The following is a 72,089-nucleotide window of genomic DNA, read 5'->3' as shown; positions in this document are numbered from 1 at the left end:
CATTAGAGGATTGCTTGGCCATGTGCACTTTTACTAGGTGATGGGAAAGAGTCTGTACTTGGCTGTGCTGGGGGGAGGTCTTTTGCTACCCGCCTTGGCATTCCTATAAGCAGCCCTTTAGAAGCAACAGAAGGGGTCAGTGGATAAGGATCTAGGCCCTTCTGAGGCTATCCTGTGTTTATCTGTTTCTCTCTCCTCTTTTCTTCTATCTAAATCTCTTATCCCACACTCCTCAAAAGTACTCTGGGGTAAACTGTGGGATCCAGTCTCCCAGCTGGACACCCAAACCACTTGGATTTTCAGAGAGTTTGTTGGCTGTGTGTTGCCTGTTTTACTGACCTGCCCAGATAGTGTGTTCACAGGGAATACTTGCTGGTGTTGGAGGCTGGGGAAGGGGATGCCAGGGGAAAGTGGTCAGTTGAAATGCTAGAGACTACACTGAGGATTGGAACCATGGAAACAGAATAGAGAAGGTCCTCTTGAAGCCTACATGGTTTTCTGGCAGGAATGTACTTTGTTTGAGCTGAGGTGCTGCCCAAGTTAGGGGCTGGGATACAGGGGCCAGAGTGGGAAGTGAGGCTAGGGAAGGATTGTCTTTGGGATCCACAGGAGTTGTGGACCTGGAGAGGGGAAGGATGCAGCTGGTGTTCTGTTGCACTGCTAGAGGTGACCCTGAGAACTGATTCTAGGGGAGCAGAGAAAGTCTTTCTTGATAGCTTTGAGACAATTAGGTATGAAAATGAATACTTGCCGGGCGGTGGTGGCACACTCCTTTAATCCCAGCACTCGGACGCAGATGCAGGCAGATCTCTGTGAGTTCAAGGCCAGCCTGGTCTACCAAGTGAGTTCCAGGAAAGGAGCAAAGCTACACAAAGAAACCCTGTCTCGTAAAAAACAAACAAAAAAAAAAAAAAAAGAAAGAAAATGAATACTTAAAGTACACGAAACTGCTTATTAACTATAAATTGCAACACAAGAAATATTGTATCAGGATAAATGCAAGTGTTTGTTATAGTGTTATAAAAGTATTAAAAAAGAAACAAGTATGGAATCATAACTTTATATCCATCTAAATATAAGTTGAAACATAATCTTTCTCATTCTGGAAACTGAAACTTGGCTCTTGAACTGGACATTGCCTTACCACTGAGCTCTTTCTCCTGTCCTTTTTTCAATTAGTTTTGCTATAGGATCCTACTAAATCAACCATGTTGGCCTCTAACTTGAGTTCATCTTATCTGTAGCTAGGATAACTTTTAGACAACCATGAAAGATCATGCAACTATAAGGCAATCATTGTATCTTAATAGACAATTTGAAACATAGTTTTATTTATATTTCTTTTTATTTGTTTATTTATTTTTACTTCTCAGTGACTTTAACTTTACCAAAGGTGGAAAATTACTCAGAAAAAAATTACAAAGTCAGTGAAAAACATCTGGCTATTTATTTTCTAAAAGTGATTTCAAATTTCAATAACAAATTTGAATTCTGCAAATAAGTTCATTCCAGGCACTAGACTACAGCTACAGTGGCCTTATACAGAAATAACAGATTCAAAATTTTCTTCTTTTAGGAGGAAGAAAGGAAATATTTCATCCTATTCAATTTGTTGAATTGAGTAAATTTTTTAAAAATAATTGAAATTATTTACTAAATATTTTAGAGGAAGAATGTTTTCTAAAAAATAGTAAAATGTGAAAATGCACCCATCACTCAAATAATATAGAGTAAATGAGCAAATGAACAAAATAAATACTGGAATTAAAAACATAAAGCAAAAACAAAATTATAATAACAGAAACTAATTTAAAATTATTTGTGATGACATGTTATTTTATAAATGTTTATAAGTAATTAAGTATTAAAATTTTTGAAAATATGCATACTATTGTCAAGATATATTAGGGTATATAAAGTTTGATGGGAAAATATATTACTGTAAATATTATTAAAAAGAATGATTATAATTAAAACAGAGAGCTACATTATATGTGGTTAGTTCAACAATCACTTTGCAAGCAAAATATTATAATAACAACTAAAACTCAATCGATATTATAAAGTTACTAATTATTAAAATATGCAGAAAGTAGAATTAAAAGCAAGTACAATAACATGATAAAATTTCGATAATTTCAATGCATGCCAATATCAATATACTAATAAATAAGAGATTATTAAATATATATACAAATGATTAATGACTAAAACCCATATACTTTAGCAGTGCTTAAGATATGTCTAAATAAACCTGAGAAAAAAATAAAAGTAAAGCAAAAGGATGGGTAGGAATATAATGGCAAAATAAGGAAGTTAAAAGTTGAATTGTTCATTTGAGATAAGGTATAATTAATTAAAAGCATTCAAGGAGACAGAAAACATCATTTTATATTGATACAAGATAGTATGTACAGTGAAAATATCATAGTCATAAAATTTTGTGAGCCATATAACAGATCATTAAAGTATATTAAGCAGAAAGTGTTAGAAATTTAGTGATACAAACAAAGTATACTTGATTCTCACATACAATTATGTTTCCATGAAACATAAAATTCTAAAATGCAACCAACCAAGTTTGATATTGTAGATCTAGCTCAGATAAAAGTTAAATAAAACTAAGGAACAGATACACAAACTTTACTTTTCTTCTCCTTTTCATTTTATTTAAGGAGAAGTATTAGTGTAAGGTATATTGAGAAAACTACGGGATATGAAATTTAAAGAATGTCTCTAGACATGCAAAAGTCCTTTTTGTCAGTAAAATGTGTATAAAACTGACAAGATAGAATTAATCCAAACCTTGGTGTTTTAGTATGATATGCTAATAATGTTAATAGATAAAAAAGATAAATGTAGTTTGATCAGGACTATGTCTCACCAAAATGAAAAATGTTTAGTTTTATAATATAACAGTGTTTTAACTTCACTATTGCTCTTTTTAATGCACATGAATAAGTATTTTTCTTACAAGTTCTCTTAATCTGAAAAAAGTGTCATGATAGACGTGTTGATCTTATATTCTCTGAAACAACTTTAGAAATACACTATAAAAACTGTCTGACAGCTTGTGGGTTGTCAGTTAGCTTCCATTTGTTCCTTTGGGGACACATCTATACAGAATCCATTTATGCATAAATATATCCACTTTCTAGGAGACAATTTCGCTTTGTGGATTTACACAGATTTGGACACTTTATGTTTTCCTCTTTAATTATGTATTGTTTGATTCTGCTCCATTTAACAAGCCATAGAACAATACAATTGCTCAAGATGAAAGTTTTCTTCCTTCTTGCATACAAATGACAGTCTCTCCTAGATGGGAGAGGGTGTTGTATGACAGGTTTTCTGGGAGAGGGATACACAGCACATTCAAGCACACACACACACACACACACACACACACACACACACACACACACACCTTTTATTGCAGAAAAGGGACCTTTGATAGATCAAAGAACAATTGCATCAATGTCCAATGGTGAACCAATGACATTTTTTATTGGAGTTAGTAACAGGAATATGGGTGAGCTTCCTCGGGAGCTGCAGGGTTGATTTAGTAGATACTGCATCACCTAAAAGCCAACCTAGACACAGATATGAGAAATGACTCACTCACACACTGTGACCCTGCAAGTTCTCAGTTTGTAGGCAGCTCCACGTGCAGCCTGAGAATTATTCTCTCTTTGTCTGTGATGGTAACAATATTTCTTAACTCCTCTTCCTCACACTTTTGGGAAGGAGCCATTAAGAACCTTCCAGGTTTCTCTCCTCATGGATATGTGACCCTTGTTTATTTCTAAGTATCATGGGGTCTCCCTTCATCTTGGAGGGGAATCTTCAAATAGGAATCTGATATACTACAAAGGGGTTCAGATTTTTTTATTTCCATAATTATATATGTTTTCCAGTTCCAAAGGGCTGATGAGATCCAGCTTTTATATGACTTAGTTATCGTGAATTATTTTTTCTTTTATTAAATCTTTGACAATTTTATTTAATATGTTTATTTATCATATTCACTCTCAACAATAAACTTTTCCCAGGTCCCACCCCTTCCTCCCTACCCACCCAACTATGTGTCATTATTTTTTAAGTACTTTATGACCAATTTTTGCAGTCTAAATATTCTTGGATGTTTGGTCTTCCATTGTGATGAAGAAAACTTTTAGAAAAAACTGCCTTTCCTTCTCCCAATGCCTAACAATTGCCAATAGGTCCATGGCTTAGATGGAGATTATGTGTAGAAATACTCTCTCCCTGATAAGATTTGTTCTGGCTTATACTTATGGAGGTTTTGCATATTCTTTCAGCCACTGTGAGTTCATATACACAAAATACACTGTCTCATTGCAGTCATCTGCTGTCTCTGACTCTTACACTTTTTCTTTCCTCTCTTCTGCACTGATTCCTCATACTTGGGAGGGCTAGTTGCTGTATATACTTCCCTTAAAGGTGGGTCATTTTGTAGTGTTTTATTCTCTGTACCTTGACCACTTAGAGGATACTGTGTTAAACACTATTTACTGCAAATAGGAGCTTCTTAGATGAGGGTTGATCTATGGATATAAAGTTAAGTCATTAAAAGCTTGTTTAACATTACATGCATTAGCAGTATAATGGTAAAAATATCTTTCTTCAGCACCATGACCCAACTAGCTATAAGTGTATAGAACCATAATGTTGCCACATATGGGCTTCATATTGTGGAACAAGACTTTTAAATACTGTCACAGGGAGTGATTGTTTTCCTCCATGTCTTCCATAGTACCATTGTGCCATAGGCATGTCTTATGAAGCAAGTCATTATTATATCTCACAGCATTAATCATTGGATATTGTTGATGATTACATTTCTCCACGAAGAATTGCCTATCTACCTGCAGTTGAAGTATTCACATTTAGTAATTGAAAGCAAAGATAAACTGAGAGCTAAGCGTGGTGGTACATGTCTCCCTTCTTAACACATGGGAAGCTAAGGTTAGAGGATCACTGCAAGACTAGAGACCAACATGGTCTGCAAATCAGCTCAAGTCCACTCTGGGATGCTTTGCAGAACCCTACTACCAAAAAAAAAAAAATCCCAACAAGAACTAAGTTAGTCCTGAATGCTGAGCTCCTAACACCAAATGTCACTTAATGTGTTTGTATCCTGTGACGTAACCTGCACAGAGGCAATTACTGTTAAATGAGGTAAACATTGAGGATTCTTCATCCAATGGGATTATTGTCGGTCCAACTTTCATTTCTGGTCCTCTGACAAAAAAACCTGACATAAGCAATTTAATGGAGAAAGGGTTTATTCTGCTTACCACTTTAGGTTATAGTCTGTCATTGAGGTGGTGTCAATACAAGAACTCAAGGAGCAATTTTTTTTCACATCTAAAGCACAAGAAGAGAGAGAATAAATGCTTCAATGATTGCTTGTTTTTGCCTAGCATTTTCTTCTTTGTTCTGTTTAGTGAATTTCACTGCCTAAAAGTAGGAATGGTCTGCTAAGATCTATTAGCAACAAAGAATGCACCATAAGGTGCTCACAAGTAAATTTTTATTTAGACTGTTTTCTCAGGTGATTTTAGGTTGTATTAAGTTTATAGTTAAAGCTGATCAATCTAGCATCTTTTCAGAATAGAATAACAGGGGAATTCTGGCCTCATCATTGGCTAACACAATAAGAAGGCAATTGTCTATAAACCAGGAAAAAATAGTCTCACTGGGAATCAAATGCTGTGGCACCAAAGACTCTTCATCTCAACACAATAAGTCCATATTGTTTATGACAGACACTGTGTGGTTCTTTGCTGTTTACTGAAGATAAGTCATATATGTTGCCCTGCGTTTGCCCTATGATCAATGTTACATTAAAATGCATGCATATTCATAACAAAACAGTTTATACAATTATAAATAGCACTTGTGTGTATTGTTTTACTCTGACTCACACTAGGCCATAATATTCTATTGACACACATCTAGTCATTGATTTTGCACACAGGTCCAACAATAGTTATAAAAAACAAGAATGTTGCCTAAGCACATAATTATTCCTTTGTTAAACTAGAGGTCTTTAATATCATAGGTGAATATCTTTTAATTACATTTATATTGAACCTTTTCTAAATTTATAGTAACTAAAAAATGTTAGGTATCTTTCCACAATATTTATGCTCTATAAATTTGATGATAAGCATTCATAAATGACATTTCTTAGAAATTATAAAATTGACAGTATTTTAAGATATTTAAATTCTTATTTGGTTCATTTGTAGTAGTAACAACTTTATATTATTGAATGTCATTCTGTATTATAAAATATTTTTATTGATTAACTACTTATTTTTTTATTTTGAATTTTTTTCCTTGGTTTTTCAAGACAAGATTTCTCTGTGTAGTTTTGGTTCCTGTCCCAGATCATTCTCTGTAGATTAGGCTGAACTCAAACTCGCAGAGATCTGCCTGGCTCTGCCTCCCAAGTGATGGGATTAAAGGTGTCACCCTGCTTGTTTTGAATTTTTTAACATAATATTTTAATGATTATTTGGGGATTTCTCAATGCATCCCAGTCACATTTACTTCTCAGACTGCCCAGGCCCCACTACCCACTGTGGCCTCACTGAAAAAAAATAAATAAATAGAAACAGATAAATAAATATGCCACAACTTTTGATTAGCATGTTTCATACGTTAGTCTTTCTTCACGATCATCATTCTAAAAACTATTGATTGCATAAGGTCCAACTTCTGACAGTGTAGACACCAATCAACAGATCATAAAAACATAAGGGAATATGACCCCTTTGTGAAAAAACAGCAAGAAAGAAAAAAAAAAAAAAACCTCCTTAAATAAGGCATACTTGGGAATCTGTGATTTAAGAAATGACTAAAAGATATACAAGTCAATTAATGCATTCTAAACATTTTTGTTTTAAAGATTCAATTAGAACACATGGAAAATCTGAGGGAACTGCTTGCTCTTGCTTTACTAAGCACATTTAGAAAGAAAAGTACCAGCAACATGAATGGCTGTGGTCTCTAGACAACATATCACTGTTATCATTAGCTAATTTTGTATTTTCAGTAATGATTCAAGAATTGTCTCCAAAATGGTATCCTCTCTATAACATCCATTAAATAAACCAAAATGACCAGTGAATCCTTCTCTTCCAATTACCCTATCATGTGGAAGACATTTTATCCCAGCAAAGTTATAAGAAAAGAAAGTTCCCCAGATCCCCAAAATAAACTACAGCCTATTAATGTCTGCTGAAAGAGGCAGAAGCAACCTTCTCCATGGATGAGCTCTCTGATAAACTCTTCAATTCAAAGTAACCATCTTTAAATACATATCCGTATGAGCAACACTAAATGGTCCCAGCAGGAGGTATGAGTGTGTGTGTGTGTGTATGTGTGTGTTTTATATATTGTATGTGTGTAACAACATCTGAAGAAGAGGATTTGAGGGCAGAGTGTGGTTTTTAAACTCTTATTATTTTCTCAAAAATAGTAAAATAATTATTTAAAAGAAAAGAAGTATAACTGCAAGACTTTCTCAACTTCTTTATTCTATTTCAATAACAGCATTACTAATTTTAAAGGCATAAAAGTAGCTCAGGGCATGGCTCATTAAGTAAAGGTGCTTTACTGCAAAGACAGAGGATCTGAGTTTGATCCCAAAACCTACTTCCTTCAAGTATACAGTGTGCATGCCACAGAATATGTAGGTATAAACATCATAACCATCTAAACAGATAAATAATAATAATTTCTAAAAGCATAAGAGGAAAGAAAGCTTGAATTCCACCTTTTCATGTTGTGGAGTTATTGCTCAAACAGCTTCCACATAAAAGGCTTAGGACATATCCTGGAGAAGGGACTAGAAAAAGGAGCAAGAAGATAATGGAGTTATCAGTGATATTGTCTCCTAGTAGTGTCAGAAGCTAAGCCCATAAGATTTCACCATCATGTTGTCTAAGATGACCTGTACAATGATAACAATAGACATACCAGACTGGAGGGAGGAAAGACCAGGAGGCATCGATCCTAGACAAAGAACTACAGGTGTGGGGCATACATGGGCTGCAAAGAGGGTGTAGAGAGAAATTCAGATAAATAGAGCTTAAGCTTTAAGGTGTTTACGCAGAGAGTGGATACAAATGGTGAGAAAGAAAGTTAGCTCAAGTTATTTATGCTAAGATAAGATACTAAAAGACAAGAGATCGTGTCAGGACATAAACAGCTTGTAAATAAGGTGCCCTTTAAAATGATTAGCTTGTTCCTTCACCTCCTCCTAGGGTTTGGAGATTTTCTGGTATAAAAGAATCTTAGAGATGGCTCAGAGGTTAAGAACACTGACTGCTCTTCCAGAGGTCCTGAGTTCAATTCCCAGCAACCACATGGTGGCTTACAACCACCATCTGTAATGAAATCTAGTGCCCTCTTCTGGCCTGCAGGCATACATGTAGGCAGAATACTGTATACAGCTTACTGCCTATCAATAAATGAGTTCTTGCTTGACTTGACTCCCCACTGTGTCTGATTGTCTCTGGGTAAGAGGGAGGCTGGGGTCTGTCGGTCGAGCTGCTGCGCGCACTTGCCTTTCCTAGGTTCCAGGCCACCTCTTCACAGGTGACCTAAGTTCCCTGTGGGGCAGGTCCCCACATACAGGCAAGTAAAGAAGTCTAGGAATGAGAGAAATAGTCTTCCCCATGAAAGACCACACCATTTGCTATACAATATCAAATAGTGGGCACAGAAAATATACATATGAGTAACATTATACCGACTGAATAGATTATATTTAGGAATATATATGTATATACATATATCGATCTAACAGTAATTAATGAAAAAAAGAGGTCATGAATTTGAAAGAGCAAAAAAGTTCAAATACGGAAAGTTTTAGAGGGAAGAGATGGAAGAAGACAATTGTGTAAATATACTATATTCTCAAAATCAAAGAAACAATAAAAATATGTATGTTGTGAAGTGACTGATAAAAATTCAAGCTGTTGGTTTCCATTTTATTATTCATACGTTTTCTACAGTGCTCAAATGAACTTGATATTTCATTGACAATCTCCATCACAACCTGCCTTATACCCTGAGAACTCACATGGCAAAAGGATAAAACTGACTTCCATAACCTCTCCTCTGACCTCCATATGCACCCTGTGGCACTAACACTGACATGGGACTACACACACACACACACACACACACACACACACACACACACACACACACACACCACACACATGTTAAATCCATAATGTGTATTATAGTTAAATCCATAATGTGCTACAAGCAAATTTCATTACTGAATGGGATGAAAACAATTTCCTAAAATTAACTTAATCTTTTTATTTTAATTTGAGACTTCTAAGGGTTGCAAAATTACAAGTTGATATGTTTTACTACTAATTTTGAAATTTTATCATTAAAGATTTTTGCTTATTATTCTTTTTATTTTTGTCTTAATTGTTTTATTGAATTTTTTAACTACTATCACTATTTGGTAGTCAGAAAATGCCTTTTTTGGTAGCAAAAATAAAATATGCTTATTTGCAACTTCCAAAGGATAACAAGAATATTTGATCTATCTAGGTCTTTAGAGATGCAGAAGACATTTTTAAGAACATAAGTCCTTAACTGTACGATGTTGAGACTAAAACTGTCAAACCAGAGCTGCCCCATCATCTTCCAGAAGCAAGGTTTCCTTCCAGAGCAGGATCATCATGATTCAAGCTTGTGTTTTCTACACTAAAATTTAACTGACTATAAATATTATGTGGGAAATATATACTGACTCACATAGGCTACTGAACTTAATAAGTGAATTAAAACACTTCTCTACATTAGCTTAAAATGTAAAGGAAAAACAGAACCTCATTCCAGGGCTGACACCAAGCTTTCTATTCTTGGAAGTCTTTGAAAAGGAAGAGAAATTGAAAGTGCAGAGCTGTCAGGCTCAACCCTGGAGTGGGACAAATAGCATCTGCCAATTGTGCTTCATTACATAATCAAGCATTGGAATTTTCCTCTGAGGACTCTCTGCTGCAGTTGCCATGGATACAGTGGAAAAGTAAAAGCAAATTTACCAAATTTCAGGGAATTCATATTTACATATGGAAAGAATAAGAAAAGCAGCATACAGTTAGACTCAAATTTTACCTCACAATCAATGTGCATCATTAAACTCATACTGACTCTTCACATTACAATTATCAATAGGACCAAATCAACAGGCAATGGTGCCCTCCCATAGCACACATGTTTAATCACTGACAGATACAGGCAAAGATTCAGGGGCAATTACAGGAATTAGAAAATCTATAGTACATTTGGAATAAAGTTTTTGAAGGTGGTCTAATGAAACAAATTTTGTTCAATCAATACAGAGCAGCAGGGGCAGAGCTGTCTGGTGATTCTCAGGCTGCATTCTGACGTAAATTATGGGGCTTGCTGTGCACAGCCTTCCCTAAATCTTTACTTTTCAAAGGTGTAGAATCTAATAGGACTGGTTTTTTTTTTTGTTGTTTTTTGTTTTTTTTTTTTTTTTTTTTTTTTTTTTTTTTTTTTTTTTTTTGCTGAAAATGACAATTAAAATTGCACATGTTCCTTTGAGAAAGAGAACAAACACATTAAAATAGCCGTATATTTGAATTGGAAAGCTGACTCTACGATGGGACGAGAATTGTCCTTTTCCTTATAATTACCATGTTTTTTTCCTGTGCAATTGTATGCTTTGTTATCATTCTACAATTTAATTCACTGCAAATATCATGAATTTCTCCTGAATACTACCTTATGATTCATGAGTGTTACTGACATCCAGAAGCATATTAAACATAAAAGTCAGTCCTTGTTAAATGAGTCACCTTAAGTAGGAGGGAGATTAATTGGAAAGGGGAAAATTGTAAGCACAGACTGAAGGAGGATAGCAGAGGACAAGAGGAGGTGGTGAACAGTACCATAGCACATAGCTACCTCTTTGAAACTCTCCAGTTGCTTTACAAACTTAATATGTCTGTTACTTTAAAATTTGATACATTATTTATTGACTATATGTCATATCATGCACAGAATTTGTTATGGAGATAGATATTTCAGATAACAGAAATACAGCACATTATAAAAATTAATATAAAATTTTTGGGGTAAGCAACATGTTAATTGAGTTTCTAATTTATGTTTTATTCTGAGTGGAAGAAAAAATAAGTAGGTACTGTCATTTAATGATAGATAATATTGGGTATTTATAGGAGGACATATGTACATGTGTAGTATGTATGTTGTATGTGTATGTGTACATATAATTTTGTCTGAGATTCTTAAGCATTTCTAGATTATAGAATTGTTTGAAAATTAGATTGAATAAATATTTTTATTTTGTTTTCCAAATGTATGGAGCTAGACTATATTTTGTAATAAAGCATTTTTGCCTTTTTGATTTTTAAATATATTTTAAAGAGTTTTTTTTTTCATATAATATATTTTGGTTCTTTCCCCTCCCCAAACTCACACCAGATTTTCTCATGGCCCTGTCTTCTTAACTTCATGTTCTTTCTTACTCTCTCTCTCAAAGAAAAAGACAAACAAAGAAATCAAAACAGTCAAATTAAAAAAGGAGAACAACAATAACAAAACAAAACAAAAGCACATAATAATAACATAGAGTCCAGTTGTGTTGCCTACTACTTCTAGGCATGTGCCCTGCCCTGGACTGTGGCTGATATATTCCATGACATCCATTGGAGACGACCGATTTTCCCTTTCCCTGCAGGTATGAACCACAAACAGCTTCTTAGTGAGTTGTGGAATTTTCTGTTCACATCCCCTTCTCAAGGATGGAATTTTGTCTGGTTTTGAAATTGACCATGAAAATGGTTCATATTAGGTTACAAATATTACAAGATTTAGAAGTGAGACAATTGAAGGTATAGGAATGGACAGAAGTTGGCATTAATGAGCTGGCAGTCAACCTAAAGAGATTTCTGGTTTATTATAAGACCATAGAAATAAAGTCACTCAAAAGAGGAGGTCACAAATGCGAGGCACCAAGATTTGGGCTATAGGAAACCAAATTTATTGGAATTGGGACAATGAAGCAGTTATCAAAATTATTAAACAATTGTGGGAAGATGACTAGAGAATTAAAAGAAAATATATGTGAGGGAATAGGACTCAAGAAACTACCCATGACTTGAAGCACTTGCTCTTTCTGTCTACCCAGGTACTTGTTCTTTATGGTTACTTGTGTACTGATTTTTAACTACAACAATGTTGATTAAAAAATGATAATTCTTGTTAGGTGATCTTTGACTTTGGAAGGAGCCTTTTCAGCCCAGATGAGAAAAGTTTATTAAGGTTTATGTTGATGAACTAAATTACATGCATTGTGGTTTTATTTAGGTACATAGTTAATAGTATAATATCCTGTGGCTTTTTTTAGCCATTCATATTATTATTTTACCTCCCTCATTCCTCCTATATTTACCTCTACCCTTCCTTATGAGCCTGCCATTTTCCCATTTTCTCTATCAGATCACTTATATCCTGCTATCCCCCTTTACCCTCCTCCCACCTCCATCTGTCTTTATCTCCCACCATTTCCCTAGAAGACCCCCTACCCCCATTTCCTTGATCAAATGATAACTACTCAGTTCTAGTGAAATCATGGTTACTAGACCAGAATCTACAACTACAAATTTAGTAAACCATTATAATCCATAACAATCTCTAAAAAAAAATGTCTTTCTACCCACATATAAATGCAGGCTTCACCAATCATCAAGAAAAGTTCTCTAGGTAACAAATAAAGCCTATTATATAAAAACGACAATCAAACCAGGCAGTGGTGGCAAACACCTTTAATCCCAGCACTCAGGAGGCAAAGTCTGAGGCCATCCTGGTCTATAAAGCAAGTTCTAGGACAGGCTCCAAAGCTACACAGCGAAACTCTGTCTGAAAAGAACCAAACCAAATCAAACCAAAACAACAAAGCAAACAAACAAACAAATCACAATTAATCAAAGTGCAGAGGTCCAAAGCCCAGTCCCAGTGGACATATCTATAAAGCACTCCTGAACCTAAGGCTCAGATAATCTTTCAGAAGAGGGTTGGGAAGATTGTAAGAGCCAGAGGATGAGGACCTTTGCTGTAAAATTGTCTCTCCTCATAATATTAGAAGCTATATCCATAAAACCTCACCAACATGATAAATCAAACAAGAGCTGAATAAGGACAACATTAGTAGACATGCCAAACTGGATTGGAAAAAGCCCTGAGGCCTCAACCCTACCCAAGGATTTATAGAAAACTTAGGAAAACTGGTAATTGGGAGAGATGGTCCTCCTTAGAGAAGATCACATCAGTTTGTTGTCCAGTACCAAGATGCCAGTGCTGAAAACACACATACATATAACATTTTATACACTCAATGTTTTATGTTTTAATATACACATATACAAATACATAAATATACACAATAATAGTTGATGAAAAAGAGGCCATGAATTTGAATGAGAATAAGGAGGGATACATAGAGGAACTTGTGGGAGGAAAGGAAAGGGAGAAATTAAAAATCTTTAAATACAATCTCAAGAATAAACAGTAAAAAAGCATTTTAAAAAGAGACTTCCTTAGAAGGTGAAGAAAAAGTGGTTTTCTACTATATGACTGAAAACTGATTTTGTTGAAATGACCAGTTTATCCTTGAGGAATAATCAAGAATGCTTAGTAGTTTGAAGAAATAAGTTATATTTCTGGCTGAGTGTCATAAGGAATCTTTAGGGGAGATTTTAAGATGTTAAAGCAGCTCATTAATTATCTTCCACATCTTAAAAAGAAGAAAATTGTGAACATAAATCAAAGAGTCAAGTTTATACCTATTTATATAGTTCAGATGAAATGTGTTTGATTGCCTTGAAAAGGATGCTGTCAAGTTAGTGAGTTACCCTTTGCCATTCATAGTTTTTGTTTGATCTCAGCAAATTTTATGCTTTCCATTTTTATGGTAAAAATTATGAAAACTCTCAATAAAAATAATGAATAAATAAAATCATATAGGGCAGAAACAAAACTAGCATCTCTCTCTATCTGTTAACTGAGGATAAACAGGAATCAAGGAACAGCAGAATGTTCTGAGGAGTTGAATGAAATTCATGTAGCATCATATCTTTGTCCTGAAGTCAATGAGGTCACTTTTGGCAAGGTCTAGATCATTGATTTCCTGTCTGTGTCAGCCAAGAAAGGATTACAAAACCATGTTTCAATTGTAAGGTCATCTGAGCAAGAGTAACCTTTAAAATTTTCTTCAGGGTTTCCAAATATCTGCAAGTTTCTTTATGCGGATAAACTAAATGGGGGAATTTTCATAGTTGTCCTTCACAAGCACTTTTAAAATAACATCCAACTCACAGCCAAGCACCAGCCGGAGCTCCAGGAGTCCAGTCAAAAATAGGGAAGGGGGATTCTATGAGCAAGGAGCATCAAGATCGTGATGGGGAAACCTACAGAGACAACCAAACCAAACTAGTGGGAACTCATGAACTTTAGAGCAGCTGTGGTGTCTGCATGGGACTGGACTAGGATTGCTGCATAAGCAAAAGAGTTGTGTAGCTTGATCTGCTTAAGGGTCCCCCTGGCAGTAGGATCAGAATTCATCCCTGGTGCATGAGCAGGCTATTATGAGCCCACTGCCTATGGTAGAACACCTCCCACAGCCTCGAGGCAGGGAGGAGTGGCTTAGATCGGTGTCTACTGAATGTACCAGGTTCTGCTGACTCCCCATGGGAGGCTATACCTTGTTGGAGGAGGGAATACAGAGTAGGTTGAGGAGGGGAGGCTGGAGGTGTGGGAGGAGGGAAGAGAGGGAGATCTGTGGTTGGTATAGAAAATGAATAATAGATAGATAGATAGATAGATAGATAGATAGATAGATAGATAGATAGATAGATAGATAGATAGATAGCATATAACCATTGTAAGAGCAGTGTTCCCAACGATGGCCCACAGCACCAGGATTTTAAAGGCATATCTTTTCTGATATCTATAGAATGTGACGCATATAGCAGATTTGTTCTTGTTTTTTTCTCTCTTAGTTTTACTTGTACATCCACTATTCATTCTGAAATTGCTCTGAAAGGAGCTTTTTCTTATCTTTAAAAGAATGAAATGTCTGCTAGCTTTTGAGTATAATTCCTTTCATCATGTGCTCTGACCTGCTCTATTAAACCAGCAAACATTATGCGGTTGGGAAACTTTGTATTTTTCATCCCAGTTCTTACAAATCCACTTGAAAATGAGTCATGGTTTGTCCAGAGAAAATTTTATGGTGGTAACCACAACAGAGAAAGTATCCAAGTCACACAACAGTGTTAATCACTACTGCATTCATGCTCTATGGAAACAAATGTGTCCTCACCAAGTGGGGTATTTCCATCTTCCAAGATAAAAATCTCATCAGTTGTGAAGAATCAGAACAGCCTCATAAGAGAATGAAATGCCTAGCTTTTCTCCCACCTGAGCTTTTCTTCAAGCCAAAAACAAATGCAGGTTTGTGTCGATGGCATTAGAAGGATAAACGATCTATCTTGTTAGATGTCGCTATGTCAATCAACTTCATGTTTAGAAGGTAGGGCATGACAGCCTCTCCTAACCACCATTAAAATATGAAAAAAACAGGATATTATATGGTAATACTTTTTTTTTAGTTAAATCACTTGACAGGTTCCCAGCTTTGCTTTATTTCCACTGTGATTCATACCCACAAAGAATTTGAGCATCTTGCTTCATTAAACACCCCCTGCTGTATGGTTTCCTCTCTTAACAATGTGATGAGCAAATATTTTGTGCTCTGAAGAATCTAAATTTTTGTAATATTAAAGGTTTGTTGGCTCAGCTTGCTATTTGATACCATTAGAATGCATTTTCCAACTTATTTTCTTTTGCTTTGCTGAATGCACAAAATACAATTTCACTTACTTTAATTTGAATTGTTGGATTTTGTTAATCTACTATGGTCAATGGAAATAAACCAATGTTTATTTGTATTTCACTGTGTATATTTGCTTAAGTATTTACAAAAAAAAGGAATCTAGTTAGGAAAGACCTACATTGATAAATGTAAAATAAGAATATATCTATATAATTTTTTTACTAAAGAACTTTTGTTATTCATAGACCTGGACATAAATGGTAAGGTGATGTGGGGAATAAATCTCTCTATGTATAAATACAGATAGAAAGAGATTTATGTATCTCTCTATATGTTTGGACATAATTATAAAGAGATCCACATATTTCTATATATCCTTTTGTTTATATATATTTTGAGGGGGACGAATTTGTGATTTTTTTCTCTCATACAATAGCTCCTGATTGCAGTTTCTCCTCCCTTCATTCATTCCAGTTTCCCCAACACCTCCCCTCAGATCCATTCCTCCTCTAGTTCCCTTCACAAAAGAGTAGGTCTCCTAGCAATATCAACCAAACATGACAGAACAAGTTACAATGAGACTAGATACATACCCTCGATGATTGCCTCTTCAGTATCTGTAAGCCCATGTGAGCCCTGATTAGATGATTCTGTGGGGTGGATTCTGCTGGTGTCCTGGACCCCTCTGACTCCTACACTATGACTTCTACAATTCTTTCTCTCTCTCTCCCCCTAGGAAATTTCATAGCTCAGATGGAAGGAACCTGTTGGAGATCTCCAATTTGGCTCTCTCTGCACCTAATGCTGGGCTGTGGGTCACTGTATCTGCTCCATCAGCTACCTGAGGAAGCCTCTCTTCTAATGCATTTAGTAGAATGCTACACACCCTATTATGATGATATTGTAGATTATAATTATATAAGGTGATAAAGACTTGTGCTATATATACTATCGACAAAATGCTCTTTGAAAACATAAGTTGAGGATCCTAGTGAAGAAGGTAATATAAAGAATTACATTAAATTTTGCCTTAATGAGTTGTCTCTAGCTACTATGAAAAATATGCTAACTACAATAGTGGACAAAATAAAAACTATAATAAGAGATAAATTTTGTCAGATCAAAAATAGATAGTAATGGTCAATAGAAATAGCTTTGAAAGAAGGGAGATCAAACAAAACATGACACAAGAGAAAACAGTACCAGCTCCACACTAAAGAACACTCAGATACCAAGTACTGCTTTTTATTGACTGGTTCTTGAAAAACAGTGACAAGGGGTTAGCGAATAAACTAAGGATTAGCAGATTGAGTCAGTTAGATTCTGGCACCATAAACATCAATGCTCTACAAAAATCTACCTTTCCACATTTTCATGAAGTATGGAGTGATTTTCTCTGTAACTAAAAACAGTATAAGCATCTATAATTAAAGCTTTGCTTTCCTTTCCCCTAGAGAAACATATAAGCATCATTAAAAATAAATACCATGTTAACTGATCCTTTACATAATGCAGATGTGCCATTATAAGAAGAAATAATGAGCAGAAATAAAGTATTTGAAAATATCAATGCTTCACAAGGCTATCAATAATTATTATTAAATGATAATTTGGTAGCTTTTTCCAATGTTTACATAATAATATTGAAAAATGTATCAAACAGTGAGCATAAAGGCAATGATAATACTTGTGTAGTTTATACAGACTGCACACACACACACACACACACACACACACACACAGGTTTTCTTAAGAAGGTTCATTGGAAGGTGTTATTAGTTATTACTTCATTAAGAAAAACTATGAGCCAGGCAGTGGTGATGCACACCTTTAATTCCAGCACTGGGGAGGCAGAGGCAGACAGATTTCTATGAGTTTGAGGCCAACCTGGGCTACAGAGTGAGTTCCAGGACAGATGCAAAGCTACATGGAAAAACCCTGTCTCAACCCTTTCCCCCCCACACAAAAGAAAAAAGAAAAATACACTAGAAAAATACTAGAGTACAAGTGTATTGTGTTGGTTACTCTTTGTTGTCAACTTGTCTGCATGTTTAATTAACTAAAAATGAAAACCACTGGGTTCACCAGTGAGAAATTTTTAGTTAATTGGGTCATTTGAGGTAGCAAGATCCACCTTAAATCTGAGTCACACCTGCATGAAGCCTGTATAAAGGACAATGAAGAAAAGGCAAGCTTAAACAAAACAAAGAGCATCCAGCCAAACAACAAAGCAACTTTCTGCTCTTGGCCTGCTTGCCCTCTCTCTTGTTTCATGTCCATTCCCTTACTGGCATTAGATTCTACTTCCTCAGGATCTTGGTGAACACGGAAGACCATCAGAGAAGTCCCACTTTGTGGACTGGACAACTACTCGATTCTTGAACTTTCCACTGGGAGGTGGTCATTGTTGGAGCAGCTGAACCATAGCATGCATGTGTATTATTCAATCAGTTCTGTTCCTCTAGAGAACCCAGCCTAGTATCAACTTGGTTTGAATTTTAAATTATTGGTATTTTCTGGGTAATTTATAATATCAAAATATTTTCCATAAAATATAAGGATGACCTCTACATGATAATGAATTTCATAAAGTCAAAATTTTGATATATTTCTTGCAAATAAAACTACTATTTTATTTTGAGTTATAAAATAATATAATTGAACCGATATTATTTTCTAGTTAATGCTCTAAACATATTTGGAAATATATAATGTATTTTTTGATGTTTAGGAAAAATGCACTATTTCTTTGTCCCGGGGAAATAGTTACCCTAGAAATACAAACATCAGCAACATTAAGAACAAAAAGCCACAATCATCTATACATTCACAAGAAACCAATAATGTTGAAGGTACATCACACTGGGTAAGTTTTTCCTAGTATAATTTCTTAATATTTTGATAGATAAAGTTAGTTTTAATTATTTAAAAGAAAAAGTACTCAGTATTTAATATTAACAATCTCATGATTAGGCAAAAATATTGAAAATTTTCCATTTTAAAATTAAATGCATTCTTTCCTTTCAGTTTTTGAATTATACTATAATTCTTTCATTTCTCCATTTCCTTTCCCTCCTCAATACTCTGTGCATAGCTCCCATGCTCTCCTTTAACTTCGTGGCCTCATTTTTCACTGACTCTAGTTACATACATATGTACACATATATTTCTAAATATAACTAACTCCATCTGGAATAATGTTACACACACACACACACACACACACACACACACACACACACACATTTATTTGCAAGGCAGACTATTTGACATTAGATGACCACTGTGGTCTTCCTTGGGAAGACTGAATCTCCAACTCAGCATTTCCTAGGTGTCTGTAGACCCTTGTATAGGATTCAGAACTCGTGATCAATTTGTTTTTCAATATCACACATGTGTAACATGCATTCTGATCACTCTCACTATATTTTACCTCGACCACCTCTGTAACTTTCCCTTCCTGAAAGTCTCTTTCCCACATTTACACCTTTTTAATTCATTCTGCTACTGAGTTAGCTTAACCAGGGCTTTCTGTGTGATAATGATATTTGAATTATGCCCTGGGACCTAGTGGGTAGGCTAGTGGCACACAACAGAAGAGAATGACTGCCAATCTCCCAGAGTCCATCAGTTGCCAACATTTTGCAAGGGCGTGTTGGGTCCCATAAAACCTCCCTGATCTGTGATTGGTTCCTGACAATCCTAGTCTTGGGCATTCTGTGTATGCCCCAATCACATTTACTTTAGTATCATGATTCTAATGGATTTGTTATGTGTAGAGAAGAGTATTTACCAGCTCATTTCTTTATCTTTTTCTTTGCATTCATTCCACACTCTCCTCAGAACTGTTGCCTGAGCCACACAGGATGGTATAAATTTTCTGTTTAGGGTTGAGAACCCAGCAACTCCTTATCTCAGCATCATGAGCACCCATGTTAGCCAAAGCAAAAATAAGTTTAATGTAAGTAGAGCTAATAGTAACACTTGTTTCACTATAAGCAAAATATCTAGAAATTAGTCGAGAGTCACATCCATTTAGCTATAAAATAGCTGTGAATTTGTCACTGAGGCCTAAGATTCCCTCAGCCATGAGGTTTTGATTGGGTTTATGGTACCAGGAAAAATTTATAAAACATGTCACAACACATAGTGGAAATGTATTCAGCTGCAAGGAAGAATTAAATTCTGAAATTTGCATCTAAATAGATGTGAATGGAAAATATTATACTTAGAGACGTAATACAGACACACAAAAAAGACAAATGTGACATCTCTCACCCATGTAAATGAAGCTTCAAAATCTCTAGATTTGTGTGTTTAATATTGAATACTTGTGGGAGTAATGAAGTTCCAAAAGGGCTCATTGAGTAGTGGATACATTAGTAATCATTCCCCTAGAGCTTATGACTTCAACCATGGGCTTTTAAAAGTGTTTTTTGTTGTTGTTGTTGTTTTGTTTTGTTTTGTTTTTTTTGAGACAGAGTTTCTCTGTGTAACAGTCCTGGCTGTCTTGGAACTCACTTTGTAGGCCAGGCTGGCCTCAAACTAAGTGAGATCTGCCTGCCCCTGCTTCCTGAGTGTTGGGATTAAAGGAATTTGCTACCACCACCCAGAAAAAGTGCTTAGTTTTATGTCACATGAATGGACATTTTGGCTATGTGTATCTGTGTACACCCAATAACATACCTGGTACATGAAGAGCCAGAGGTGAGGATGAAGGACCACAGATGAGATGAGATTACCCAGAATAGGACTTACGTATGAGCATAAGTCACCATATGGGTTCTAACAGCCAAATATTGGTCCTCTGCAAGGTCAACAACTGCTCTTAGCTACTGAGCCAACTTGTCCCTGCAACAATTGATGGGTTTTACTGTACCAATCATGAATTGTCTATTATTGAATGAGGCCCTAAGTATAATCAGTACAGTCTTTTACATGCCCCCCTACCAGTGGGCACATCTTACCTGGCAGATAGGTATTGTAGTTCCTAGACTTCAGTTAAAAACTATCTAGATCTTTGATGTCTTTCCTCTCCCAGAGTTTTGTATAACACATTCTGGCACTGTGAAAGCTAATTAACAAACAGGAAGAAAGTTTCTAGGTCAATTGTAGCTTGATTTCTCTATATTGTTTAGTTCAAGGTATATGGTGTCTTAAGCACTAGGATCTTAGGAAATAACACTGGGCAACAGAGAAGAATCACAAGAGCTTATACTACTGTTTGGGGTATCTCTGATACCACCATCATCAAAACTAGTAAGGAGTTATTCCACACATGGCAATGGTATATTTGCTTAATTAAACCATTGTTTCTGAGCAACACTATCAAACCATACAAGCTATTGATCTTCTAACCAGTTTTTTAAAACTTGTATTTTTTAATTCACTTGCACAATTGTATGGATTCTACATAGCATTTTCATATACTCTTTGTGTGATTGACACTTCTATACCCTTTCAGACCTGAAAGTCCAAAACTTAAAACTTTTCACCACTGGGATTCCCTGTCTCTGTTTTCATGGCAACCATGTTCTACTACCCCAATCTCTTTGGTAAGTCATCCACATGCCATTGTCTTATTTCTTGTCTATTGTTGCTCTTGATTAAAAACAAAAAAAAAAATCTAAAGATTCAAATATAGGATCCACATATGAAAGAGAAAAAGCACACATTAGTCTTTCTGGGTCTGGATTAAATTACAAAGAATAATTACTTACACTTAAATACATTTACTAAGAAATTTCATTTTCTCTAGAGTTGTATACATTTCTATTATATTTAAAAAAAGATTATTATCAATTAGCTGGGTCATAGGGTGGATATGTTTCTAAGTGTTTTTTTTCCTCCATCTATGCTAATTCTCATACTGACTACACCAGTTTACACAGCTACGAACAGTGGGTAAGGGTTCCTTCTCATCACCGCCAGCATTGCTTTGTTTTGTCATTGACATTTTTTTTTATGACATCCATTCTGAAAGGAGTAGGATGAGTGTGTGAAATAACTGTAATTTTTAGTTCTAAGAAAACACTTCTCAAAATATTGTCAATTTGTATTTCTTCCTTTGTGACTTTTCTGATCTATAGCCAGTTTTCAGAATGTATTGTTGGTAAGGTTTTGTTTTTTGAAATGAATAGTCTAGATATGAATCATATATTGGCAAGGATTTTCTCCTATTTTCTAGGTTACTACTTCACTTGATTGAATATATCCATTGTTGTACAGAAGACATTATGGGTTGCATAGGGTCACATTTTTCAACAGGTGATCTTATCTTCTAAGCAAATGGAGTCATATCTCAAAACTGTTAGCAGTGCCTGTGTCTTTTAGAATATTTCATGAACATTTTCAGAGAAATTTCAGGCTTAATACTAAGGACTTTGATCTACTTGGAGTTGACTTTTGTGTGAAGAGGGTGAGGGACAGGGGCCTTGTTCTAGTCCTATAAATATGAAGATTTAGTTTTCTCAAAACCACTTATACAAAATGTTTTCTTTTTGCTACTAGGTATTATTGGCATCGTTGATAAAACCAAGTGGCTGTTATCTGGTGGACTTGTACCCAAGTCTTTTATTTTATTCTATTTATCTACCTGTTTCTTTTTGACTAGTACAATGCCATTTTTATTACTATGTCTCAGTACTATAATTTGATATGTTTTATTTATGGTAATACTTTCAGCATCAGTTTTTCCCAAGAATATTTTAGGAATCTAGAATACTTTATGCTTCCCTACTGTCCTGTTTTTCTTCTTCTTTTTTTCTTTCTTTTTTCTTTTTTTTGAAAATTAGGTACATAGTAGAGTTATCTGAATAGAGGGAACCAGAACTGAAAAAATTCTTCCAAAGCATTGGCCTATAGGAAACCAGTGGGACATTTTCTTTTTCTTTTTCTTTTCTTTTCCTTTTGTTTTTTCCGAGACAGGGTTTCTCTGTGTAGCTTTCTGCCTTTCCTGGATCTCACTCTGTAGACCAGGCTGGCCTCGAACTTACAAAGATCCACTTGCCTCTGCCTCCTGAGTGCTGAGATTAAATGTGTGCACCACCACCACCGGCTGGACATTTTCTTAATTAGTAAATTGATGTGGAACAGCCTAGCAATATTTGAGCAGTAATACTACCCCTTTGAAGGTTGTTCTATGGTGTATAAGAAAACAAATTCAGAAAGCCAGAAGGAGCAAGTCCTAACCAGGATTCTGCCATGGCCTCTCCTTTTTTTTTTTTTTTTTTTTTTTCTTTTATTTTACAATACTATTCAGTTCTACATAACAGCCACAGATTCCCTTGTTCTCTCCCTTCCTGCTCCCTTCCCCTCCCCCCAGCCCACCCCCCATTCCCACCTCCTCCAGATCAAGATCTCCCCCAAGGACTGGGATCGACCTGATAGACTCAGTCCAGGCAGGTCCAGTCCCCTTCTATTCCCGCATTAAATTCTCTATCTGACTTCACTTAGTGGTGCATAATTTAAAATGTAAGAGTAGGAAACAAAAGTGACAGAAAAGAGTAAGAAGAAGCAGAAATATTAGTGTTCATTGTATTGTAGAGGTTTTAGTAGATTGTGTTTTCATTTTCCTTTAGCTCCATCCTTGATTTGTCAACGACTCATTCATCATTAAATGGTGTGGTGTTTAATCTTCATAAGAATGTGCATTTTCTGTGCCTTCTATTGCTACTGATTTTATTTGTAAGGTAGATCCTAAAATTTTGCAGATATGACATGGTTTCACTATTGTATTTTATAAACAGCATTATATATATATATATATATATATATATATATAATGAATAAATAACATGCATTTTTTAAATTTCCATCTTACTTCCTCTGTCATTCATCAGAAATAGGTGAAATTCATTCTACCTCATCACGTATTTCCTATTTGATACTATTGTATACTCCCTACAAGTGACCTCTTACCTGAAAATCACACGTCCCCCTCTACACTACTCCATTCTGTTATGATTCTCACATAAATTGTCAGCCCTCTGCTACACCTTGCCACTTGTAATTTCAGAAAGGTTATAGACATACAGTTTTGTTTCAACCCCCAAAACAAGCTGCTACAGGCAGATATTTTACTCCTGTGGATAGGAGAGCATTAACTCAACTTCTGCACTTTATCATTCTCATTCTTTCCAAATTTACTTATATTTTTGCTTTATGACATATCTGCTAACTGTCTCTAGATGAGGTTATAATATCTATTTTAATGTTTCAGGTGCTTACTCCAATTCTTGAATTTTTTAATATTTATTTCTATTGAGTATTTTCTGTCTTCTTTTTGGGAAATATTTTATTATTACTTTGAATTCATACATTGTTTGTTTGTTGTTTACAAAGCTTCCAAACATGGCCTTTGTATATAATATAAATGTATTATAGTCATAGAGGTAAAACCCCAACCCTTCTCTTTATTTATTCTTTAATTTTTAAGATAGGTTTTAAATCATTTACCCAAACTAGTTTGACCTCAGTTTGTTCCTAGGTTATACTTGAGCTTGTGAGTTGCCTACCTCAGATTTCCAAGTGGGTAAGATTAATATGCCATGAAGTATGTCTTAGACATTTTAGTGAAACATGGGACATCTTTAATGATGACAATTTAGAAGCCCTGAATTTTGTTACCTTGTGTTAAAGTGTTTTGATTTTTTTCTGGAAGATAATGCAATTCTTGCTTATTCCTCATAGGGTCAAGTACACTTGTTTAATGCTGAGTTATAAGAGGTAGGTGCTATGCTCTATGAGTACTTTAAGTAACCTAACGTTGTGTTCAATTCAGTCTAAAATTGCTCCCTTCATTTCTTCAGCCAAGTCTTATATCTTCTGAGAGAGTTCTCTATCTTAAATATTTTGTCATTATTTTCTTTCACTGTTCCTTCCCAACCACAGTTTTCTTAGGTGAATAAGAAGTCTTATCAATAATCGTTTGTCCAGTGCTGTACGACCTATCAGACTTTTTGTCTTCTCTGGTTTTCTGCTTTCAACCTTGAAACAGCTAAGCCTCTTCAAATCCTATACTTTTCTCTCCTACAACAATGCAAACCCTCCTTCCTACAACAAAGACCTCAATCTGCTCATATCTAATTAAAGACTCCTAGATGCTAGTTGCATCACAGTCTGGAGAAGAATATCACATAGGGATGTCATGTGTGTGTGTGTCGGGGGCGGGGGGGGCTGGAAACACAACTGGCAGTTCAATATATTTAGGGGACAGGGTTTTCTGTTTTATCAGTAATTTTCATGAAAACTGGTCACATTCTTGGGGAAATTACACATCTTCCATGGTTAGCATTCACAGCTACCTGATAATCGCCAATGATTATATGTTTCAGTCTTCTTAACCTCACCATTGTTGGACTCAGCTCAAAGCACTCATATCGTGTTTTATGAGAACATATACTTATTGTCTACCTTTATGTTAAAATTTAAAATTAAGCTTCAAGTAAACAATTTTCATATTTATTTGTTTCAAACTATGAAGCATGCCCATTTTGGTTTTATGCTCTTAAAATTGTATCAATCTTATTTTTCCTTAGGATAAGTACTTTATCCTAATCAATAGGTATTTTAGAATTATAAATACTTGATATTTACCTGAAACAATTAAGGGCTAGTATAATGGTTCAAGAGTTAAAAGCATTTGCTGCCAAATCAGATAATCTGACATTTTAATGTAAATATTTATATTTATATTTGCTTGAGAAACTAGTCTTTAAGCGTAGAGTTAGTTCTCTAGTCTAATATTCATATTTCTATATAATTACATGCAACTAGTTCCTTGAGAATTTTCTGCAATATGTTTCAATTTTATTAATCCTCTTGCCACAAACTCCTCACAGATCTGTGTCCCTCTACATATGCATCCAGATATTAGTTATTTCATTTCACTTTCCCTCTAGGGATTATTTGTTCTGTGCAGGTATTCATGGATCTTTGGCCTTGCACTGGAGTGTGTGGTCAACTTATAAAGGGCTACAACTTAGAGAAAACCAACCTCTCTCTCCCAGAAGCTAACAACTATCAATAACTTATTCTAGAATGCCATTCTGTATGCTATGAATTTGTGTTGCTCTGATTGGTTAATACATAAAGCTGTTTGGCCAATGGTGAGGCAGAATAAGGTTAAGTGGGACATTCTAAGTGAGAGAGGGGAAGGAGAAAGGCAGAGCAGAGGAGGTGCTGCTAGCAGCTGCCAGAAAAAGCAAGATGTAAAGTACCAGTAAGCTACAAGCCACATGGCAACGTATAGATTTATAGAAATAGGTTAATTTAAGATATAAGAGCTAGCTAGCAAGAAGCCCGAGCCATTAGGCCACATATTTTGAAAATAATATAAGCCTCTGTGTGTTTATTTGGGTCTGAGTGGCTGCAAGACCAGGTGGGACACAGGAAAACTACAGCTACAATAGTTCCTGGGCTAGGGTGAGACTTTGTTCCCAACTCCCTTCTTTACCCTAGAATTTGGCATGGCTTAGACTTGCACAAGTCTTATGTACCTTGCCAAGGGTACTGTAACTTAATATGTGCAGCTGCCTTTAAAGATCAATCCATGTAAGTCTATTTAATGGGTGATTGTGATTTATTAAGATTATAAATTGAGGGAATTCACTCACAAACACAGAACCAGATAAACAGCTGAAGTCATCCTCTGTTCTGTCTGGGAGTGAAGGCACCTGGCTGTCCAGTGTCTGATCACGCCAAGAAGAAGGACATGACCCCTCTCCTTTTCCTTATAAGAGGTCATGTATGAAGGCAAGAAGCACCCCTCTTTCAGGCCATATAGCCCAAAGTCATGGGTGGAGGAAATACCACTACAGCTGCCCTGCTTTATCAAGAACCATTACCTTTTTTGTGTAGCCATTCATCACCTCCAGCTCTTACACTTTCTGTCCCCTCTGCTGCCATGATCCCTGAGTCTTTTGAAGAGGTGATGCATTACCTAAGTTACATTTAGGGTACTCTTCCATAGTCTCTTCTTTATACTTTGGCCAGTTGTGGGTCGTAGTGTTAATCACAATCTACTGCAAATAGGATCTCCTCTGATGAGGTTTGATAGATACATTAGTCTATCTGTTTAATTATGCATTATTATTAATTGGCTTAATGCTATATCCATTTATCATAACAAATAATAATATCAGATCCTCTCCTAGGGTCTTTGACCTGTCTAACATAGGTCCTTTTCTCAATAATGATGTCATGTACAGGTTTAGTCTTATTGAGCAGGACTTAAAATGAATCAGAGAGTGACTGGTAAATCTCGAGACATTCATACTGCTATGGCACAAGTGGCATGTCTTCCCAAGCCATTCATTATTTTACTTTATTGGTTTTATGGTTGAGTAAGAGAGTTTTTTTTTCTTCTCTGGTAGGATACATAACACAGTCCATCAATATGAAATCTAGGCAACCATGATAAAGCTCCCAAGTCAGTATCAACTTGCTCTCCCTCTTGTTTGTTTTAGTTACTCTCCAAATTTTGAAGACTTGTGTTTTTCTTGTTTAGTTGGCATTTTTTTTTCATTATGTGCTACAATAGTATTTCAACTAGCCCAGGTTATCCTTAAGTATCTGATGTAGCAAAGACTGAACTTATACTCCTGAGCCTTCTTCTGTCTCTCAAGTTTTGTTGTTGCAAGCATGAAACATCACACACAGTAGAGTATGCTTTTAAAAATAAATACAATTAAATTTCATATTCATTTCTATACTTTCGATGGGCATGCATCTATAATATTTCTGCCCATCTCTTGAATTTTCTGCAATTGAAAATAACATCATAAACTAATTTGAATGCATATATTGCCATTTTATCTATAGAAAATAGCATCATAAACTAATTTGAATGAATATAATGCCATTTTATTTATCATATGAAGGTCTTGTCAGTTATCTGTGAAAATGTGTAGCAATGAGATTTAGTTTATATGTATTGGTACCTATTATATCACTGCTATGTGTTTCTGCATTTTCTATAAAGCCTGAAGTGCTTTTTTTTTTCTTACTATTTTAAGAAACTACTCAAGGTCTTCATCATTATATTTAGTGTGACCATTAGTCAAGTCATTAGTCACATCTTCTTATAGATCTGCATTTTTATCTCAATTAAAGTCTAGTGAGCCTAAAGTATTTCATGTATATCTTATCAAGAGACATCTGTTTATCCCTGTGATATTTAATGATATAGTAGTTGGTTATAAATTAATACATATGAGTGTATGATGAATGTTCACAAAGATGGCATCCTATTACATTCTATAAACCAAGTGTAGATTTTTTAATATTTGCAAATGGAGTATGGGAAATAATCAAGAAAGGATAGTTTAGGACATTTCAAATTTGTCTAGAAGGGAGTTTATGCTAAGCTGATATATGGAACACATAAATATTTATGAAATCAGTCATCAAAGAGACTAGAGGAATTAGCTTTGTATTGATTATGCCTAGTTATCTGTTATGTGTGTGACAATATGAAAATGGGCACAAGCTACTCATATTGATTTACTGTCCAATAAATAATTACAGTTCATTACTTATTGATTATATATTTCCATTATCATTTTACTTCTCCCTTAGTGGGGATATCAGTGTCAACTTAAAGTATGAACAACTTACACACAAAAAAAATAAAAGCCAGTTTCAAAGAAAATGTGCACTGTCAAATACTCTGTGCCTGGCTTGTTTATCTGCATATAACAATAGGATGTATTTTTCTGGTTACTAGGATTAGACTTCTAACTGTATTGAGTGAATCTCACCAAATCTGCAATAGAGGGTGTTCTGTTGCTATATAAGCTTTTAAATTGTCTCCATTTCAAAATACAAGGAAGAACACTTGGAAAGGTACTGCCTTGGGTCTATAATGATGGATTGGAAAGTGGCAAAAGGGGCAATGTAGGCCATTTCCCATACTGCTCCATTCATGTCCTTGTCTCTATATTGCAGTTACTGCAGTAGCTGCTGGCATTTGTTCACCTTAGAAGACAAAACTATCAGAAAGCATTCTAATAATGAAAGAGATAATGTCAGAACGATTTCTGTTATATCTCCTGCCAGTATAGGATAAGAGAAAATAAAATATATGACCAAAAAAATTATAAAGTTTTCCATGGATATAATTAGTAATTATTTGAAATGAATTTCTGTGAGTATTTAGAGCCATAAATGGTCTAATCTCTTCTTAGCCATGATACTTAGATTAAAAAGTGCACAGCAAAGAAGAAAGGCTTATTTAATGGCTTAGCTACCTTAATACTTTTATAACAGTTCAAGTGATATCAAACATTATTATAAATAATATAAATTGAATGGTTATATGTAATCACATAATGTAAATAGCTTCACACTAAATATTTCTATTTAATAATTAAATAAGTAAAATTATATGGAGATCAGTACAATATTTTCAAACTTGTCCACTCCCAAATTTACAGATAAATTCAAATGTCAGCAAGCAAATTTTTAAATATTATCTTGTGTCTGTCTTATTTTGTTTTAATTTCTGAGTATTCTCTTCACATTTCTTGATAAAAATCAAACATCCTCATAGAGATTTAAAAAAAAAAAAAAACAGAGTTGACTTTAATGAGAAAAGAACACTGCTGTGGGAATCCTGACTTCACTCAATAGGTCTCAGTAGGAACTAGGTGTCTCAACTCAATTATCTCATAACACTATATCTTATCTATATGCCCTTTGCAGGAATTATCCATTTGTCCTTTAAGGTATCCCTGGAAATTTATAAATCATGCAACCTGTTATTAATTTTTGAAGATTATTAATCAAGCTATTTTCTATATTTCTAATCTGACACCTCTTTTGCCTATGTCTGATGTTCTAATGCTTATACTAATATTTTAATTTAGTCATCCCAGTTTTTGAAAATTAACTCATTCTATTTAATTTCTGCTTTTGTTTTTTTCTCACTTTAGTTCTATATTTCATTTTGAATGTTCTTTTCTTCAAGCAAAGTGACATTTTCTCAGAGTTGTCCATTCTACTAAAGAAAGCTAATTACACATATTGTTTCTATTACATTTTCATTTTCTAGGATTTCCTTTTCATTCTTACTTAAAATTCTTCTGACATATTCATTATACAGAATAATGAGTCTCATGGTATTTTCATTCATGCATAAATATATATTTTGAATACCCACCCTCTGGAGAAGTAGGTGAATATCTCTGTGAGACTCAGACAACCCCAGTCTATGTAAAAAGAAAGTATCAATCCAGCCAGGCCTACACAGAAATATTTTTAAACTACATACAAACTCACACCATTATCTTGCCCTTTGTCAAATCATCTTCCTCATAGCTAATAGTCTCCCTTTTACTTTCATGATTTTCCTGCTGTAAGTTATTTGTATGAGAGAAAATGTTCTATATATTCTTATGGAAATGACGTTGATTTTGCTGTACATAATATCCCTCTACCTTCACCCATTGTCATGCAAATTACATGATTACCTTCTTTTTCATGGCTAAATGATGCTGCATTTTCTGAACCTAATCTGATTCAATAAAATTTCTAATGTCAATTGCACTGTGATTATTTTTAAGCATGTTTGAACATATTATCCTTTACACAGGAATGTTTTCCATGTTCCCCAGCAACTCCATAATATAATAGTAACTATTTGTAATTTCCTGGGTTATAATTTCAAGTACAATATCAAAATAAAAATATATTTCTCATACTTTATTTCAGATTACATTGTTTTAGTTAAACACACATATATTTATTTGAAGTTGGACATGATATACTAGGCATTGTAGCAAATGATATAAAAGGCCTACATAGGATGTCCATTATCCTTCTAGCTCAGAGCTACTCTCTGCTTGTATTTGCTGCTGCTGTCAAGGTCAAAATCTTTGGAATACTATGAAACTCTTTTTAATCTCTTGTTCTTTCTTTTAGATCCTATAGAATTCCTCTCAGGCAGCTCAGCATCATACACCTCCTCCTCCTCCTCCTCCTCCTCCTCCTCCTCCTCCTCCTCCTCCTCTTCTTCTTCTTTGTCTCCTCCTCTTTCTCCTCCCCCTTCTCCCTCTCCCTCTTCTGCTTTGCCTCTTTCTCCTCCTCCTCTTCCTCCTCCTCCTTTTTTTTCTGTATTCCACTCTGTTTCAATGTGCAGGAATAGAAGCATGCTGAAAACTTATAATTAAATTTTCATTTCATGAGTTGTTATGTGTCCAGAAACAGATAAAAATTATTTATGCATTTATGTTTTTAGTTTTGCCATCACTCTGGAAGGATCTTTCTTAGATCTTTTTAAATAAGTATATATATATTTAGCCTTCTTTCAATTTATATGAAAATAATTCAAGATACAGTAAGGATTTAAAAGACCCAGAGTGTAAAAATCATAGTGTAAAACATAGGTGAGTTGCTCTAGTATTTTCATGCTTGGAAGTGACTTTAGATTTGATACCTCTCCTAGAGTGCCTCCTGTTGCTGTGATAAAACACTGACTAAAAGTGGCCTTGGGGGAAAAAGGTTTATTTCAGCTGGCAGGTCACAGGCATTGAAAGAAATCAAAGCAGGAACCTAGAGGCAGGAACTGAAACAAAAACCATGGAGTAGCCTTCCTTTTATCTTACCTCTCCATGATCTGCTCACCTTCTTTCTTCTATGACCCAGGGCAATGTGCCCAGAGGTGACACCTGCCATATTGGGATGGAACATGGGCCAAAGAAAAACATGCCCTCGGACATACCCTCAGGCCAATCTGATGGAATCAATCCCTCAACTGAGGATTGATCTTCACAATTGACTGCACTTTGTATTGAGATGACAATAGCTACCCTGTACAACACTAACATTCAGTGAGGGAAAGCAAGAACAAAAATAGTCATACATCTGCACAGTGAAGGAAATGACAATTCAACATACAAAATTAAGATGCCAGTTAGGTAGGAAAGACAAGATAACTGTTGGGCATTTAAGATGCATCTTATATAAAAAAAATTTATATAGCTCAACATCAGAAATTATAGAACACTAACAATCATTTAACACTCACATACATGTGAATACAAGAAATCTCTGCCTTTCTGGGTATGGTGATCTCATTCAAGCTGGTCCCATTAGTTAACCTAAGAAATTTCATGTTCTTAATAGCTGAATTGTAGTCCATAGTGTGAGTATACCACATTTGTGTTAACTGTACGTAAGTTGATTGGCATTTAGGATGTTTCCCATTACAGCTACTATAAACAGAGAAGCAATGAAAAAGGATGAGCAAGCATTGGGGTAGGGGGAAATAAAAAAAAGGATGAGCAAGCATCTCCTTAATAAGATATAGACACCATTTGTGTAATTGGTGGATCTGTGGTAGATCTATTTTCAACTGTTTGAGGACACTCCACACTGGTTTTCATAATGACTATTCCAGTTTACACTCCTGCCAGCAATGAAGAACTATTCCTCTTCCCTTACATACTCACCAGCATCTGCTATCAGTTGCTGCATTAATCTTTGGCATTTTGAATAAGGTAAAATGGAATGTCAAAAGAGTTTTAATTTTCTTTTTTTGTTTTTTCGAGACAGGGTGTCTCTGTGTCATTTTGGTGCCTGTCCTGGATCTTGCTCTGTAGACCAGGCTGGCCTCGAACTCACAGAGATCCACCTGGCTCTGCCTCACAAGTGCTGGGATAAAAGGCGTGTGCCACCACTGCCTGTCTTAATTTTCATTTTCCTTATAGCTAAGGATATCAAACATTTCATTAACCGTCTCTCATCCATTCATGTTTCATCTTTTTAAAACTCTGCTTTGGCCAACTTGGTGCCTCATGCCTTTAATCCCAACACTAGATAGGCAGAGGCAGGTGGATCTTTGTGAGTTTGAGGCCAGCCTGATCTTCCAGGACAGCCAGGGCTGTTACACAGAGAAACCCTGTCTCAAAAAAACAAACTAAACCAATCAACCAACCAACCAAAAACAAAACAAATCAAAACAAAAAACAAAAACAAAAACAAAAACAAAAACAAAACAAAACAAAAAACCATTCTGCTTTGTGTATATCCCAATATGAGATAAATTATTTGTATTCTTAATGTTTCATCTTTTGAGTTTTTTGTATATGTGGTATACTAAGACTTTGTCATGTATAATTGGTAAATATTTTTCCATTTTATAGGCTGTCCTTTTTACTCAAATGATGGTGTCCTGTGCTGTATAGAACATTTTTATTAGCTTCATGACATTCCATTTATTATTGGTCTTAATGCTTATACTATCAGGGTCCTGATAAAAAACACCCCTTCCTTAAAACAGTGATTTTTAGCCTATTCCCTAGTTTCTCTTTTAACAGATTTGTGGTATCTGGTGTTGTGTTGAGGTCTTTGATCCTTTATAAGTTGAGTTTTGTGAAGGGTGATAGATATGGATCTATTTTCATTTTTTTCTACTTGCAATTCTGATTTGTTTAGCACTATTTGCTGAAGGTGCTATATTTTTCTTCAGCATGTATTTTTGGCTTATCGAAATACAAGTTTCTACAGGTGTGTGGAGTTGTGTCCATGTTTTCTAGTCTGTTGCATTCATCAACATATGTGCATTCAAGCTTCAGATACATGGATTATATTTAGAACTCATAAAGGTTAGGCAGCTATAATGGATCAGAATGGAGGAGTGGCTCTTCCAAAAAAGTGAAAACAGAAAATAGTTTTATAAAGTGAAAAAATGTAAATTAGAATAGGAAGAATAACTGGGGAGGTATGGAGAGAAGAGGAAACGAGGAAAGACCAGGGTGGAATAACTAGCCCGAAAAGTCTTTTGAACAGACATCTAGAAAGCTACTACTCTACAAGCTTCCTAAAATAATTTCAATGGTATTATCATATAATAGAGGAGAGAATGCACAATTTGACAGCATTTGCCACCAGATACAACAACCAGAACTCTAAATAGGTTAGGCTTCTTGAGCTTTGGTCAAAGGGTTCTTTTGACATCCACATCAAACATTTCAGACTATTGACAAAGATGATGCCTAACATGAAGCTTCACCTCTACTGATTAATGTTCATACCGCTGGAAGGTACTATTATTCTGCTAAATGAACATAGCAGTAAAATGACTCAGAATGGCATACTGATTACTATCATAATGACATATTGGTATACTCATAGATCAGTGTACTACTGAACCCTTATAGGATAGTATTTTCTTGCAGTCAATGATAACTAACACAGAGAACTGTAACAGGACAATGTGCAGATGGTGAGAGACCTTAAAGTATTCAGTTCTAAATGGGGTATCGCTATCAAACTTCTCCCATCAAGGGTCAGGGATCTATGAAGGAAAGAAAACTGAAAGAGTTAAGTGTATAAGAGCCAGAGGAGGAGGATAACATCAATGAAATGACATTTTCCAGATGTTACAGGGCTTTATACACATATGATCTCAAAAGACAGGGATAGAATCCACAAGACCTGAAAAGGTTCAATCCACCCCTTACAATTGGCACCTGCTAGTGGAGGAAAACTCAGCTTTCTCCAATGAAATAATATCAAGTATACCAATCACACACCAGGAAATGCCTCATGCTCAGAAATAGTTGAACAGCCCAAATGGATTTCTTGTTTTTAGTATGTGTGTGAGAGTGTACTTTTGTAAAGTAATAGTTTGGCCTATTTTGTCTTTTTGGTTTTGTTTTATTGATTTTTGTTTTTAGTTTTGTTTTCTAAGCGAAAGGCCATGAAGTTGGGTGGATCAAGAGGTGTGAGTATCTGAAAGGACATGGATAAGCTGAAAGAATATCAAAATACATTCTCTGAAAAATTTAAAATTAAAAAATACATGCACAACTATTTAAAATACAAAAATAACTTGAATATCTATTTTCTCAAAGAAAATGTACATATGGCCAATAGTCATTAATAGCAATACTCAAAGCTTTTAAAAATCCATGATATGGCAACCATATCTGCAATGCAACATCACTTGAAACATGTTAAGATGGTTTGAAAAAAGAAGACAGAAAATGAAAAAAATAGGAATATGCAGAAAAGATAATTCCAATTCTTATGCAATCTTAAATTAAATATCTATCTTTAAATAAATATAAAATTTCTTCGGAAAACCAAATTGAAGCCATTGTATAAGTGATATGACAATCACACTGATGTGATCATATATCTAAAAGAAATGGAATTAGTATTTCACACTATTATGTTAACAGATTCACTGTTCAGATAGCCAGTGTGTAGAAGATGTTTTATATTTGAATGAACAGATTAAGAAAATGTGGTGCACATTCATACTAGAATACTATTATACCATAAAACAGAAAGAAAATTCTGCGACTTGTAATAAATTGACAAACATAGTATACTAAGAGTATTAGTAAGAACCATACTTAAATATTGTCTGGTCTCATTTTTGTGTGGAATCATGAAAAAAGGAAATAGAAAACACAATCATGGAATTATGAGCAGAATAATAATGGCCAAGAACCAAGAGAATGGGATGGAAGAAAATTACTTTGAGATTCCATCTTATCTTGGTTGGAATGGGCAACATTACAAAAGCAAACACTTTGGGTTTTTATTTCTGTGAAGAGACACTATGACCTTGGCAACTCTTAAATTAAAACATTTTCTTGAGGGCACTTGCTTACAGTTTCAGAGGCTCAGTCCATTATCATCATGGCAGGGAGCATGGCAGCATACAGGCAGACATGGTGCTGGAGTATTAGCTGAGATTCCTACCTCTTACAGACAACAGCAAGTCAACTGAAATACTGGGTGGTATCTTGACATAGAAAACCTCAAAGCACACCCCCACAGTGACACACTTTCTCCAACAAGGTCATCCCCACTCCAACAAAGCCCACCTCCTAATTTTGCCAATCTCTATGAGATTATGGGGGCCAATTACATTCAATTTACTGCATTCCACTCCCTGGCCATCATAAACTTGTATCAATATCACAATGCAAAATGCATTTAATCCAACTTCAAAAGTCCCCATAGTCTATCACAGTCTCAACAATGTTTTAAAGTCCAAAATTCAAAGTCTCTTCTGAGATTCATACAATTTCTTTACTGTAATCACCTGTAAAAATCAAAATAAAAAATAGATCTCATACTTATAACACATATAGTTATAGAATATACATTACTATTCCAAAACACAGGGAAGGGAGCATAGTGATTAAATACTGGACCAAAGCAAGACTGAAAACCAGCTGAGCAAAACTCCAAACTCTTTATCTACATGTCTGATGTCAAAACGCTCTTCAGATCTCCAAATCCATTCAGCTTTGTTGACTGCCAAACATTCTTTCTCTTGGGATGGATCCTTGTCCTTTTTAGAAGATTTCCTTGGCAGATATCCTATGACTCTGGCATCTTCAACATCTTGGGTTCTCCAATGCTATCCAGGTTTCAACTTCATAGCTTCAAGCAAATGACCTCTCTAACAGGCCTCCTTTCAGGGACACCCCCAACACATACCTGGTCACAATGGCTTTCTTTAGATGTGAAGACAAATTCCATAACCTATTTATTTTATCCTTAACTCTAAAGCCAGAACCATGTAGCCAAAGCTGCTAAGGTCTGCTGCTTACTAGGGTGAAACATGGTCCCCTCATTCAATTTTATCTTCACCAGCTTTCTCTCACTGTCTAAAATTGGTTGTCCTGAAACTTGCTTTGTAGACCAGGTTGGCTTCAACCTCAGAAACCCACAAGCTTCTGCCTTCCCAAAGCTGGGATGGAAGGTATGCCCCACCATACCTGGCTCTTAGGTTTTCTTTAGTTTCTACTCACAAATTAGAAATTGAGCTGGCTGGTATTTTACACTGAAGTCACCCTCTTTATTCCATTTCTTAATTTGTTTACCTCTTTGAACACAAAATTAGTTCTATTCCACTTCTTAGTGCTCTTTCTCCTCAAAATTTGTCATTTTGTAATTTACCTTGCTCATCTTGCTCATTTTCATTATAAATCTTCATTAAAGTTACCAGTAATAACCACATAACAGAGTCTATACTATCTGTTTTTGAAATTTATTTACATACAAACATGTCTCCTCTGAAACACCTTGATCTCCACAAGCTATCAAATAATAATTCAATAATTATTTATTCAATAATTCAATAATCAAATAATTCAGCACCAGTGTCTCCCATGCTCATACTAGTATAGCCCATTAATTAGCATTCACATCTTTCCACTGCTTTCCTAACCCAAACTCCTAAAGACCATATTACTATAAATGAAACCATGGTCAGGCCTATCACAGCAATACCTCACTACACTGGTACCAACTTATGTCTTAATCGAGTTTCTAAGGCTGTGAAGAGACATAATGACCACAGCAGCTATTACAATGTAAACCATTTAATTTAAGAGGGGGCTTGCTTACAGTTTCATGGAAAGCAGCATGACAACCTACAGTCAAACATGGTGCTCGAGTATTAGCTGAGAGTCTTACATATTCCAGGCTAAAGGAAGTAAACTAAAGTAATGAGTGGTATCCTTAGCATAGGAAACTTCAAAACCTGACCACAGAGTGGCATAGTGTATTACTAAAGTTTGATGATCTCCCTGAATGTGTGTATATATGAGATATAATACATAATATGCAAAGAATAATATTAATATCTACTTTAAAATAAAAACACTGAATTCAATTTTATTGTGAGTTTAAAACCAATAGATAAAGAATAAAAGTATGTTTGCATGTGAGATACAAGGAATTAGATCAATTAGGTCAGTGACTGTACATATTGTTAAATTTGTTAGACCCCCAAATCTAGGGTCTCAAGTGGGAGCCCCAAGAACCCAGACTCTGATCCAGTTGATGCATCAGCAAGAGGTGTTTATTAATGCAGCTGTACAGTTGGGCAAACTCAGCTCCAGAGAGCAAGAGTCGCATCTTACTGTAGCCACATGGGTGCTTTTAAAGGAAAAACCCACAAAACCCATAAGATTACAATTCCCATACAATTTCGTTTCACAAGATCATGGTCTAATCACAGAGTGGGTACAGTCACGTCTGCACGTACATTCTTCCTGAAACCTCAAGGTGGGTATCAGGGTGGGAGTGGAGTTTACACAAAGGTCACAGTGGTCCTTCCTGGAACACTTGCAACTATCCCAGTCACAGTTGAGCACATCTCTTAACAGAAATCTTTTTACATTGTTACATTGTTACAGGGGTGGTTGAATAATGATTGAGTCAGTTTGCCCTTGGAACTAGTTTTCTTTTTAGTTCCTTATTCTCCTGGGGCTTGGGGTGTGTAAGCCTGAAGGGTTAGGGTCTTTCATAATTATAGCTACATTCATCAAAACAGGGTTGGTAAATTAGTTTGCATGTTTCCACAGCTGTAACATATTGATCTTTGCAAATTGTCCTCTAGGAAACAGACATGTGACATAAGAACTATGTGTATCTTCTGCTGTTCTCAAAGAAAGAACAAGGATGATATCTATCAGGCATTTACACAATTGAATATTTGTCTATTATTTCTCTTGTAGAAATAAAGTTTCAGTCAGAAAGTTGCTAAGATTTTCTCTAGAAAACCTAAGTGTCCGTACTTTTATGCAATCATTAGAACTGTGTAAATAAAAAGAAAGAAGAATGTGAATGGGAAGTAAACATTAAGTAGAAAAAATGAGAAGTGGGAGAAAGCATAATTCTATTAATTGAAATGTTTTAAGAATTACATAAATCACTATAAAATTTCTTTTGTGAATATACTTTTACATGATCATCAAAATCAGACGAAAATTGCACTTCATTATCACTATTATAATTCTGACCATCACATCAAATTCATACAGCACTTTTCACAAGAGACAAGATAATTTGTCCCATTTCCTTAAGAAATTTCATTGGAAACTGAAGCAATATGGTTTCTATAATCCTCTGGCGAATGAAGTGTGAATTAAAATGATGCTGGAGCTTTCTGGTATTTTATATTAAATAATTCTAATAAGAAAAATAACTTATTTTATTTTTATAATATTTTCTTGAGTAGGAAACATATCTACTCTGTATTCTAATAGGAAAAGTTACTGATTTTTATTTTTATGTAGTTTCTCAAATAGTTGAATTGAAAACATATCTACTCTGTATTTGTTAAGTTTAGGCCTTATAATTAAGCTATTGATCCTTATGCATTCTAGATGCATCTGATAAATGCCAAAATGGTTATAATTGGATGAATATTAGTTCAAAATAAAACCAGACAGAAATCTGGTAGAATTATATGTTTAAAATAATCAATATTTGGGATTTGGGAATTTATTTAATTCAGTGAACTATTCCCTTTGCAAGCATAAGGATCTGAATTTGAACCCCAGAGCTCATGCAATTCCAGCATTTGGAAGACAGAGAGACGGACAACCAAGGCCTTTGATAGAATCAGTATCAGGTCCATGACAGGTTAGATTCTAGGATGAGAATAAGGGAGCAGTGTTGTGAGGAACAAATTTTGTGAAACACGCTGCTGTCATATAGAAATCACCAGTTCACATGACAAACAACACAGCAAGAGGTAATATTCTCAACAGCTCCTTACTAATGGTCTACAAATTATTAGAGAAAAAATGGGCCTTTCAGATACATATTTCCACAAACAAGGTATTTAATGATTTATTTTTTCTGGCCAATCAGCAAAGACTAACACCAACAACCAAAGCCGATTACCTGGTAGGAAATACTTTAGTTCACTAAGTACAGAAACTAAAAGTATAATTAATACGTTATCTTGGTCTCAGAATCAGCATAAGATAACATAAAGGAGTGCCATTCTGTTTAGCAATTAACATTATTACAAATACCACCTAATCAAAAGGTAGTTACAGCAAAATTTATGAATTAAGAAAATGTTTTAGCTTTAATGCCTGGATTATCTGGATGCTATTCAAAGAGTCCTTCTTTGCCCATAAATGCCAGTAAATCCCCTGTTTTCTCTTCTGCCAGATTCAGGGTAGCTGTTATTACACTGAAGTCCTGATTCACTTAGAGTTGAGTTTTGTGCAGGGTAATAGATATGGCCTATATTCATCCTTCTAAAAGTAGCTATCCTGTTTAACTAACACCGTTTGTTGAAGATATTTTATTTTCTCTAGTGTGTGTTATTTGCTTCTTAGTCATAGGTTAGTGTATCTTCCATTTTGAAACTGAATCATTTATGTTTATTATTAAGAGTTTCATACATGAATATCATGTGTTTGAGTAAACCTGGCCACTATTCTCTCCTCCACAATTCCTTCAATGCTTCCTATCACCTCTCTCCCCCAATCTCCTGTGCTCCTTTTTAAATTCATTTAATAATACTTGTATGTAAAAACAATAAGCCAACTCCTAAATATATCTTCAGAAAGATTACCATCAGTTTTCCTTTCTGTACATAGGATTTGCTTTTTCTCCATGAATATTAATTCTACCTGAATTTGGTCTCTACTTATTTAAATTTAGCTTGCTCATAGCTGCATACAGTTTTGAGGTCTCTGGTCTGGTTCTCCTTAACTTCAGAATACTAATGTACAACTTGAGAATTAAGTTGCTCATTCCTTTTTTTTTTAATCTCATATGATTGAAGGAAAGGTGCATATGTCTTAAATGTGGTCAAGTAAAACTATACATGCATTTTAGAGTTTTTTTTTCCTTAATTCTTTTTCATAGGAAACAAATGTCCATTTTTGTACTAATAACTAAAGATCTCGGAAAAGAGAGATAACTGGTCTTATTGAACAATATCACTGAATTAACTGATTTTTTGAGAAAGAATGTCTATTGGAATTTATTTAAAATCAAGTATAATAAAAAGTTTACAAATGATTTGTTTTCAGCTTTTATCCTATAAACATTTTTTTGCTAAAATAGTTACAAAGTGTTTCTTGACTTGCACTTCAAAACATGCAAAAATTGATGGTATTCTGCAATCATAATACATTCTTTTTACATTTTCACATATCAGAAAAAAGACATATTTGACAACCACTCTTTTTTTAATTAGCAAAATATAATTGTTTGCTGACTTTGTCAACATTATAAACATTACTACCAGAAAGCTGAAAAATAAAATTTCATGAGAAATATAATGTCAAGATGTTTATAGAAGTTATTGAGCTCTGCCTTAATTATATACTAAAGGAACTGACATAGACAATAGGCACAACATTCTTTAGCATGTAGACTTCTGAAAGGAAATGAAAGTTGACAATATTATTTTTTTTTTGGTTATTGGCAATGATTTGTTAATTTTGTAACTTTTCTCTCAAATGAACATGAAAACATACAAAGAGCATCCAGCCAATCCTGTTTATGGATGACTGGATAAATAAAATATATGGGTAAGCAATGGAATTTTATTTATCCCTAGGAAAAAGCAACACCATTTTCAGGTGAATAAATTAACATCATAATGTTAAGCAAAATAAGCCAGACTCACAAAGAAAAGCATTGCTTATCTTCTCACATGTGGAATTTGTTGGGGGAAAAGGAAATGAAAATAACGAGGGAAACTAGATGGCTGCAATCACATGTGCAAGAAAACACAATGGTGAAACTCCTCACTTCTTACAGTCAGTATCAGCTAATTAAAAAACAGTCACAAACTCCCCTTGACTCTATCTAGAAATCTCCAGGAAACTCCGAACACAGAAGGTTATGTTAGGTGTACTTTGTTGTCATATTGGTTTAAACCATAAATAATGTGCTTGGGTGCTCATAACACACATTCCTCAATGACAGAGATGTTGAACAGTCAAAAATGTTTGTTTTCATTCCTAGCACATCGACAATGTGTGGTTCACACTATCTTACCATGCCCTATGGTGACACAGGTAGAAAAGCTGGTTTGCTTGAGACACACTTGAGTGTCTAATAGTTTACCTAGGAAGGTGCAAATGAGAACATTGAATGCAGACCTCCTCCTAACATGTGTCCATGATCTTACCATGTTAGAGAATAGAGTCACATGCCAGGTGGACATTATTAGATCCAAGGCCTTGGAAAGTTACAAAGGATTGTGACTAAAATACGGGAAACATAAAGATCATGAGTGGGGTTACACAAAACTCAGGATAAGAATATTTAGTTCTCTGACTGGTACGTATTTGACAAACTTTTTTCTTTCTTTCTTTCTTTCTTTCTTTTTTTGTATTTTAGTACTACAAAGCTGAGAGTTTTTTAGGTTACTTTATTTTATTTTTATTAATTTTTTATTTCTTCTATTCATTCCAGGACCCTAAAAAAACAACAAGTATCTGGGGCTTGGACAGTTGGGTTTAAGGTTAAGAATTCATGCACTGTTCTTCCAGAGAACCCAAGCTGAGTTTCCAGTACCCTCCTTTGGCAGTTCACACCTGCCTGTAACTCCACCTCCAGGAGGCTCCAATACCTCTAGCCTCGGCTGACACCTGCACTCATGCATACATAGTCACACACAGACACATACATACACATAATTAAAAATAATAAAGGTAAAAACAAAAGAACAACAACAAAAACCCAGGTATCTGAACTTACAAAATAATACTGGCTCTCAGGCCCGTACTATTGATTTTTCTCAATAAAGTTGTGACAGCTTCAGTATGCCTTTGGTTGGAAAAATCTCCCATGATTCTTTGGACATAAGGATATACAGAACAAGGACAAATATGTGCAATCACAGGTCCTGATATTAAACAGGGGCAAGCATCTGAGGAGAGTTTGCCACATGTAATTATTGGTTGTAATGAAAACATGACATACTTTTAATTATATATATATATATATACATATATATATATACATATACATATATATATATAGTTTTTTTTTTTGAGACAGGGTTTCTCTGTGTAGCTTTGTGCCCTTCCTGGAACTCACTTTGTAGCCCAGACTGGCCTCGAACTCACCGAGATCCACTTGGCTCTGCCTCCCCAGTTTAGGGATTAAAAGCATGCACAACAACCACTCAGCATACTTTTAATTATTATGAACAAATAGTTAAGTTATTTTTAATGCCATGTATTTTCATTTACAACAGTGGTGATTTACAAAACTATAATTAAATGACACTAAGTTTCAAAAATTCAGCTTCTAGCATGGCTTAAGTTGATCTTTTAGAGGTCTAAATATGGTGATATTGTGATTTTATTTGTATGTTAATAAAGTTGCCTTGGGATCAGAGCTAATAGCAAGCCACTAAGCAGAAGTCTGGTAGTGGTAGCACACGCCGTTAATCCAATCACATGGCAGGCAAAATCTCTGTGTGTTTAAGGACATAGCCAGTTTGGAGACACATGCCTTTACTCTCAATAACAACCATAGAAACCTGGAGGTCTGTATAGACAGGCAGTGACGAGGAGGTCATGTGGTTGGGTTTACAACCAATGAGAAGGCAGAACAGAAAGGCAATAAAAAGACAGAACACAGGAAGAAGGTCTCTCTCTCAGAGTAAGGACAGCAGCGAGTGATAAGATAAGGTGGTCTTAGCTCTTAGTTTTGAGTTTTCTTGGAGTTTGTTAAGCTTCCTTAGAAAAATGATAACACTAGTGGTCAATAGAAATTCAGAATTTTTGGACTCTTAATTTTGTTTTTACCATTTTACCAAGCATAGGCTAAAAAGAAGAGCAAATACTTTTTTTCTCTGAGAACACTTAGTTTAAGTGATCACATTCTAAAGGAAATCAGTGATTGGAAAAGATCACATTTGGAAGTTAAATTAGATTAGTAGGTTAGCAGGTTGGAAAAAAATCTCTGGGCTTTTAACTTTTTATTTGTCTCTGTGTATCTTATTTAATAAGACCATTTAGAATTACATCTACATCTAAATGTTATCCTTTAAGAGATTTAAAAATATTATCTACACAACTATGAATGTTCTAAAAATCTTTAAAATAATTGTCAATCCTTTTTTACCAGTGGGGTTGGAAAGCAGTCAGATCTGATGGGTTGTAAGCTTTCTAAGTACACATGACTGTCAACTACTTCTCTAATTTACACCATGTCATCCTCTGTAGGCAACAGATGCTCCAGGAGTTACAGTTGTTATAAAGACAGAAGGGGGTGTAATGTGGAAAACAGGGTCTAAGACATTTACAGAGGCAATTTTTTTTCCAACCTGCCAACCTCCTCATCTAATTTAACTGCCAAATGTGATCTTTTCCAATCACTGACTTCCTTTAGAAGGTGGTCAGTTAAACTAAGTGTTCTGAGAGAAAAAAGTATTGGCTCTTCTTTTTAACCTATGCTTGGTAAAATGGTAAAAACAAAATTCGGAGTCCAAAAATTCTGAATTTCTATTGACCACTAGTGTTATCATTTTTCTGAGGAAGCTTAAAAAACTCCAAGAAAACTCAAAACTAATTAATACACATCTTCCTTATCATTTTATACAGTGTTGTAGTCACATGTAGTGCATTGGAAAGAAGGCTTGCGTTTTGAACAAAGTAAACTATTTCTCTGTACTTTCCTGGCTATAAACTACCTTCAGATTCTCTCTAAAATAGTGAAAAATGTTGACAGTTCTGAATTGTTTTACAAAGAGAAATTTAGTCATGAGTCTTAACCTGGGTGCATTTAATACTATTTTACTCTAACTAAATAATTAATTGAATTATTTTGTTTCCTGGGATTTAGAAGCTCAAATATTCTTTTTCACACCCTCTTAAGTTTCTAGGGTGGTAATATTCTCTGCTAAGTCACATTTAAGCAGACATGGAAAACTGAGGATTGACATGCTATTGAGAACAGTCAAGAAGTTACATAAAAATTCTTCTTTAGTATAATTTCTCACATTATTTTCTTTGTTCTCCATTTGACTGTGCTGTTTAAAAGAACATTTTTGATACTATATATTATGTGATTGTTCACTAAAGAAAAGTAATTATATAATTTTTCTTCTGGCTCTACATATTCCTGTTCCATTAAAGTAAGTCATAGATCCACACTGTCTTCTCAAACCACTGCATTGCCATAAGCCAAAGATAAGTGGCAAATTTATCTGACAAATGCATGAGAGAATTTCTGCTACCAAATGGTTTTCAAATCACAGCATAAAAAGAAGCCTTGGGAAACAAGTCTACAATTGGGAACAACTCTTCAAAAATTGCCAGAATAATCTTCTTCATAGCCCAAAGCAAGATGTAAATTAAGAAGCAATATACTATGTGTGTAATGGAGCATGCACTTATAAATTCATGGTTCCATTCATCTCATGTAAACAGCTCCTACAATGTACCTCCCAGGAACAATTACACAACACTAAAGGCTTCTGAATTATAAATATTAAGGCAGAATATTTTTTTGTTCATTTCTTTACAGAGAAGTTTGGAGAGGCAAAGGAATATAATCTTTAATTGTCAGATTGATTTTTAATTGCATGCTTTGTAGAGTGAGTATTAAAAAAAATAAAATCAGCTGGAGAAATGCATCTGTTGAAATGGTTTTGCTAGTCGGTTGGCATGGCAGCAGTGTGCTGAATGACCAGTCATGCCTTTAGCATTCAGGACAGAACACGAAGGTGCTCGAATTCATAATGCTAAAAGCTGGACTCTTTAAAGAAGTAAAAATTGATCTCTTCAGGGGAGGAATAAAAAAAAGACAACTATTAGCAAGAGACTGGCTGAACAAAAGATTCCTTGTGTAAAATATACTTTCAGCGTCTCCAAATAAGTATTAATTGTGTTACAGAGCTGTTCAAGATAGCTTGTCAGTGTCATAGTACAGTTGGGGAAAAGAATAAAAGAACCATAATCTGTGAATATTAAGTAGGTAGACAGGTGTTTTTTAAATTTGTATATATATACAAATTTAAAACTTTACTTGAGATTTCTGCATTCTTTTTATTTCCACATTTAACTTTGATGAAAACATGTTACTCATTTTTGATTGACTTCATATGCCACATTCATCTCAGAGTAATATTAATTTGTGAGCTTTGTCACAAGCACTTTGATATGTATATTTTAAATCTAAATAATCCCAAATATTTTAAAAATGTGTTTTTAAGTTATTGGGACACAAATATTTTTTTAGAAATTATACATATTATATACTTGTATATAATATATATCTAACATATAATATATTTAATTTAAAATATATAATTTTACAGTATATGTATTATAAATGTGTGTGTGTGTGTGTGTGTGTGTGTGTGTGTGTGCACGCTTGTATCTCTATAAACTTTTACCCTGTGACAAGTATTGTTTCCTAGCGGTTTACAACCCTTTGAAATCTATCATTTACCAATAGTAATAAAGGATAATTAACTACAAGTCAGTATGTAAAAAGACATAGTGACTCAGGAAGACACATTAGCAGTTTCTTACAAAAGTAAAAATATACTCTAAAAGTCACACACAGGATTATAAAACCAATTTTCAAACATGGCCATTTATATATGTTGCACCAATGTTTTTAGAATATTTTTCCTTAGTTGTCTAAAACTAAGACAATCAATGTTTTCCTCCAGCAGCTTCATATGTTTAAAAATTAAGAGACAGTAACAGTTACATATGTAATAAAGACAAGTTTTCAAGTTGTGAAAAAGCATGAAGGTACTTTGTATTTATGTTTCAATGTTAAAGAACCATTCTGAAAGACAAAATTAGACTGTGTTTCCAATATTCAACACCCTAGAAATGTAAGACTGTACAATGAATAAAGGCTTCCAATGGTCCTGGACTGGGAAAAAAGAAAACACAAGTGAAGTAAGTACCTGGGTTCTCTGTAAGATGGTGAATAAATTCTGTATGACTCTGTAAAGGTAGTCACATGACACTAAGCATTTGCTAATCCCTTATCACTGTCTAGCACAGAAAATCAACATAATATAAGAAAACATTAAGAAATTATTTAAGAAGCCCGTAAATGCTGAATAGACTGCAGAATTTGATAAAGCAATCTGCCTCAAATAAATGGAACTAGAAAAAACCATCCTGTGTTAGGTAAGCCAGCCCAAGAAAGTAAGTGTACTCACTCATAAGTGGATGTTAGCTGTAAAATAAAGGATAACTATGCTACAATCCACAGATCCAGAGAGACTAGGTAACAAGGGGGGTTCATGAAGGGATACTGGCGCCTCCCAAAGAAGGAGAAGTAGAAGTTTCATGAATGGACTGAGGGCAGGTGGGGATGGAAACGAGCAATCGGTTTGGAGGGCCATAAAAGGGGAGAGTACTGGAAGAGACTCCTGAGAAGTGGGGGACATTTCTGTTTTTGGTAAACACCTGGCAGAGGTGAATCTCCCAGGAATCTGCAAGGATGACCCCAGCTAAGACTCCTTGCAATAGCTGATATGTAGCTTGAACTGGCCATCTCCTGTGACCAGATTGGTGCCTAGTCCAATTGTCATCAGAGAGGCATCATCCAGCAACTGATGGAAACAGATACAGACCCCCAGCCAGACATTAGGCAGAGCTCAGATAATCCTGAAGAAGAGGGGGTAAAGGGTTGTAGGAGCCAGAGGGGTCAAGGACACCACAAGAAAACTCACAAGAATCAACTAACCTGGACTCATAGGGTCTCACAGAGACTGAAACAACGACCAGAGAGCCTGCATGGGTCTGACCTAGGCACTTTGCATATATGTTATAGTTGTGTAGCCTGATTTACTTCTAGAATTCCAAACAGCTGGAACAGGGGCTGTCTCTGACTCTTTTACTGGCTTTTGGGACCCTACTAATCATAAAACGTCGCTTTGCCCAGCCCTAATGTGTGGGGAGGTGCTTAGTCTCACTGCAACTTGATATGCCATGTTTTGTTGATACTCATGGGAGACCTGCCCTTTCCTAAATAGAAATGTAGTAGTGCATTGGGGGGGTGAACAAAGGGGGTTGGGGGAAGTGACTGAGATGTGGAGAGGGAGAGGAAACTAAGGCTGGGATGTAAAATAAATAAATAAGTGAATTTATTTAACAAAATGGGCAAAACTTTCCTTGAAGTAATGGCAGAAGTTAGTAGATACAAGTAACCTTGACAATGAATGGAAGTTATGGAATTCAAAGAAGGAATCACTTGGAATCCAACCAGTTCCTTCAGATAAGATACTTGACTTGGTAGATGCTTCCCTGTAAATCTATATGCTACAAATAAATGATTAGTGAACTATGGGGTAGTTGATTGTAGGGAAGCTTTCCATTGCTGGAATGGGAATTTATGCTCAATCATTCATCAGTATGAACCAATTGATTATGTGCCATAGACTCCTCCCTTCCTCACACATATACTTATTCTCCTCCCCTGGTAGTCTCTAACCTTCTTTGGGATCTAGCTATTCACTAGATTAAGCCTAGTTGAGTAAGGGCTTCTAGTTTTTCCCCAGAAACAGCTTTCTGCATGCTCATTTGTTGTATGAAGTCCAGGTGGGGAAGGACACCCAGTGTTTCTCTGCCAGCCAGCTCCTTTCAGTTGTTAATCACCTAGTGTCAGTCTCCAGGCTCTGTATGCCCCTGCCTCCCCACTAAAAATATGTGTTATAGTGACTGTCGTGGGATATTTGAAACCCAAGCCTGTGTTACTAAAATCAACCTTGGATCAGGGAGCGAAGTCAGCAACTAGTTGACAGGAATTAGCCAGAGAGAGTAGTGCAAAGTCAGAAATGGATAGGGAGACCCACAGGAAGGAGTAGGTCAGGTCTTAGAGTTTCTCTGTCTTTTTGGTTTGGTACAGCTAGAGAGACCTCTCTTGCTGAGTCTCTAAACAAAAAAAAAAGGAAGGTCAGCTGGTTGTTTATTGGGCTCTCTGAGCTATCAGGTTTTCGCCCCAACAATTGACTCCCGAGTCTTTATTGGCAAATAGAACAATAAAATCTTAGTTAAAAACTTCATTTGGTGGCAGCAGAATTTGCTGCAGGGCTGTGTGGCCATACACAGTAGTTATCAGTAGATTCAGGTGAAACCCCTAAACTGGCAGAAAAACAACAATTAACCATGATTATCTGTGTGGCCACAAGCTTGGAGCTTTTAAGTTAGGCTTTTGTCAAAGAACAAATCCAAAAGGAGAATAAAATTTAGACCCTTTCCATATAGCAAATTTAAGATTACTAAATTATAAACTATGATTATGTTTTAGTAATAAACATTTATTTCACTTACTAATTTATATGACTACATACAAGTATGTACACACACTGAATTTACAAGTAGGATAATTGGTCACTGTTTTGTATTATGTGGCCCTGTGTGGATATCAGCATTACTTTCTTTTAATAATACCACTATGAAAAAAAAAAAAAACCTGCACTGAACAGCTTGAAAATAAACCTCTGGATTCCTACTAGTATGTAAATAATAACTAATTGGTAATCTGTGTATGTTGTTGGGAGACTTCACTGTATATAAAAGGGTTTGTGTCATAATAAGTGACTATACATATATTTAGTATTGACACAAATTCAAGTTGCATGTGTGTATATCAATCTGTGCATGCAGTTTATTGAAAATACATAGGTAGGTATACATATTTTGCTGTGTACATTTGTATGAATTAATACAATTTAATTTTATTTTCATGGTACTTAACAGTACCGATGTCTTTACAACATTAAAATATATTTTAGTTTTATTTGTAAAAAAAATAATGAAAATATAAATAGCATTTTATTTCTCTATTTTTATTTTTGAGAGTAATGTTTGTAGCACTGAGAAATTGTGTTTATCTTGATCATTGTAAATGGCAATAGTCTCATATACATGTAAACTCTTTATGTAACCCTGGAAATCACTATGTTGACCAGGATAGTCTTGAGATCACTGAGATCTGCCTGCCTCTATTTCCTCAGTCCTGGTATTAAGGGCATATAAACCAAGACCTACTGTCACTCATATTTGAGGGTAACTTTTGCTTTCTTGCATTTTGTTACTTAGAAAGATTCATTTTCATGAAATCTAAAAATTTATGTATATTATGATTATGTAATAACTGAATTATAACAATTTCAGTCAAATATTTTGTTCTATATGAAGATCAAGACCTTAAAGATAGAAGAAATATGAAATTTTGATGAAAACACTTTTCTTTTTTCTTCTTTTTAAAGAGATTGACTAAACTATTCATTTAGAAAATGAATACTTGACAGAAAACAAATAATAGATTTAAGAAGCAACTGTTTATTTTCATGAAAACTTTTAACAATCAGGCAGAAACACTCTGTCAAGGCAGCCCAAACTAAAGCTGCATGCTTGGAAAAAGCAGTGTTTTAATGGGCTTGCAAGAGCAAGTTCAGCTAATGCATAATGAAATCAATACAGCAAAGAAACTGATATACCATAGGCCATTAAAGGTCATTTTGAAAGGATGTTTAACAGGATAATTTGCCAAATCCCAATAAAGAAAATGGAATGTGTTTTAAAGCTGTTCAATGAAAAGTAACTGAGAAGCAGGCACAATGTTGGGAAGTAAGTCCAGTTAATTACCTCACAGGGAGAGGAAGCACTAGCAATGACCTTAGAGAAACACTGTCAATATCTAGAACTCTTATAGACCTGTTCTGGATGTTTTAACACACCAACAAAAATGCCTTTTAAATGTTTAAAAATTATGATCCTGTTTCACATACTAAATCACTGTGGCCTTAAGTTAGCATAAATGGACAACTTTGGTCTTTAGTACACATGAGACTGCATATCTTCAAATATGCCTTTTAAAACCTATAAAGCACATATAGAAAAGCCAGCTTTATCTTCTACCTTGGCACAGGCAAACTCAGAATAAGAGAATGTCCTACTTTATAATGACTCAAAACATTTAGCTTTTTTTGTATTAGGAAGACACAACTGATACTCTAATCTACAGTGACAGGACAGAAAACAAAGAAAATGGGATATAAACATAATACTTTGCTTTCCATTTCATAAAAATACCTAAAGAAGCTTACTTATAAATTAAAACAAAGATGTTTATTCAGTTTAGGATTTAGAATGTTCAAACTTCACAGTTGGGAACCCATAGATCAAGGCTCAAGTGATGGTTGAGGACAGTGGTATCCTTCTGTGGTTCATGACGGAGAGACCACTCACATATGGAACCAGGGAGCAGAGGGGTTAAGGCATTTATTTATCCATCAGTTCTCTATCTTTCTCTCTCTTTCTGTCTATTCTTGCTTGCTTTCTCTTGTCCTGTTCTTATTCTTAATGGACCGATTCCTTCAGTATATCCATTGTTTATTATTATTATTATTATTATTATTACTTTAGCAATGTAGAATTATATATCTATCATCTGTTTATTTGCTTATTTATTTTTAAATACATTTCTTCATGATTTATTATTAGAAAGTTTTTGATTTTTTAAATTACCATATCAAATAACAGATGACTATGACATTTTAATACACACTTTGTTTTTCTTGAAACTTCACTACATCTGTCTCATCTTCCTTCTCTCCACACAAATAATGGAATACTACTCATCTGTAAAGAAATATGAAATTATGAACTTTGAAAGCAAATGGATGGAGTTCGAAATATTACATTGATATGTCCCAAACCCAGAAAGACAAATGTTGCATGTTCTCTCTCACCTGAGACTCCCAGCTCTAAGTATCCATTTAAGAATACACTATCCTGAAGTAATCACAGAAATCACAAGAATAAAAATGGGATATTGCCCAGGTAGGACATCTTGGGAAGCAACAAAGATGAGAATATTAGGGTACAAGTGATCTGACCTGGGAAATGAGAATACAGAATAAGAAAGGAGTAGAGCAAAATAACAGTAAAGGTTTCTGAAAACTCAAAAGGAATCAAACTATTAAATATTCATCTCAAAAAAAGCCTATGATACATGTAATTCTGTGTGTAAATATACATATATGGTTTAAATGTAATTTTCTCTTCTGTGCTGACAATGTTCTCTCCATATGCCAAAGAACATGTGAACTCCACACCCTAACAACTGGCATAAGAAGAACTCTTTCTAAGTTGGCGTTCAGGGTTGTGAAACAGACTCCCAAAGCATATAGAGTATTGTAATTTCTCTTTGCTCCCAAACAGAAGTGGAAGGTAAGCCCTTATTGCTGCTGACACCCTGCACTTCAGACATACTTCCCAGAAGCCCCTGGGCTGGAATTGATCTTTCAGCTTCCTCCCTGAGGACTAGCTTTCGTGGTACCAGAATACTCCATGCAATCTTCCAAAGGAGGGATGCAACCAACAACTCTTCCCACTCTGACACCTATGAACCACAACAATGACCACTTTGGAACAACTCAAAAAGTGCTGAGGTGGCATTCTCTTTCTCTCTCTCTCTCTCTCTCTCTCTCTCTCTCTCTCTCTCTCTCTCTCTCTCTCCTCTCTGTCACTCTCTCTCTTTCTCTCTCTGTCTCTACCCCCTCTATTGGTGTATTTATTTCTTGGATACATTCAGTTTGATAGTGTAAACTAGTTATGTAATCTGTAAGCCTTTATAGACTTTACACATTTATGGACTATATATTTATAGTATATATTATATTTTAAAAAGACTTTTTAGGTATGTCCAAGTATGTATCAGTATGAAAGCACACAATTAAAAAAGAAACCGCCAATATATATGGGCAAAGACAGGAGAAATAGGTCCTAAGTTCTCAAAAATGTTAGGTAAATATCACAAAGTCTATGTGCACCAGAGACATAGGTCATAGATCACTAATACTTCATGCAGGTAATGATAGACTTGAGCTGTCTGTAGGCAGACTGTAACAAACACCCTCAGAGTACTCAAAACTGTGAAATCAAAGAAGATGTAACTTCAAGATAAACTTTGAAGGCTAGATGAGCAGCATAGCAAATTTGTAGAAGCTCAATTGATAATAACATTGCTGTAAACAAAAGAAAAATAGCAATTTGAAGAGGATATAAACCATTATAGTATAATAAAAGAAATGTTCAAGTCAGGATGCAAATACTCTTGACATACAATGAGTAAGAGAAAAGAAAGGAAGAAAACTCTCACCTCACCATCTCCTGCCCTGCCAAAAAAAACTAGACCTATTCTTAAGAGAACAGATAACTGCTAATATCAAGAGTAGAGTAAACTAGACATCAACTTATCAAGCATGTCTTTTAAAGCAGCCATTATGACCATGTTTGAAAATTACTAAAGCTCTTGACATTAAATGTTTTAACATTAAATGTTAAAAAATGTTCAAATTTTCATTGGGTAAAATATACCATATCTTAGAAGTATGTACATTTAAAATTGAAAATAGAAAACTAGCTCTATAAATTAGTACATGATGCTATAATTGGGATGATGGTAATAAGAAAGGTCACTGAGTGGGAAAATGGGTCCATTCAGCTGACCTTCTCAGTGAAAGAAAAAAAAATATTTTAAAGTAGTGGCCTTTCAGGAATATGGGGCAATACTGAAAAATCTCATATCTGAATGTTCAACATGGAAAAATATACATTGAAAGAATAAAGTTCTTTCAGCAGTGCATTATTGTTTATAAGATGTTCAGCTACTTTAAAACCATGTTCAGATACTTTCATACTCAAACCATGAACAGAAATGTTGAAAACAAACTCTCTGAAACCAGTCATTAAACAATGATGTCTCAGAGCAACCAGGCAAGAATTGCACAGCCAGGGGAAACGAAAACAATTGTCTTGGGGAATTGTGCATTCTAAACCCTGGAGACTGGAGGAAGGCATAGTAATATTTAAAGATTCAAAACTAAAGAAGTGCCAAATCCTAGTTATGTGCTGAGCAAAATTATGCTTAAATAATAAAGGGGAATTGAAGGCTCTGCCTGATCATAGGTAATTATCAATAGATCTGCTTTGAAGGAAATGCTGAGGAAACTTTCTTTGGCTAAAGAAAAATGATTCAGGAAACCAAAGATGACTGCAAATTATTGAAATCTACTGTGTACAGATTGTAAAATGCACTTCATTATTCCAAAGTTCTGCAAAGAGAATGTTAGTTGTAGTATTGTAAATATTTGCTGATTTGTTTTTCAAAGCCTCTGTGCCATGTTTCAATCCAGATGTAATTTCCCTCTTAATTGATATTACAGTTACAAAGCAGGCAACTTCTAAGTTTTCTTACTTGGAAAATTCTTAAGGAGTAAACTTTCAAAAGCCCATTAGTCCTGGCCCTGTTATCATCATGCTGATTGTTCTATTCCTTTTTATATTTTGAAATTTCATTTGCTCTTAAGAGGCTTCATAGATATTCCTGTGATTTTATTTAAAGCACAATTACAGCACACAAATTGATTGCTCTCTGGGGATATGGTTTAAAGCAGTGTTACTTAAAGTCAGGGAGAGATGTAATGTCTTATTCCCTTACTGTGAAGGCAAAGTGGTCGAAGTACTCTCAGGGAGATGTGGGGAATTATTTAGCTCTCCATAGATATGTGAATAATTTAGATACTCCAAGAGCCTTGGGAATTATTTCCAAACTTCCCCCATGATTGTGGGCAGGGATGTGATACATGTGTTCTCACCACTGCTCAGTAGGACATGGAAGACCTCAGATAATGTCCAGGAAGGAAGAAAGGACGTCTCATGTAGAATCCTAAAATGCTGACCCTTTGTGCTTGAAATACACCAGCTTGGTTCTGACTCCACCCTTTCTACCCTCAAATCAAGGTGTCACCTAGCTTCCGAGAAACTCTGCCTCCATTCTTGGTATACCCCAAACTTTCTCTGTTTGCAATCCTTCCACTCACATCCTTAGTTTTTCCATGTTCTTTATTCAATAGTTATTTTAGTTTACTGAAACGAGTATTTCACACATCTCATCCAGTTTTTTGTTACTTTTTATCAAAAGCATGGGTAAATCTGATCCTGACTGCTCCAATTTTTCTTGAGCACCTTGATCATTTGTTTATGTATGTGTATCAAGATCCTGACAGGAAAGACAATGATTAGAGGCACCAGAGTATAAATATTTCAGCACAGAAGCACTGCTACATGGGAAGACATTGACTGATTCACACTCAGAAAACAGAAAAAGAGCAAAATATATTTGGAAATTTACAAGATCACTTAGAGCAGAAGCTTGACAACAATTGATGCTGCCTTCCAATTAAGGTCACTATGTTTGACTGGCAAAAAAAGTTAATGACAGAAAAGAAGTCAACCAGCATCCACACTCCAGTGGTGCTTGAAAGACTGTGAAGAGGAGTATAAAGAACAACACATGCGGGCTTCGCTACGTTAGGGTCATTGGAAAACTCACCAGAGGGTTCTTGAAAGTAATCACCTTTGATGCTTAAACTTTGTTTTCCCTGTTATTAGACGTACGGTGTCTTCTCCTTTGGAATCTTAGCTCAGGAGAATTGTAAGGCTGTCTGCTGAGGCGGGGGCAAATCAAGTATGAAGTGGCATGGACTAACCATTCTAAATATTCAGACTTTCTGCAGAAACACTTAAGGACCTGTTTCCTATGGGGCTGATATGAGTTGTAACTGATACAGAATCAGCATGAAGCTCGAGGGAATTATTTCTAAAAGCAAAGGAGAACAGATACCGTCTCAAAGACGGAGAAGAATTTTTAGAGAGAAATACATTAGAAAGCAGTGATCCAGGGAAATAACCACAGGGAATTGCAGGAGAGGCATCCTCAATTGTCACTTGGTTTTCTATGGAGCACAGGACAGCACTTATACCCTATCACGAGGTTCACACATCTCCAGGCAACAGAGCACAGGCCTGCTTACAATGCCACCTGGTAGATGGCTGCTTCATACTTTGTGGTCACTATGCTCCAAATTCAGAAAGCTCAGACAAAAGTGTCAAGAAGAGAAGCAGAAGGAAGTATATGGGAGAGATTCACAGGATCTACCATTCTTAACTTATGGAATAAAATAATAATAACTAAACTAACATAAAAAGTTCTGAGGTTATACTTTATCCCTGAAGTAGGATTTTACAAACATACGACTATACATACATACAAAAAAAGATGAGGGTGGTATCACAGACCAGAGGCAAATAGTTACTGTAATAGCAGTGACGATCTTGACCATGACAGTATCTCAGGACCATACTTAATAAGAAGCCAAATTTGCCACGAGCCACTATCTTATATATATAGCAATTAGTAACAGCTTCAAAGAGAGTTAATTATTCAACAATGTCAGTAGAGGCTACTTTGCAACAAGGTTTAATGTGGATGATTAATGACTGCTAGCATCCCAAAGCTGTAGGACTAAATGGGTAGATCAGGGAAGATCACACAAATATTTCTGTCGCTTCATCAATGCCTTGTCCTTTTTCTTGACTTGGCCTATGACTGCATACACTAATGAGTTCTAAATGCCACCAGCCCATCAGTAAAATCCAAAACTGTCTCAGAAGAGTTCAGGGATGTGCCAGGAGTCCCATATCTGTTAACATGTCCTGGTGATGCTGAATTGTCTTTCTAATACCTTAAGTCGTCTAATTTAGAAATGGTCAAGGGGTACTCAAAAGAGAGTCTACCCTGTAACTCTCAGGTTTTCAGCAGCATGTCGCATGGGGCATTTGCCCAAGTGTGACTTTTAGCACACAGAATCTACCATGTGACTCTAAGGTGATTATTTTGAAGGATCAAGAATACAAGATGAGTGTTGCATTGCATGTAGTAGAGCTTTTAATGAGAGGGAAGACATTGCAGACATGAGGCCACCCTACTGCTGTTATATTTACTGCTCTACTTCAAGACGAGTAAGAAGAATGAGAAAAAATAGGAACTACAGCTTTCAGTATTCCTGAATTTGACGCAAATGAAGTACATTCTAATTTAGACACAGAATAAGAGTGAGAATTGTATTTCCTACAGGTCAATTTTTCCAGAAGCAAAACAAAATTATTTTTGTCCTTTTCTCAATTTGAAATTGCTAAAATGCATACATCCCCTAGACAATGAAAGTTACCTAGTTATAATCAACACAGAAAAATGATCACTTGGAAAGCTTTTGCTTCTTAGGATGGAGACACTGAATCCTTTATTCTCTTTAGTTATTTATCTGTGGTACAAACCCCCTTGAGGTAACTTGGAAAAATGTGTAAATTATAATGACAAATATGAAATAATATAATTTGAATTTTTTTCCTTTTTCAATTCATATTTAGATCATTTTAGATTATGCAATTAACATACACTAATAAAATAATATCCATGGGCTGGTTATATGGCTGAGTATATAGAGGAATTTGCCCGCAACAATGATGGCCTGAGAGAAATCCCTAGAATCTACAGAGTGAAAGAAGAGAACCATCTCCCTAAAGGAGTCCTTTGACTTACCACATGTGTACCATGGAACATGAGCCCCATCCATATATGTACACGCACATACATATTTCCCCCCACACACACATGTACACACAAATACACAAGAAATAAAAACAAATAAACATCAAAGTAAAAGAAAACTCATATTTTAAAACCTGGTTACCAAAGTGATGTACTGGAAAGTAATGACCTTCAGGGGGTGATTAAATAATACGATTACAACCTTAAGCTGATGGATGGAATTACCATTTTTACAGAATAACTGAAAAGGAACTGAAAAGTCTTCCATTTACCCTCTGCAAGTTAAGTGGACACAATTAGGAAGAACAATCTAAAAATTATAAAATGGGATCTCAGAACACAGACAATCCTTAGGACCATAATTTTTGGCATCCCTGTCTCTGAAATAGTGAGAAAAAAAAACATTTACTTTTTATAAGCTACACGCTTCCCAGTTCTGGTATGTTTTGTTTTTCTATCCTATGTATTTATGTGCATCTGTGTGAGAGGTTGTGCACCTGTGTATATATGCCTGCAGAGGTCAGAAGATGTTCTCTAACCCTAGAGTTGGAGCTATAGGCGATTGTGATCTGCCTGAAGAAGGTGCTGGGAACCAAACTCAGGTTCTCTGGGAAAAATTAAAAAAAAAAAAAAAAAAAAGAGGACAGTATGTACTCTGCCAAGCTCATACTCTAACCCTATCTCATATTTTTCAACACCTGTCGAATGGTAATGTGATATAACATCTCACTATTAATGTTCCAGTTTTTACCAAAATCAAATTCAGGTATTACAGTTTGAAATTGATAGGGAGTAATTTTTAAGTCCTCTGTCAGTGAACCCTAATCACAGGCGGAGAAAGTAGCCATGTGGAAGGGATGGGAATCATCTTTAATATTCATCATTACAACAACCCCAACGGAATATAGTGATAATAAGCTGATCACTCTACAAAATAATTCATTTAATTAAGCAATAGGTGTTTTATTTTTAGGTCTGTGTCCCTTAAAGATATTGTAACTTCAGAGCAAGATGGTCCTTGAACAGTTGTTTTGTTTTAATACAATGATTGTTAAAATAATGTTGTTGAGATCTAATTAACAAAATAATATACTATAAAAAATTTCCTTCTAAGTACAAGGTTCACTTACATCCAGCAGGTGTAGTTACAGCATTGCGTAGCCATCACAGCTCCCTAAATTAGGTTATTTCTACTACCCTCTGGAAAAAAACTAAAGTTTTATTCCTCATTTCTACTTCCCAAGAATACCTGGAACTTTCTAATATTTCTGATACTGTAAATTTGCCTCCTCTTGGTAAAAGTTATGTGCACTTCATGGTAATTGAATATGTGGGATTTAGTGTTTGGTCCCCTTACTGTACACAAGAATTTCAAGTCTGTGTTATGCCATGCATCATTCTGATTCATTTCTGAGAAACTTGCACAATATTCTACAAATAGGCAAGATGCCGTTTGGCTTCTATGGGTATTATTCCTATTTTGATATGTTATATGCAGATTTGAATATGAGAAGTGGTGGGTCATCAGAGCTCAAATCTACCTGTGCATTAATCTGCTATGGGTTTATACTTTGATGGCAATGTTGGAAAGTGGTTGAAACTAGGAGTAATGGTGAATGGGGAGGATATAGGTTATTGGGAACATGATCTGGAGGAGCATTGCTAATCCCTGGTTCCCACTCATAATTTCTGCTACCCAGAAGCCATGAAGTTCTCTCACACCACTTGTGTGATGCTCTGCCTCATCAGCTGGCCCATACATGGACAGTCCTAAAACCCTGACTTAAACTTTCACTTCTTTAGGTTGCTTTGTAACTTACTTTCACAAAGGAATGAAAGTTGGACTGAGATGCAGCCACACCAAAACTTCTCCACATTTGCATCACCATTTGCTTTTTGTCTTTTTAAAGATTTTTCTTAAATTTATGTATGTGAGATTGTGTGTGTGTGTGTGTGTGTGTGTGTGTGTGTGTGTGTAAGAGGGAGAGAGACAGACAGACAGACACACACACACACACACAGAGAGAGAGAGAGAGAGAGAGAGAGAGAGAGAGAGAGAGAGAGAGAGAGAGATCATGTATGTATATGTCAAATGTCTATGGTGCCCATGATAGACAGGAGAGGACATCTGACTTCGTTGAGCTGTAGGAACAGGAGATTGTGAATCATATGACCTGAGTGCTGCCGTAAATAGTGTCAGGAATCATCCAGTTAACTTCAGAATCTCAAACATTAATCAGCAATTCATAACATATTTAGAAGTCTTTATTAAAGAAAAATAGTTGAAGGTTGCGAGTATCACAGAATATCAAAGTGCCATAATCCCATCTTGCCAGCATCATGACAATCTTGAAAAAGGGAAAAGAAAATGAAAACAACATAAGGAACTTCACATTCACCGCATCTGTCTAAATCAAAGAAGTGTAGCCCTGGAGGCAGCAGAACAGGTCTGGAGATATTCAAAACCCTCAGTCTAAAACAGTTATCACTGATTGACCTGGCTGGTAATTCTACAGGAATCCCATTGTCTAGGCTTTTCTTAATTGGTCTGGTTTAGATTATGTCTACAGTGAGCATCTGTTTTCCTCAGGCATTTAAAAAATTAATCAATAGCAGTGGTTTAACATCTCACTGATTAGGGAGTTATAACATTTAGAGGTCAACAAGGAACCTTAAGCTGAAAAATGAAATGTCTATAAAGATCTTAGAAAAGCTGAGCCATATCCCCGAGACTAAGGAAGCCATTTTCCTGTGTAGTGCTGTGCACATGAATAGCAATTCCCTTAGAAGAACCCAATCATTCCTGTCTGACTTGCACTGAGCATTCCTTAAGCAGGAAAACAACTTTAAGGCACAAGTGAAAACTGCCTGCCAGAATCATGAAGATAAACTACAAATAATCAAACAATCGCTAAGTAAAATTGGAGACACCTCTAGAGAGAATGTATAGAAACCTCTGGCCATTCATTTGTGGGAAACTAAAATAAGTGTACAGAGACGGGGATAACACTTGGCAAAGAATGTAGACATTCGGGTTTTTTAAATGTTTTTAAATAAACATCACCTGCAGCACAAACACAAAATAACATACAACGATAACCCAGAATCAGACCTTGGAAACAGAAGTCTCTTAGTCAGCTTCAGTTGTTAATTCTACATAGCTGAAAATTACCTGAGAGAGTTTGAACTTACGGATTTCTGCAATTAAATTAGCCTGATTTTTTTATTGCTAGTTGATATGAGTGCCCAGCCCACTAAGGGTGATGTCATCTCTGAGCAAGTGGACCTGGGCTCTGTAACAAAAGTAGTTGTTGTGAATCCGAGAGCAAGCAGTAAACAGGGCTCCCCCATGCTCTCTGCTTCAGTTTTTGTCTCCAGATTCTTGGCCTTGAATTCTTGCTCTGATTTCTATCAGTGGTGGACTGTTCCATGGAACTGTAAGCTGAAGTAAACCGTATCCTCCTCAATTTGATTTTGTTTACAATGTTTTATAACAGTTATCACTAGAACAAATTCTGATTTTTATGAACCAATGAATAATGAGGGTTACATACCCAACTCTAGAGCAGACATCAGAGCATCATGCTTAAGAGTCCTTGGCCAACAGAGCACAGCATACATGATTTTGTTTGTGTGTGTTGTCATTGTTGTTGTTATGCTTTAATGTTTGTAGTCTGGGGAAGTTATTTTTTTCTTTTGAGAAAAAAATTAATTACATGAAGTTAAGTGACTAGGAAGGTGGGGATAATTTGGGAGGACTTGGAGGGAAAAGAATATAATCATAAAATAATATATGGAATTTTTTTAAATAGTAAAATCATAATAGATGGGAAAGGAAGAAGAAAAACCACCGATATTTCCTGATAGCATCATTTTACTTTAATAAATGAGAATCTGTTTTAGAATTTACAATTTATGTGTGTGAGGGTTATATGATGTGGCATGCAGGTGGAAGCCGGAATACATATTAGAACTGGCTTTCAGCTTTTACTAAATGGGTTCTGGAAATCAAGTTCATTGGGCATAGCTGCCAGCCCCTGTATCTGTTGATTCTCTCCCTGGCCCAAAATACATATCTCCATGTGTTTTGACTCTCAGGGGAAATGGATTAAATTACAGCATAGTACACTGAAAAAAAAATAAGCAGCTCCAACATTTTGAGTGTATACATTACCCTGAGATTGTTTATCACTTGATTTAATTGGTACCAAATCCATTTTGGAGGTACAATGTCAGTCCCTTAGTATGGATCTTAATGTGGTCCTTTTTTCAAATTTCTTGAGTTCAAGAACTTTGCTTTAAAATGTAGAAATATGGGCTACCAAGATGGTTTCATTGATAATACCAATTGCTGCCCAACCTGTTAACCTGAATTTGATCCCTGGACCTATATGGTAGAACTGACCTCCATATATTTGCCGTGTTCGGTATGTATACACACACACACACACACACACACACACACACACACACACACACACACACCACACGCATGCACATGCTCACGCACACACACACACACGCACACTCACACTACAATAAAATGTAGAGGATGTAGAAACATGCCAAAGTGGATTAAATGAGAAATGTCCTCCTCTGTTGACTCCGGTATTTCAACAATTCAATTCCAGTTGGTGGCGCTGTTTGAGAAGGTTCATGTGTCACAGCCTTGCTGGATAAAAGATTTGTGTGTGGGTTTTGAGATTAAAAGACTCACATCATGTCCATAATTTGCTCTCTCTCTGCTTTAAGCTGGCATTTGAAAATATGAGCTCTCTGCTTCCTCTTCCTGCTCAGTGCTTACCGCTTGTTACAGTGCCTGGCTTCCATGAGAACTCTTCTTTGCTGGAGCAGCAAGCCCAAATAAACCCTTCTTCTTGGAGTTGTTTTAGTCGTGATGTTTTATTACAGCAGCAGAAAAGTAGATAATACACATTTCAATTGTGTGACAGAGTTAATAGAAGATAAAGACAAGAAATCTTAGATATAACACATTTTACTTTTCATCTTTCCTAGTCGGAATTTCCTTAGTTTGAAATTTAGGAAAAAACAATGTCAATGATATGATTGAACAGAACAAACTGCCCTATATAGTATTTACCTTTCTCATTGCTATTACAACATATCTGACAAAATAAACTAAAGGAAAGAAAGAAGTATAAGCCAAATAACCTCTTTTTACCCCAAGTTGCATTTACACATATTGCTTTATCACAGCAATAGAAAGCAAGCTGTGATATGGTCCCACTCACATTTTGGAAGGGCCTTCCCACTTCAATCATTCTAGTCTATATTATGACTCACAGCCATACAGCATAATAAGAGTTGGTCCTAGAGCCTCTCAAGCTGACAACCATAAACCATAACACCCAGCAAGGTCAAGTTTGGGAGCTAATTTTGCTCATCTGCAAGAAGAAATTAATTCCACTTTTCTCACATGGCAGTATAAAGATTTAATGACATGATGTGATTATTCAGCATAGCAAGAGCCACATAAAGACTTAGGGTTTGACATAATCATAAATAATAAATACTGTTCTTAGGAACTCTTCATTATGCTTATTCTTTAATTGTAATGCTGAAGTTTCAGGGAGCATTCCATCCCTTGTGCTATGTGTCTCTTTCTCTATTTTGTGTGCTTAGGGGGGAAGCAAGCACATAATGCTGCTTTTCCAACATTTTTTCAGAGTTTTGGAGAAACTAGCTGAATATATATGAGTGACAATAATATCTAATTAATCAGTTAGGGTACTTAAATATATGTGCTTTCTTGACAAAAATGTAGTAGGAATATCTAAACAGAAGAATAAATTGTTTACTAGTAACTAAACCTCATGAATGCAGTGAGTTGAGCTTTAAATTTCTCTTATTTAATATTGATAACTTCTACTTTCTAAAACACTAACCAATTTATAAAACATCAAAATATTTATTTGAGGTACTCACTCAGATTTATCATGATCTCTGTATATCATTTAGGTAAACAGATTGGAAATGCAATCAAAACAAGCTTACTAAAGCAGATATTATGCATGTATTCTTTTGGTATATGATTAAAATATTTTAATTGTGGTCCTGCAATATATGAGAACAGAAGTAGAACAAGCCATATTGAGCAAGCCAGTATGCAGCATTCCTCTATGGCCTTTGCATCAGTTCCTGTCTCTAGGTTTTTATCTGGAGTTCCTACTCTGGCTTTTTGTTCATGTTGTTGGATTTTATTTTCCTGTTTTTCCAATGGGGAAACATACTAAAGCCCAATTTTCTTAAAATGAGCATTTTCTGATAGCCTAAAATGGATGGAAAGATTATGTTGACTTCGTTTTCATTTTTGTTCCTTCACTCCTTTTTAGCGTTTTTTTCTTGAGTATTCTGCTTTGTTCAGCATAATCACGATGTTGTAAAAATAGATTTATTGATGCATGAATATTTGCATATGTGTCAGTACATGTATGTGTTGGTGACTACACATAGGGACCTTTGCATGTGCAGGCTTAAAGTTGATAATAGGGAACATTCATGATCACCCTGAGTTGTTGTCCATTGAGGCAGAGTCTCTAATTCAATCACAGAGCTCATTAATTTGGCTAGTCTCCTTAGCCAGCCTGCTCTGGAGATGGTCTTTATTCTTCTTCCAAGACTAGACTCAAAGACATGCAGCCGCATCCACCAAAGAAATATGGAGGTTCAAGGGATCCAAACTCTATTTCTAACACTTGTGTTGTAAGTGTTTTAACTACTGTATTATTTCCTCAACCCCAATCGTGGGAGTATTCTGCTTTCACTAATAGTTCTCCACATTTCCCCCATTTACTCAAGCTCCTGCTAACCATTATTCTACTCTCTGCTTCTAGAAGATCAACACTTAATTTTCCATAGCTGAGTGTGACTATGAGTGTGACTCATCTTTCTATGTCTGCATTACTTCCTTTAATATAATAGCATCTAGGTTCATCCATATTGTTAACAAATTGAAGATTATTCATCTTTTTATCAGTATTCATTAAGTATGAAAACAAATATTTTCTTGTGGAATTTCCATATTTTTATACACTGTGTTCTGATTCTTCACCCATGGTTCCCCTCTTTGATGAATCTCATCCTTTTGTATTTCTCTCCCTATACCATCCACTTTCTGTCTTTATATTTTGTTCTGTCTTAAAGTGGAATCTATCAATGAGCATAACCTGCCATACTTGTTTGTCTGACTTTGGTTTATTTTGCTTTAATAACATGTTCTTTATTTCCAAATATTTTCCTGTAAATTCTATAATTTAATTCTTTTTTGTGACTGAATAAAAATAAAGGCAAATGGATGGAACAAGAAAAGATCATCCTGAGTGAGGTACATAGACCCAGAAAGACAAACACGGCATGTACTCACTCGCAATTGGATATTAACTGCAAAGTAAAAGATAACCATGCTACAACCCACAGACCCAGAGAGACTAGGTAATAAGGAGGGCCCAAAGACGGATGCATGGATCTCCCTGGGAAGGAGAAATAGAGATCTCCTGGTTGGACTGTGGTGGGAACTTGAGGGATCAGGTTGTGGGATGGGCAGAGGGGGATAGTGCTTAGAGAGATGACTGGAAAGTGGGGCTTTATGGAATCAGGCAGAAGCTCAATGTAAGGAAAACTTCCAAGAGTCTACAAAGATGGTCCTAGCTAAAACACCTGGCAACAGAGGACACACATGCTGAACTGGCCATCCCTGATGATTGGATTGGTCACTACTCTGGTTGTCATCAGAGAGTCTTCATCTAGTGACTGATGGAGGTAGATTCGGAGACCCACAGCCCAACATTTGGCTGTGTTTGGGGAGTCCTGCTAAAGAGAGGGAGGTGGGATTGTAGGAAACAGGGAGGTCAGGAACATCACAATAAAACACTCAGAAACCATGAGCCTGGCCTATGTCAACTCACAGAATCTAAACCAACAACAAGATAACGTGTGTGGGACGACCTAGGCTCTCTGCTTTTATGTGACAGTTGTGTGGTTTGGTCTGTATGTGGGATTTCTGGCAATGGAAGGAGGGGCTGTCCTCTGTGCTTTGACTGCCTCTTGGGAACTTGTTCATCATGCTGGGTTGTCTTGCCCAGCCTGAGTAGATAGGGAGGTACTTGGTCTTATGGCAGCTTGATATGCCAATGTGTTTCTGAAGCCCATGGGAGACCTGACACTTTCTGAGCGATTACTGATGTAAAATAAATAAATTAATTAATTAAAAAAAACCCTCTGTGTTCACATATCACATTTTCTTTTTCCATCCACCCATTGATGAGCTCCCTGGCTGACTCCTAACTTCACAATGATGAGTGATGACATGATGAACATTAGTGTGCATGTGTATCTAATGAATGCTGACTTTGATTCTTCAAGTGTACATGGAGGAACAATAGAGCCGTATCGGAGGACAGTTCCATTTGTTACTGTTTTTAACGAAACACATACTCATACCTAGAGAGGCTTCACTAAGTTAAATTCCCACCAACAGTATCTTAAAAGTTCCCCTTGGGTTCCCATCCCTAGACTCCTCAGCCTTTACCTGCATTTACTGGACTTTTATGTTATTTTTCCTTTGTTATTATATGATAGTCATTTTGATTGGAATCAGATGGAATCTCAACAGAGTTTCAAGTTGTACCACCTCTTGTCCAATAACATTGAATGTTTTTATGTACTATTTACCATTTTTATTTCTCCACTTTAAAAGTATCTGTTCTATTCATTTGACCACTTACTTGCACAACTGTATTATTAACTTATTGGGTGGATATTTTTTTTAATTCCTTATGTTATCTATATGTTATCTTCTGTCAAATGTATTGTTGGTAATAATTTACCCCATCCTATGAATGTGCTGTCTGTTTATTCTGTTGTATCCTTGGCTGAGCAGAAGCTTTTTAAATTCAGCCAGCACTGTGGAGCCATATATGAAATATCAACACTTGGAAGATAGATGTAAAAAGAGCATGAGTTACAGAACTGACCAAGCTACATAGCAAGTGTACCTTAAAGGTCATTTGAAATAGATATTCTCAGAAAATGTGAGGGGGAAGGGGTTAATTTCATGCAACTATATTTGTCAGTCTTGCTATTATTTGCTGGGCTATGTGGGATCTCAATCAGAAGGGTAATGCACGTGCCTTATAGTGGAGTGTTTATCCTAAATTTTCTCAAGTGGCTTCAAAATTCCAGACCTTAATAGCTACATAATTGATTCTCATAAAGCTAATTCTTATACTAGCTGAGAGAGAGATCTAGTTTCATTCCTATATAAGTGGTTATCTAATATTCTCAGCACATGCATGTTTCAGGCAGCTCTACGAGGCAGCAGTAGTAGTTCCTCTTATTTATGGCTCCTCTACTGAAACTGTGTTAGTCCTCATGCCTTTGTTGCAGTATCACGATGGTTTTGTGTGGGTCTCCCTTTTCCTCCAGGGTCATTGGCCAATGGCCTACTGTCATAGCCAAAGTCCAGAATTCCCAACGACCACCATGAGACCAAACATGAATGCAAGAACAAAAGAGTCTTTATTGCAAGTTCTAACTCAGGTCCTCTCTCCATTAAACACAGCAGAGGAACAGGAGGGAGCTTGAATAGTAAGTAGCAGGGTAGGATATTTATTGTAGTTACGGCTGGAGGCTAGGGGATTTCCAAATCCATATAGTCACAGGCTCAGGATTGGTGCTTACTTGGGCCAGGGATGCTTGGCTTAAGCTGATTGGAGGGTTGCAGCTGCAAGGAAATTGGCACATCCTCTGATGGTTATGGCATTCCATCTTTATCAGCAAGAAACTCACATCCTCTGATGGTTTTGGTATTCTACCCATATCAGCAGGAAATGTCTGGAACTTGTTTTACACAGATTCTGATTGGCTGAGTCTGGGGTGAAGGGGCCCTGGCAGTTTTTCTTGGAATTGTTTGTACTAGGACCTGTTGTCCCCTGTCTAGAGACATATCCCAAATAAAGTTTAAATAAAGAAAAGGGAAGCTCTTGCTGAGAAAGGGAGGTCTCCATTTTGCATCAGCTCCACAAGCCGTCTGGACATGGTGAACTCTAACCTTATATGCAGGGTTCTCCAACAGTTTGGTTACTATTTCCCTATATTATGATTTGAAAATAGATGCCATGATTCCTACAGAAACTCTCTTTTGCTCAGGATTGCTTTGACTGGTGAAGAATGTTTCTGCTTCCACATGAATTTTATACAGTTTTTGTCATGTGATGGATCCATTATGTTGAATTCATTGATTATTTTCACTATTCTGTCCAAAATAACATTAACTCTGCTAATCCATAATATCTTTTCATTCCCTCGTGAACTCAACTGTTCTTTCTGTGTCCTATAATTTTTAAAATAAAATTTTTCATTTCCTTTGCTATGTTCATTTATAGGAATTATTTTTAGGTTGTTTTGTGATTTCTTTTTCAACTGTTCATCATCTGTTAGCATAAAGAAAAGATTATATGTTTTGTACCACCCAGCTTTTGAACCACCAACCAGCTCCCAAATATGAAACAGACCGTATAATTAGTTTTGAATACTTGGCCTAGCTTAGGCACATTCATGGCTAACACTTTTAACTTAAATTAACCTTTTTCTCTTTATCTACTTTTTATCTTGGGGCTTATGACATTTCTTACTTCTGTAAACCTTACTTCAATTACTTCTCTATGTCTGCCTGGCTTCTTGCTCCTCGCATATCCCTCATTCTCTCCTTCTTCATTAGTCTTTCACTCATTCTTAGATTTCTCCTTCTCTTTATTTTTCTCTGCACTGTCTGCCAGCCTTAATTAACCCTCTTTTGCCTAGCTACTGGCCATTCAGCTTTACTATTAGACCAATCAGGTATGCTAGGCAGGCAAGGTACAACAGATGCAATACATCTTTCCATAAATAAACACAGAGCCTTACAAATGGAGCATAAACAATAGTAACACAACTATATACAGTTAAAGTAACATTCTGTAGCATAAACAAACTAAACACCTAGATGAAATGATATTCGACAACAATGTTTTATGTTTATTATATACTGTTTCTGTACTGAAAATAATTGAGTCAATAATGACAGACTTTTAAATAAAATAAATTGCAAGCTAAATTTACGATATATAACACATATTATAAAGAATTACCAAGTTGGCTTCATTCCTTGAAAGGATGGTTCAACACATACAAATCATTTTGAATATTATGACACATAAGAAAAATCAAAGAAAAAATCCACTAGATCAACCCAACAGACATGTAAAAATTCCTCAACAAAAATCCATCTACTTTTTATGGTTAAAAAATTCTCAAAGAAAATACCTTTGTATGATAAAAAGCTCTGAAAAAAACTAGAATAGGCAGGAATGGGAATAAGTGGTAAACTATGGTAATGTTTCACGGCCTATTTTAAGTTGTATTTTTTTTCAAATATAATAATCTGTATTTTAAATAATCATTCTGGTTTTTCTTTAAAAAGAAATTACCCACACAAAAAAAACTTGTTTGTGCTATATATTTGATGGTGTGCTTTCTTCTATTTTCTATTTATTGTTTTTTAAAAGTCATTATATTACTTTTCTTAGGTGAAATGAAGTGTGATTGATAATTCATATTCTTATTGTGGTCTCTAATAACTACTATAAGTAAAACTAAATATACTTTTTTTATATCAATACTATTGTTAGCTACATGAGTGACTCACATTTCTAAGTAGTTTAATTCTTTATGCAGTATATCAGCAAATTATAAATTCTAACTATGACAAATTTTCAAGTGTCTTTTTTCTTTTCACATTATCATATTGAATGATATGGTACTCTTTCTTCACCTGCTTTTTTTGGAGACAGTATGCCATGTTTTCAAGACAGGCTTTGAACCTGACATGTAGCTGAGGATAACCTTGAACTACTGATCTTCCAAACCACAAGTGATACTCAGCTGTCTGTTGGCTCTATTTCTGTACTTTAATATGACGAGTTTAAAATAGTTTTTACACCATTGAACATACTTTGTTCTTTCCATTGTGACAATATGACAAGGCAACTTATTCATTCTGATGTGGAATTTGTGGCCCTTAATACTCTTGGGTGCCTTAATTGAGGGCAAAGTGTCTGAAACTAACTGACTGAAATAAAGAAGAAAAAAGGAGCAGTGATTGAGAGTGGGGAATTTATAATAACTATAGTTTACCAAGTTATTACTGGATCTAAATATTCATCATAATATCAGGAGTAACCCAAACTCTATTCCTTCTTATTATCCAAGAGCTATACTCCTCTGAATATGGATATAAAAACTCAAGACATAATTTACATCTCATTCCAAATCTGTTAGTAGCTTCATAATTCAAATTGTGTCTCCCTAAAGGCTATGGTTCAAATGTTGGTATAACTTTTTAATTCAAATTTTGATAATGTCGAAGAAAGAGGCAAAGAAAATATAACAGCTTGACCTCAAAATACTGCTAATTCCTATTTTCTTGGTGATGAGTATAATTATTGTGTGGGCTATAGATGACAGCAGAATTACAGGGGAGATTGGATAAGATGGCTATACCTTAGGAACATGAAAGTATGTTTTCATTGTGTTGCTGTGTGGTGATATATTGTGTACCTGAATAAAATGTGCCTGAAGATCAGAGGACAGAACAAGCCACTAAATTAAACATAGAGGCCAGACAGTGGGGCCACACACCTTTAATCCTTGCACTTGGGAGGCAGAGATCTGTCTGGATCTCTAAGAGTTCAAAGCCACCCTGGACTTCATGAGATTGATTCAATCTAGGAGAGAAACAGAGCCAGACAATGGTGGCACATGCCTTTAATCCAAGGAAGTAATATGGCAGGGCAGAGAACGGTATATAAGGCATGAGAAAACAGGAACTAAAGGCTTTTTCAGCTGGAGCCTTTTTGCCTAAGGAAGCGCATTCGGTCAGAGGCCTATTGGCTGGGGCTTTTCAGGCTGAGGAGTTCTAGAAGCAAGATGTGACAGTGGCTTGTTCTTTTGTCTCTTTGTTCTTTCAGCATTTATAACAATATCTGGCTCTGGGTTTTCTACTAAAAGACCCAAAGAAACTCAAACAACATCTAGTGCCTAAAGTGGAGCATGAACCCATAACCCTAGGATTAAGAGTCCCATGCCCTACTGGACTGAGCTAGCCAGGCACCATGTTTAATGCTGGCAGTCTTGGGTTTCTGCTTCCGCTGCTGCTGTGAGGACAGTGGGCTACTGCAGCTAAGGAAAGAGAAAGATGTGGCAGCTCACGAGAATCGGAGACAGTGTCATCAGTTCGATTTGGGGAAACGTTCCTGAAAAATTGACTAGAATTAAGTGCATAATAGCTTGGAGCTCAGTGAAGACACAGATGTTCTTGTTGAGCAGTTTCTCTGTTTGAGTTGTCATTGGAAGAGTGAGTCCATTTCAAGAGCACTTGGAGCTGGACTTCACCTTGGTGAGGCTTTTTTTTATTCCAAAAAGCCACTTCTGCCTTGAGAATTTATCTGGCATGTCTAACCAGGGAGAAGACTGCTATTTTTAATTCTATTCTACATGCACTAAAGGTGACAGCTGCCCATTCTTTCACTGTAAAGCTACACTAGGAAATGAAACTGCACATTGTGGCAAAAAGGTCATTGTTTTCGATGGGTGTGCAGATTTCGCCACATGGAAATTGATAAAAGACGAAGTGAAATTCCTTGTTATTGGGAAAATCAGCCAATGGGATGTCAAAAACAAAACTTCGCTTTCCATCACAACAGAGGGCATTACAATGATGGACTCTCCCTGTCGCCAAGCAGAACTATGTTACCCACTGGGCCTGAGTTGCAAGAAGAAGTAGAGGCTAGCCAGCTCACAGTTCAAGAGAACAAAATGTCGGTTCAGTCTAATCCCTCCCCTTAGCTGCAGAGTGTAAGGAAAGCAGGAAGTTCTCTTCCTGTCCCCAGGCATCCACCTGCTGTCCTCAATCTTTTAGATGATGATGATGATGAAGATGATGATGGTCAGTTTCTAAGGAGGGCAATGAAAGCAAAACACCTGCCCTGCAATCAACTCCTAAGGTTCATAATGGATTATGAGTGGCTTCACCCAGAGTCAGTTTTAAGCAAGGTGAATGTTTGAATTTTGAAATAAAGACTCTTGAGGAAATTAAATCAAAGAAAATGAAGGGAAAAGATCCAAGAAGCAAGGTGGCTCCTTGGGAGTTTCTAGTGCTTTACATCAGCCTCAGCCCATTCCAGGCCCCAAAAAGGAGAATTGTCAGACTGTGGTGAGGACATTAACTCTATCAAGCAAACAAGAAGAGCCCTTGGTTGGACTGAGGCTTACTGAAAGACAGGGAAACGAAAATTTTCAGTAGGTGGTGACAGTGATTAAATGTCATTAAATTTAATGGGGTGACAGGCCCCTTAAAGCAAAGCCTTGTACAGAGGCTGGAGAAAAATGTAGAAACTCCATAAACTAACACTGATAAAACACCAAAGAAAAAAAAAAGTTATTAAAGCTGGTGAGATCCATGTGAAGACACTGGAAGAAATTCTTCTTGAAAGAGCCAGTCAGAAACATGGAGAATTGCAAAGCAAACCGAAAACAGAAGAACCTTCACGGGCTGATGAGTTTCCATCAAGCATGAAAAGCTCTTCCTCAGTGTGGATCAAAACCTTCTCTGAGGTCCTGGCTGAAAAGAAACATCAACAGCAGGAAATAGAGACAGAAATCCAAAGAGGATACAAGTTGCCCCAAGTTGACAGCAGATACTGACGAGAAAAAGACTGTGAGTCTACCACCTCTTGCTGTCAGCAGAAGACAACCTGAGGAGCCCGCAGGAAGAGCCAGGTTTATTCAGGAGGTGCATATAAAGACGCCAGAGGAAATCAAACTGGAGAAGACCCTGGGGATACAGCGAAGCTCTGAGTGCAGTGCCAGCTCCCCGCCTCAAGCTAAGGGACAACGAGGCAGCTCCACA

At 35.7% G+C, this 72,089-nt stretch overlaps 1 protein-coding gene across 1 annotated transcript in view; it reads left to right on the top strand.

Annotated features, from left to right (window-relative positions):
- The first annotated feature begins 70,631 nt into the window (after positions 1-70,631).
- The window catches only part of LOC114690569 (zinc finger CCCH domain-containing protein 11A), a 2,747-nt gene continuing 1,289 nt past the window's right edge, over positions 70,632-72,089 (top strand). Inside the window, 9 exon segments of the mRNA XM_037200202.1 lie at positions 70,632-70,731; positions 70,734-71,125; positions 71,128-71,292; positions 71,295-71,457; positions 71,460-71,492; positions 71,528-71,622; positions 71,624-71,829; positions 71,831-72,063; positions 72,066-72,089. The exon segment at positions 72,066-72,089 is cut by the window's right edge and continues 129 nt beyond it. Coding sequence (XP_037056097.1) covers positions 70,632-70,731; positions 70,734-71,125; positions 71,128-71,292; positions 71,295-71,457; positions 71,460-71,492; positions 71,528-71,622; positions 71,624-71,829; positions 71,831-72,063; positions 72,066-72,089 — 1,411 coding nt within the window.

Source organism: Peromyscus leucopus, chromosome 16_21, assembly GCF_004664715.2.
Source record: "Peromyscus leucopus breed LL Stock chromosome 16_21, UCI_PerLeu_2.1, whole genome shotgun sequence".
In the NCBI taxonomy this organism is placed as follows: domain Eukaryota; kingdom Metazoa; phylum Chordata; class Mammalia; order Rodentia; family Cricetidae; genus Peromyscus; species Peromyscus leucopus.
This window is presented reverse-complemented; position numbering and strand designations above follow the sequence as displayed.